Source organism: Arvicanthis niloticus, chromosome 26 (assembly GCF_011762505.2).
Source record: "Arvicanthis niloticus isolate mArvNil1 chromosome 26, mArvNil1.pat.X, whole genome shotgun sequence".
NCBI lineage: Eukaryota > Metazoa > Chordata > Mammalia > Rodentia > Muridae > Arvicanthis > Arvicanthis niloticus.
In genome coordinates this window covers 26919224-26978662 of record NC_133434.1, presented here as the reverse complement: position 1 = coordinate 26978662, position 59439 = coordinate 26919224, and the positions used below count along the sequence as shown (strand labels likewise).

Genomic DNA, 59439 nt, shown 5'->3' with positions numbered 1-59439 from the left:
CTTGACAAAGTAATCTGGGTTGGTAGTTGTATTTCTGAGTTTGAGATACATTGTTCCATGCCTTCCTAGTTTTCAGAGCTTCCGTTGAGGAACTGGTTATGGCTAAGATACCCTGCCAGGAATTTCACCTTTGGGTATCACAGTTTTTTTGATGTGGTTTATTTTGAAGCAGGTTTTCCTATAGCCCAGGCTGTTCTCCAGCTGGCTCTGTAATTGGGGTGGCCTTGAACTTCTGATCCTCTTGCCTCTGCCTCCCACTCTTGAGGTACAAGGATTACAGATGTGCCACCATGCTAAGCCGGCTGATTCAGTGCTGTGGATGGGTCCCAGGACCATGTGCATGTCGAGCAAGCCCTCTACCCATGAGCCTCTGCAGCCTCAGCCCAGGATCTCAGTCTCTGAAGACGAGACACCTTAGTCATTTTATAAGCATTATTTGGGGTTAGATGAACTCTACCACGGGAGCCAGTTAACACTGGAGTCTCTTCACCTTCAAAACGCTATAGAAACCAGGATCAGCAGAGATGATACCTTTAAACCAGACATCTTTTAAGTGGGCAACTGAAAACAGTGGTGTGTGCTCTGCATTGCAACATGTGTACCACCTGCTGTTTTTTGAAAGTTTATAGTGTGTGTGTGTATGTGTTGTACACATGTGTGTACTCTCCCATAGAGTTGCTTTTCTCTACCTTATTATTCACATTTTTTTTTTTTTTTTGGTTTCTATAATTAACTTTCTAACCTTATTACATTTTTTCCCTTTTTTATTGGATATTTTATTTATTTACATTTCAGCTGTCATCCCCTTTATCTATTTCACTCTCCACAACCCCCTACCTCATCCCCTCCTCCTCCTTTTTGCTTTTATACCATTTTAATCACATGCAAATATTAAGGTCAGTTCTAGGTTGAGGAACTAGCAATACAATAGATGCAAATAGTCCAGGAACAAGCAAGAAAATCAACACAAATAGTCAAAGAACAAGCAAGGCAATAAACAAATGCTGGTGGTCACTGTTTCTAAGGGCTTATCAGGATGACCAAAATATCTAAGCCTACTTCCCTGTCCTAGCCCAAAGTCATTTTCATGCCTGAAGCCTAGTTCTTTGTTCTAGCCTAATATTTAAGATTCCTGCCTGAAATTACTTCTTTGTTCTAGCCTAATGTCAGATTCCTGCCTGAAGCCCATTTCCTTGTCCTGGGCCAATGTCAGATTCCTGCCAAGTAGCCCCAAAAGCTCTTCACATTTTTTAAAAATTTTTGTTTTTTGTTTTTCAAGACAGGATCTTTCTGTGTAGCCCTGGCTATCCTGGAACTGTCTCTGTAGACCAGGCTGGACTTGAACCCACAGAAATCTGCCTGTCTCTGCATTCTGAGTGCTGAGATTTAAAGGCATGTACCACTACTGCTGAATATAATTTACATCTAATTATTTTTATGTGTCTGTGTGTATGAACACATGTCATGGTATGTGTGTGTAAGTCGAAGGGCAGCTTGTGGGGGTCAGTTTTCTCCTGTGTGGTTCAGGCACTTGAATAAGGTTGTTAAGCTTGGCTCTGAGTGCCCTTAACCTGCTGAGCCCCCCCCTACAGAGCCCCCCTACTGGTCCCTCCACCTTATTTTTTCAGAAAAGATTTCTCATTGAACCTGGATTAACAATTCAACAGGACTGGCCAGGAAGTCTGCCTGTCACTGGCCCCAACACTTCTAACCTTGAGAATTCCTGTGGGTGCTGGGAGTCTACACTCAGGTTCTCATGGTTACCCAGCAAGCACAACCTTTCCTACTGAGCCATCTCCTCAGCCTTAAATTTAAAAATGCTTACAGGTGGGGGTGGCAGCACTCTAGTGCGTGTGTGTGTGTGTGTGTGTGTGTGTGTGTGTGTGTGTGTGTGTGTATGTGTGTCTGTGGTATTCTTACTCTTGATAAAAATAGTCTAAAAGACAGCTTGGCTTTTGTAGAAATCTTGGCATTCTAGAAAGCAAGGCTGCAGCCTCCACAGAATGTGACTAAGCAGTTGTCAGGGGGAAGAAAGGGTCCTACACTCTCTCCGGGTGGCCCAGACCCCTCTACCCTAGTCAAGGCTTTATCTGCCTGCCCCCCAACCTCAAATAGGAGCAGGCTCATGAGTTGATTTTACTGTAGGAACTGATAGAAATTGCTGTGGACCATTTCTGAGTCTGCTTTATGATTCTCTAAAAGTTTCTGTGTACATGTTGAGGTCCCTAAGAGCCAATCTAGAAGAGGTTAGGTCTTAGGTTTGGATACCACACAAAAAGAACCCCATAAAAATCAGAGATCTGGAGACTGTATAAAGAAGGGGGTTGACCAGCTGTTCTAGAGTCCTGGCTAAGCCAGCTTCCAAACCTTGTCCAAGAAACCTGTCATGCTGGAGGTCCATCCTGGACACTCAATGCAGTCCTGCCTCATATGACCTAGGTCCCATCTGAACTCACATAAAAAGAACAGCCCCTCAGATCCAAGTAAATACACATATAAGACATGGTGTGCCCATCTTTAGTCATTCCACTTTCCGAGGGGTATGTCGTAACAGTGGTTCAGTGAAATAGGGAATATAACACCATATCACCATGGATCTAATCACTGTAGACCAAACTCTCAGGGGATAGACACAGAGAGACTTCCCCCAGGAACTTAGTTTGGCAAGATTGTGCACAGGCCGGTACAAAATATGCATACACACACACACACACAGACAGACACCACACAGGAGCACAGAAACCCAAGTTTGTTATTAGCCAGATGCCAAGACAATGTCGCTCAGGCTGAGTGTGGAGTGAGTTGGCAAAGCATTTGCCTAATGTGCATGATACCCTGGGCTTGATTCAGCATTAACTGAAGATAGTGTAGAGTGAAAAATTATAAAAATCATTTTGTAAAACGTATATAGGCTTTTCTCTAAGCCTCACTTTAAAGGGCATGGAAACTTTTCTCTGAAGCAAGCTAAAAATGTAGACTGGCCGGTTTCCGGAACCGGCTAACCACAAAGGGAAGAGAGGAATGCAAGTCATCTAGGTGGTGCTGAGAAACTAGTGACCACAATGACAGGGCAGGACTGTGTCCGGAGCAACTGAGAAATAGTTGAGCAAGTGACAGGGCAAGGCCACAGTGACAGGGCAAGACCACATTTTTTGAGAAGAATGAGTATACAGAGTGTTTTCCACATGACTCTGACTCACTTAGGTTGGGTTCCTCTGGAATTTTCCGCTATTTTTATGTTATGTTTCCTTAGCAACCCCTCACTCCCCTGGCTTGTGGTTTTTCCCTTTTAAAAAGCCCCTCAGCCAGCCGGTCTTTGTTAACTCAGCTCCTGCATGGGCAAACAAATTGAACGTTAGTGTGCTAAGTCTCCCTAACTTTCCTGAATAAAGCCTCTGCTGTTTGCATCCAGATTCAGTGTCTTGCGAGTTTTTGGGTGGCTGTGACTTCCCGAGACTTGAGTGAGGGTCTCCCCAGAGAGGAGATCTTCAATAGTGGTACACACTTGCAGGCCTAGCACTCGGGAGGTGAAGGGAGGAGGAAGAGAAATTCAAGTCATTCTCAGCTACATTCCAAGTTCAAAGCCAGCCTGAGTTGGAGAGGTGACTCAAGGGCTAAGTGCACCAGCTGCTCTTCCAAAGAACCTGAGTTCCGTTCTCAACCTTCATCTCAAGCACCCTAAAACTTTCTGTAACTCCAGATCCAGGGGGATCTGACAGGTCCCCAGACACACATATGCATAATTAAAAATAATAAAGATAAAACCATTTTTAAAACGTACTGAGGTGGTTTTTGGTTTTTTGTTTATTTGGTTTTGGGGTGTTTTTTTCTAACTTTTTATTGATTCTTTGTAAATTTTGCAGCATGTATCCGACTCCCTGTCATCTCCCCTTCCCTCCATATCCATCCTTCACCCTTGCAACCTCCACTCAAAAAAAAAAAAAAAAAAAAAAAAAAAAAAAAAAGAAAAGAAAAAAAGAAAAAAGAAAAGAAAAAGAAAAAGAAACTCTTGCCCTGAAAGCTGAAAGTGTCACAGTGGTCACACAGTGCACCCTTTTGTCCACACATCTTTACTTGTAAATATTCATTACAATGAGTCATTGGTCTGGTTCAAGGCCTCTGGCTTCTGCTAGACTATCAGTGGATCCTCACCAGGACTCCTCTTGGATATCCTGTTGTTGCCCTGTGTCATGGAGATCCTGCAGCTTTGGTTCAGGACCAAATATTTTAGTTCAGGTGGTAACTTGGGCCACAGACATTGGCACAGACCCCTGCTGCTCAGGACCACAGACCAGAAAAGACAGGGTCCTTGACAGTAGCACAGGCTGAGCCTCACCATGGCCTCAGGTGTCAGCCTAAACTACTCGCATCAGGCTGGTCCTCACTACCCTCCTGTCTCCTGTTTTGCCTCTCTTCATTGTGTCCACACTGTTCTGTTTCTCTTTCTCTTACATTCTCTACCATTTGCTTGTTCATCTTAGTGTCTCCTGGGCCTCTGGGTATCTTCCATGGAGATCTGCCTGGTTTTTCTTCTTTTTCTCTTTCTTTCTTTTCTTTTTAATATTTTTGTTGGTTTTTTTTTGTTTTATTGGTTTTGTTTTGTTTTGTTTTGGTTTTTTTTTTTTGGTTTTTCAAGACAGGGTTTCTCTGTGTAGCCCTGGCTGTCCTGGAACTCACTCTGTAGACCAGGCTGGCCTCAAACTCAGAAATCCACCTGCCTCTGCCTCCCAAGTGCTGGGATTAAAGGCGTGTGCCACCAGCTCCAAGGTAACTTTTAAAGGGAAGCATTTAGCTGGGAGCTTGATTACAGCTTCAGAGGGTCCATAACTATCACATCAAGGAACACGTGGTAGCAGGCAGACAAACATGGTAGCTAAGATCTCCCATCTTATCTGTAAGTTTCAAGCAGAGAGAGAGAGAGAGACTGGGTCTGTGTTGGGCTTTTGAAATCTCAAAGCCCACCTCAGTGACTCATCTTCTCCAACAAGGCCACACCTCCTAGTCCTTTCCAAACAGTTCTACTAACTGAGCACCATGCATTCAAACATAGGAGCCTATGGAGAGCATTATCATTCAAACCACCATGAGTCCATCTCTTTTCTCCCCTGCGAACCTAACCCTGAGAGAATCTGGTTGACCCCAGGTGATAAATAGTGTCCCGATTAACTAATCATGGAAACTCTAGTGCAGCCAAAGGTCCATTCTTCCCAGGAATGGAAAGCCATGGAGGATCTGAAGGGGACAGGAAGGAATGGTAAGGCTTTCTCACCTCCTTCTGCTGCTTCCTGTCTAGACCAGGAGCTTCAGCATCTGTAGTTATCCTATGACCAGGAGGCAGCCTCCTGAGGCACTGCACATAGGACAAAGCTTCCCCTGGCCTAGGCCACCTTCCTGTCCTCTGGGAGTCCTTGCTGTAGTACGCAGAGCTTCTAGAACAGTCTCTGCTACGGTACCACCACTCAACAGTCTTTTGTAGAATGAGTAATTATCTACATCCCTTAGGCCACAATTCTTGGGAGTCCAGTTGCTTACACGTAAACTTACTCTTCACAGTGTTTGTGGGACCTGGGTTACATGACAAGACCTTGTCACACAAAAACAAAGAGAAACCAAAACTAAATCCCCTTACAAAGACTTGGTAGCAACCACCAGCAAATGAAGGTACTGCAGTGGGCGTGTTCCTGCCTGTCACATCCTCTTCTAGAGAATACAGAAAGCCAGGCAGTATCCAGACCCATCCCGGTCCCAGCTGGATCCCAGCTGGCATGATAAATACACTCAGCAATGCATGACCAGCTCATCCTTCCAAAGGAATAAAACACAGTCTATTCTGAGCCAAATATGAGTGACCATGGGCAGGGAGCACAATTCAGGTTGCCAGAGTAACATGCTCCAGTGCAGAAAGATTATATGGTTGTATAGTCACAGGACAACAGGAACTCATAAATCAGAACATTTACCTGATAACTGATGGGGACATCATCTAGGTGAGTTAGAACAAAGAGAAGAAATATCTGCCATTGGTTTTGGATGCTATTTTGCGACAGTCTTAGTTTTTAGGTTGGTGGAGTGTGGTGGTCTGCTTGGTGAACCTAGTTCAAAAGTCTTCAATGGTCACAAAGATGTCAGTCATAAACAGAGGTCGGAGGCGAATGCCTACTTTGGAGACTGAAGATAATTTTGGCTCTCAATCTATAACATTCTGACTCTCCACAATCAGGGAGTTCCAATTTGTCTCTTTGTAGAATCTTCAATACAGCTGTTGCTCCTCTCCCCCACTCCCACCCCCATGCAATTTTAGTGCACAGGCCCTGGCTTTAAAAGCTTTCAGTGGCATTTTACAGACTAGACTCAAAGTCAGAACACCTCAGCTTGACCTTAAGCCTTACCACCACACTTACATTTCTTCTCTTAGGGCCTCCTGACTTGGTCTTAGCCACCCCTGAGATAGCTCTACCCCTGCCCATACAGGTTTATGGGCCTTTGCCCATGCCAGGACCTATGTTCCTAGAACCCCATCAGGCCTCTTGCCATTCTCAAGCTGATGACAATCCAGTTTTCTAAAAGAGTAATCTGGGGGACAGCTGGCCCTGCCCTGCCCTGCCCTGCCCTGCCCTGCCCTGCTCTGCCCTGCCCTGCCCTTGACCTTGATGACTGTTCCCTTTGCATGAGGTACTGTCCTGGCATCAGTGTCACAGGCTGGCACTGTGTTATGATAGTGACAGATGCAGGAGCCTGTACATTCCTCTCTCACCGTGGGTCTGGGGCTGTGATTTACTGTGGTCTTCTTTGTCTGGACTAACACTCATGGCTGCATGAACGATTCTCTAACGGAGAACGTGAGGGCTTCAGATGACTTCATAGGGATTCGTGGAAGGAAGGGGAGAGGAGTTGGGCTAGGGGACAGGGATGGTGAGAAGCCTTTCTGTTTTCTGCCCCTGACACTGCTGTAGCATCTTGCCCTTGGAGTCACAACCTGCTCTACATCCTACAGCTGAGATCTCCCCTGAGGCATTGTTCTGTGTTCCTCTTCAGGAGGAAAGGGGCAGAGCCAAAGGAGCACAGGCTGAGAAGCAAGGCTCACATGTGATAAACAGGCAGGAAATTTCACAGCAATCGGGAGAGAGAAGATCATGTATTGCCTCTGGAATTCACAATGCAGGCTGCAGCCTGGAGGGGCTGCCTGCTGCTCTGCCTTACACAGCTAGATTGAGAAAGACATCAGGGAGGGTCACTGCCTGGTCCTGGTACACTCCACACCCCTGGAGGCTGCCTTTGCTGACTCCCCAGAGCCAGGTGTACATTCTGGGAAAGGAAGGTATTGATGAGACCCCCAAATGTAGTTGGGTTACGGTGGGTCTGAGGAAAGGGACTTGCAAGACTTGAGATCCATTTAGATCTCCCAGCTGAAGAGCCCTGGAGTCTGAAAATTCCTGAATCACCATTCACTGAATTACCATCAGTGAAGTTCAGAGCAGACAGGATCTGGAAGGATGACTGACAGCTACTGAGCACACAGGGCTCACTCAAAGCGTTCACTCCCATACTCAAACTTTATCCACCCAGCAATCAAGGGAAAACCCCAAAGCATGGGCTTGTCTAACATGCATGAGGTCCTGGGCTTGATCCCTAGCACCACACAAAACCAGATATAGTGGGGCCTGCCTGTAGTCAGAAGGTGGACAGGAGAATCAGGAAATTAACATCATCCTCAACTCCATATTGAGTCTGAGGCCAGGCTGGACTATTTGAGCCCCTGTCTCAGAAAAACTAAAATAAATAAACAAATACATTGATATATAAATAAACTACTGCAAATATTCTTCTCCCTTCCTTGATTTTTCAGGCAAAATGTTGCTATTAGCCCAGGCTGGCCTGAAACTCAAGATCCTCCTGCTCCTGGCTAAGTTCTGATGATTGACAGGCACATGCCACCGTAGTCTATCCACTCACAGCATTTTCCCAGTTTGCCAAATGTATTCCCTCTAAGAAAACAGATTCTGGGGTTTGGCTTCAGGTCCAGAAGCCTCCCTGAAATCACATTTCCTTCTGTTTTCTTTTATCAGAGGATTTGCTTTCTGAAGCAACACTGTGTGTTTGTGTTTCTTGGCTTTTGTCTGCTAATTCTATAGGCTCTGGAACAATCAAGAAGACAGTATATAATAAAGAAGATGGTAATTATGGTCATGATGATGGTGGTGATGAGGAGGAGGAAGAGGAGGATGACGACGGAGACAGAGTATACTGAAGCTCATCCTGTGTTGACTAGTTTCATGTCAGTTTGACACAAGCTAGAGTCATTTGAGAAGAGGTACTCTCGATTGAGAAAATGCTTGCATCATACTGGCCTGTGGGGTATATTTTAATTGATAGTTGTTGTGGGAGGGTCCAGCCCATTGTGGGTGGTGCCACCTCTTGGCTAGTTGTTCTAGGTATATATATGCTGAGAAAGCCATGAGGAACAAGCAGCACTTCTCCATGGCCTCTTCATCAGCTCCTGCCTCCAGCTTCCCGCTTAGGCTCCTGCTCTGACATCCCTGGATGATGGACTACAAACTGTAAGATGACATAAACTTTTCCCCCTAGTTGCATTTGATCATGGTGTTTTGCCATGCAGCAGAGACCCCAGCTAAGACACACTCCCTGCCGAGTGTTACTTTACCATTGTGTGGTGGTTTTATCATTTATTTCCTTCTGAGTTGAGCCACTGTCAGCACCGCTATTTTACAGGTGAGGAGCCTCAGAGCAGGGATCTTGATTTTTCTGTTCACTGTTGAACTCCAGCAGACAGACTCATCTATTTAAAAAACACCATAGTGCCACCAAAAAAAGAGGGGGAAGGGACAGTGGCTCTGGGACACTCAATTGGCTCTGCCCCTCTTCCCATGCCCCTTCCTAAGCGCTTATATTGCAGACATCTCTGCGAAGAATTTGTGTGTACGTTAGGAGAAACCCGTTCCTGTCTCCAAAGAGATTAAAATCACATAAAACCACTTAATATGCCATGATAATATATACATCAAAATTATGATAAAGTAAGGTTTAAAGTATGAAATAAAAATATAAGGGGAAAAAAACTTCCCACGCTTTCCCAACTTATATCCATCCATTTAGGATCCAGTCTCCGGGCCCAGGCTGGGATGCAGCCCGAGTTAGGGCTTTATCTGGTCTGATGAGGTCATGGTTACCTTTCACCCTCATTGTGGCAAATGGGTCCAGGTTCTAGACTGGGTGCCTACTGGCCTCATCTCTTTCTTAAGTCTGGCCCAAGTAGGACTCACGGGAAGTCCAACCCGTGCAAGAAAGCAGGTCCAGTGTGTCCTCTCTGACCTCTGGGCTAAATGCCCCCTTTTTTGTATCCACACACTCTCCTTCCTCTGCGGTGGCTAGCAGGTAGCCCCAAGCTCCTGGCCTACTTGCTAATGCACTGGCTGTCGGCTGACACCACAGATTGCCTGCCTGGGCGCTCCGCTGTGTGATTGATGGGGTCGCTCTTGTTCTCAGTCCCAGAGAGCACCTCTGAATAATAACTTGGCAAAATCGCTCTCTTATTCTGCTTCCCTGTTTCTGACTCATTTGCTCTTTGTAAGTCATCCATATCTTTTGAGTTAAAAGGAGGAGGGAGAAACATGAGGAGGAGGAGGTTTGTAGCTAAAAACCAGGGACCCTGAGTACCACCTTCTCATATTCCAGTTAGAGGGTATCCAGTTAGGGCAGTTGTCATCAGCACTTCCAGTCTGGGGACACTAAGGTGGAATGCACTTCTGCAAGAAGGTCAGATTTACAAATGGAACCAGGCCTCTTGCTCTGAAACCAAGTGACTGTGGGAGGTGGCGGCGTGGGAGCTATGGGAGCGGAAGGTGTGGGAAGTTTAGATGTGGGAGGTGTGGGTTTGGGGGCTGTGGGAGGAGGACGTGTTCTTCCTGGAGTGCCTGAAATTGCATCTTAAAGGGCATCTGCCTACTCTGTCATGTCACATTGTCCTGTCTGCTGTAAGGATAGTAGCATTTGCTGCTCTGGAATGGAGCATCAGAGGCGGTTCCAGCTAGTCATACCAGCTCCCTACATGGGAGACAGAGACAAGAACACCCACCCTCCAGGAGTTCACAAATACCACTTGTGTTAGTCAGGGTTCTTTAGGAGAGGATCCAAGATAAAATACATATTGTAGGGAGGTTGGTTGCATTGACTTCCATGATTTGGACAGAGTAGCTCAGTGCTAGCTGTCTACACAGTGAAGAGGTTGAGAACTCAGTAATTCGTCTATTCATGATGCTGGACGCCTTAGCAGTCCCAGTCTGGTGTTGAAGGCCTGGAGCACTCCTGGAGAGCCTCTGGGCTTCAGCCCATATTGAAAGGCTGAAGAAACTGGGCTTCTCAAAGCAATGGAATAGATCCACTCACCAGCAAGGAGCGAAGATAGGCTGACAGACAGCAGCATGTTTGCCTTGAACTTCTATCTGCTCTGGGAATCTTCATCCATCCTAGAAACACCTCCATAAACACACACAGAGGTGTGTCTCTTAGTTAATCCAAGATCCAATTGACTAGACAATCGGAATTAGCCTTCGTGCCGTGCTGAGCCTCCTGCAAGTCCAGAAGGGAGCTCCAGGCATGTAGCCTTCAGGAGTCCTCACCGGCGCTGCGGTGGGCTTTTCTATGTTGCAGCTGCTTTTGAGTCACCATGCTCCCACGAGTAACCCTGCAGACTCCCTGGTCCACTGAGTCAGACCTGGGTGGGAGGGTGTCTTTGCTCTGTTGCTCTCTTTGGACTGTCTAGACATTGGTCACCTTTGCCCAGGAGTCATCTAGTAGTAGAGGTGACTGTATGTCACTGGAGGGGGGGGATAAGCCATTCATTCAAGTCTGGAAGCTTCCCTGAGAGGCAAGACTCTTTCCCACCGCCTTCTGCCATGGAGCTGCCTCTTCCTTCTTCCAGAATGGATTCTATCATAAAATAAACATCTTGTCCAAATTAACCTTATTTTTAAGATCACTATAAAGGTGGGCCATAGAAAGACTGGTGATCTATCTGTTTGGCACAGAACATGCGGCAGGTGTTTGGACTCCAGACTGGGCTTGTGCTAAGCTTGGTCCCTGTGTCCACAACTTTGTCTCTACACCCGCTGGTGGTTGATGCAGGCTCTCCAGGCCGGCCTCAGGCTTCCATGAGCTTCTCATTTTAATACTTAGATCACTTAGGCCTGGACCTAAAGATAATCAATAATGTCTGTGTCTGGCGTTATTCCCCCTATACACTGGGTGGCCCATCTCTTGGCCATTACCTGAAATATACTCACTTGAGCACTTGAGATCTCCCACTTCTGTGTGTAGCATGTGCACACGTGTAGCTATGTGTGGCTGAGTATATGTGTGTAGAAGCCAGGTGCCAATGTCAGATGCCTTTCTCTGTCACTCTCCTCCTTATGTTTGGTGACAGGGTCCCTCACTGATTCTGGAAATATTTCAGGTAGTTGGTCAATAAGCTCCAGGGATCCCCAGTACAGTGGGGGACAGGTACATCCCACCATACACAGGTTTTCCCCTCAGGTACTTGTGTTTGTACAGCAGTGGTGTTACCTACTGACCTATTACCAATCTCCCCGCCACCTCCAGTATTAGAGATCTCAGGTGACATTACCAACCATCTCTACATTTATTTAAGAAATATTACATAAGCCATGCATAAGTACATGGATTTAAAATGCCATCATGAGTGACACCTGGCTACAGTCTTCTTAAGGTTTATTTTTTATTTATGTGTCTTAGATCGGGCTTCCATTGCTGTGAAGAGACACTGTGACCATGGCAACTCTTATCAAGGAAGCTGGCTTATAGTTCAGAGGTTTTGTCTACTGTCATCACGATCACCTGAGGCACACAAGCAGACATGGTACTGGAGAAGTAGCTGAGAATTCTACATCTGGATCCGCAGACAGCAGGAAGAGAGAGGCACTGCGCCTGGCTTGAGCACCTGAAACCTCAAAGCCCACCCCCAGTGACACATTTCCTCCAACAATGTCACATCTACTTTAATAAGGTTACACCTCCTAATAGTGCCACTCCCTCTGAGCCTGTGGGGGCCATTTTCATTCAAACCACCACAATGTGTGTAACAGCAGTGTGTGTGGTTCCCACAGAAGCCAGGAGAGACCATAAGATCCCCTGGAGCTGGAGCCACAGGCTTTGTGAGCCACCAGATATGGGTTCTGAGAACCAAACCCTGGTACTGTAGAAGGATAGCAGTGCTCATAACTGCCAAGCATGTCTTCAGCATCTCCTCAGGATTTAGGGAGCTCAGGTGAAAGCAGTGCGTGCAGAGATGAGGGTACCCATGGTAGCTGCCTGGGACAGTTAATGAAGATAGAGCCTTAATATGTGAACGTGAGCCAGACTGCCAGATGCTTTCTGCATCACTGGGGCCAAGTGATTGGAGGGGGTTGGGGGGAATGGGAGAAGAAAACCCTGAGTAGGGCGTGGTCACCAGGCTGGACCACCTGTAGGTGAGAGAATCTGTATTCTCTAAGTGGAAAAGAGGGGAAAGGAGAAGAAAAAGGGAAGGGGGAGGGTATGTGGAGGTCAGAGAACAATTCTAAGGAGTTGATTCTCTCCTTCTACCATCTGGGTCCTGGGATGGTTGGTGGCAAGTGCCTACATCTGCTGAGCCATCTCACTGGCCCATCATTTATTTTTCTGTCACCTGAATAGGCATGTCAAATAGTCTTTATTTTAAACGTAATGTTCTATTTGGGTTTCTTTTTTAAAAATATACCTTTTATCACAAAAACCTCAATTTTTTTTTTCTTGAGGAAGGTTCTCGTGTGGACCACTCTGACCATGTAGCTGAGACTGGCCTTACATTCCTCATTCTTCTGCCTTTATATCCAAGTGCTGGGTTACAGGCGTGCACAACAACATCCAAACCAAAAAAAAAAAAAAAAAACAAAAAAACCCTCAAACTTCACAGAGATCGAGAAAGCCAAACAAACAAACAAACAAACAAAAAGCCAGAATCCTTGCCCACCTCTCTTGTTTCCACAGATCCTTCCTGAAAAGCAAGCAGATATAATCGCTATATTTCTGTGAATGCTTTTAGAAATGGCACCCGAATTTCAAGACACACATTAATCCGTTCATTTTGTGGATCGTAAAGTGGGGGATCAGAGAGGTGGAGCCACATATCCAAGCAAAGTCCCACAGCACAGCAGAAATGATGTCAATCTAGTGACCCAGCTGCCACAGAGCAAAGACTTCCCTGTGGACCAGGTGTTTGTGCAGGGACAATCTCTGCTACTGTCTCCAACCCCTCCCCACTCTCAGTCTTGTCTGCCAGGCTAGTGACACGTCTCAGTAAAGCTTGTGCAACCTCTCCTCCCACGAGTGTCCCCTGGCTCCCAGAGAATTAACAAACTGCATTGTGCACCTAATCATTTGGTTTTGCTAATGCCTGCTGTCTCTCAGAGCTGCTGTCACTCAGCCTGCTGTGTTTGCTGGAGACCTCCTGGTCTCCAGATTCCAACTGACAATTTGATGCGCTGCACCTTTAACAGAGCACGAACCTTTCAGTACTCCCACGCTCCAGTGACATTCATAGCCAGCTTAGGCCTGCTCCACCTTACTTGTGCTAGGTCTTGGGGACCACATGTCAGACCCTGGGGAGTTCACAGCTTACTGGGGGGAAGAACAGGTACCCACAGATCATCAGAGACTGAGCCTGGAGGTGCTGCCTGAGGCATCCTCTAGGCCCCCTTTCATTCCATTTAAACCTTTTAACAACGAACGATTCCCACCTCCCTGCTCACCAAGTGAAGCCTCCTGAGATTCTCTGGTTCTACAGCACCCTCTCGTGGACGACCGGTGTCTGCCTGCAGAGAAAGCTAGCAAGACCTGAACACTTTGGATTAGTCAGGTGGGGGGGAAGGACTGGGGGGTTGGGGTGGCGGCCAGACAGAAGGACACGAAAATCTTCTGATCAAGTTCTTTCACCTATGACCAGTGTCTTAGCGCCTTTCCTGGTTAGTTTTATGTCATCTTGACACAGACTACATTCATCTGGAAAGAGGGACTCGCACTAGCAAAATGCCCCATGACATTAGCCTGTACATAAACCTGTGGAACATGCTCTTGATTAATGATGGATGTGGGAGACATCTGTGGGTTGTTCTGGCCCTGAGCTGGAGGTCCTGGATTGTATTAAAAAATAATGGGCTGAGCAGGCTGTGGGGAGCAAACCAGTAAGCAGCCCTCCTCCATGGACTCTGCTTCAGTACCTGCCTCTTGTCCCTGCCCTAACTTCCTTTGGTGACACACTATGATGTAGAACTGTAAGATGAAATAACCCTTTCCTTCCCAAAGTGTTTTATTACAGCAATAGACACATAACTAAGATGGTTGCTTTTCCTGTTTGTTGATAGAAAAGAGCCTGACAAAGACCACTCCAAGAAGGAGGGGTTTATTCTGATTCCTAGTTTGAGGTCCAGTCCATCCCCACAGGGGAGAAAATTCACAGTGAAGGGGACCTGAAGCATCTGGTCAAACTGCACATCCAGTCCAAAAGCAGAGTGTGCTTGCATCGTTGGAGGAGTCTTCTGACTCCATCTCTTGTCTTGCCCTAAGGTAACTGGGATTACAGACATTTGCTATTATGTCTGGCTTTGCAGGGGTTCTAGGGGTCCAAATTTAGGTTACCACACTTGTGTGGCAAGTGCTTTTACTCACTGGCCCACCTCTGATTACTGGAAACTCAACACGACACTGGAGAAGGCCCTGGCACCAGGTCTGAGGCAACTCGATCCCAGCTCCAACAGGAGAGGCATCTGTGAGTGAGCCCTTCCTTTCCAACCACCTTCGCTGGCACAACACCTGTGACAGGGGATGTGATTATCCCAGGTCCCAGTGGAAAAGACTGGCAAGGGGAGGTTGCCAAGGTCGCTAAGTCCTAGGTGGCTTGATTCTAAGGTATGGAAACCCAATGGCATAGACGCAGAAAGGTACTGAAGCAAGGTCTGCATCTTGCTTCTCAGAGGATCAATGATAGAGTGAATGGAGGCACAGCAAGGGACCAAGACAGACAGACAGACAGACAGACAGACACACACACACACACACACACACACACAGAGGAGGAGGAGGAGGAGGAGGAGGAGGAGGAGGAGGAGGAGGAGGAGGAGGAGGAGGAGGAGGAGGAGGAGGAGGACATCACAGATGCACATCACAGAGCTGTCTGGACGTTGGCTATAAAATTAAAATCACACCTGGGCTGCTTGGCCGCTATTTCTTGTTGCAAACTTGAACTCAGCCTCACTGCCCTCTGCAGGCTGCGGGGCTCCAGCTGCCTTTACCTCATTCCAGTAAGACTTCCCCTACCAAGGCCCATGATAGACAGAGTCCTTCTTCTCTTTCTTGGCTGTGCCGGGATCAAAGTGTACTCTAAGCAAGCATTCTTACCATGTGAGCGGCATCCACAGCTCCCACAGCTCAGTCCGGGAGAGCACGCTACAGCTAGATAATAGAATCATCCGTATTTTATCAGGGAGGAAACTGAGGAAGAACAGGAAGTACAGGCCCTGCACCTATTGTCCCTGAAGGACAGAATACAGATTCCGACTGAGGGTGAACGAAGCTCAAGCTGCAGAAATTGGAAATTGAAAACCACCGAACCTCGAGGTTTCATAATTAAAGTTAAGATCAGAGGCTACGAGCTTCAGCTGTGATTAATGAGAAATCTCAGAAGTTCAATGTAATAAAGCTGTCGGCTCAAGTGGCTTGGGGAGGGTGAGGTGAGGCTCTGCGTCTACTTTTCCCTGTGTTTATTCAGATCAGGGAGAAGCGGACTGCAAGTGTTCATATGCCGGCAGCTAGGCATTTTAAATCACATCGAGCCTTTGCTTCTGGCTTGCTATTACAAAATGGGGTTTCTAATGGATTCATATACGTAGAAGCACACAGAGCAAAGCCAGACCCTGCAAATATTTGCTGTGGTTGTTGTTTGCCAGAAAGGGCAGATCTTCTTTTCAGTATCCTAGGGTTTATCTCCCAAAGACTGCTGGCTGGAGTTTAGGCCTTTAGATGTTTGTTATTGAAAATGACATCTGTTTAACTGTTTCTTGTGAGAAACTGTGTCTGTTTACTTGAACTTAGAAGCTGTGTTTATCAAAGGAATTAGAATCCACTCATGACAATCTTGTAATTAATTTTAAAAAAGCTACAGAGAGTCTGTTTCCAGTGAACTCCACCAGTCTAGACACCCACACCAGCTCTCTTCCAAATGCTCTTAAGAATATCAAAGCAGGGCTAAAGAGATAAGAGCACTGACTGCTCTTCTAGATGTTCTAAGTTCAATTCCCAGCAACCACATGGTGGCTCACAACCATCTGTAATGGGATCTGATGGCCTCTTCTGGTGTGTCTGAAGACCGCTATAGTTTGTGTGTGTGTGTGTGTGTGTGTATGTATATATATTGCTGCTGAGGAAAAGACCAGGGAACACCGACACAGCCAAATGAACACATGGTATCCTAGCTGAGGCTACTATTTCTACTGGATGGTTTTCTGTCAGCTTGACACAAGCTAGAGTCATCTGAAAGGAAGGAACCTGAACTGAGAAAATGCCTCCATAAGATCCTGCTGTAAGCACTTCTCTCTCTCTCTCTCTCTCTCTCTCTCTCTCTCTCTCTTTTTATTTGTGAGTTTCACATTAAGAACCCGAGTCCAGCTCATCTCCCCATCCCCTTATACCATCCCTTGCAAACCACCCTCCAAAATAAAAAACACACAAACAAACAAAGCATAGAAGACAAACATCTCGTTGTGGAAGCTGAAGTGTGTCCCAGTGTGTCCCACAGTAGATCCCTCTGTCCACACATCTTCACTTGCAAATGTGCATTGCAATGGCTTCTGTGACACCATCAATATGGATCCTCGCTGGGTCTCTTCCTGGTTGCCCTGTTGTTGCCCTGTGTCGTGGAGATTCTGCAGCTTTAGATCAGTAAGGCTTTTCCTTTCACACATCCCAACCATTGGCTGATGATATAGATTTTGGGGTAGACCAACTTGCTCTGCGCCTGGGTGGTAGCTGAGCTAATCAGTGCACCGGCTATCTCTTATCCTCACCACCTCTCCAGCACTGCTCCCCGTAGGCTCCCAAGTACTGCCATCAACAGGAAGCAGGGTCAGCTCTCCTGCTCTCATGCCTAGCTCACCCATACCCACTCCTCCTGAGCCAGCTCAGCTGTGCTGTCCAGTCGAGATGTGGGGCCCACTCTCCCAAGTGCTGCAGCCTTTGAGGGGTTGAGCCAGCTTCTTAATTAATGATTGACAAGTGAGGAGGGCCCAGCCCATTGTAGGTGGTACTATCCCTGGGATGGTGGTCTTAGGTTCTATAAGAGAGCAGGGTGGGGGACTGGGAAGGGGGCCAACATTTGAAATGCAAATAAATAAAATAATTTAATAATTAAAAGAAAGAAAGAAGGAGAGAGGGAGGGAGGGAAGGAAGAAAGAAGAAAGAGAAAGAAGGAAGGAAGGAAGGAAGGAAGGAAGGAAAGAAAGAAAGAAAGAAAGAAAGAAAGAAAGAAAGAAAGAAGAAAATGAAGGAAGAAAGAAACCGGAGCAAGCCATGAAAAGCAAGCCAGTAAGCAGCACCCTCCATGGCCTCTGCATCAGTGTCTACCTCCAGGTTCCTGCCCTGTTTGAATTCCTGTTTTGACTTCCTTGATGTTGAACTGTAATGCAGAAGCATAAACTGAATAAACCTTTTCCTTCCGGCCTTGCTTTTGGCATGCTGTTTCATCCCAGCAACCGTCCCTAACAAAGACACTATCGCTGTGATGATCCACACGGTGACCCACAATGGGTGGGCCCTCCCCCATCAACAACTCATTAAGAAACTGCTCTCAGGTGCGCCTATAGACTGGGCTGACTGTATGGAGGCTTTTCTTAATCGTGGTTCCTTTCTTTCAAAGACTAATGCTGTGTCAAGTTGACATGAAACTAGCCGGCACAGATTGGCAACAGAAATGATCCAGAATGAAGGGAGAGACAAGAGCAAGACTTCACGAAGGCATGGGAGAGGTGGGATGTCTGTGAGGGAATGTCAACCAATCTAATATATGAGTACTTGAAATGACAAAGAAGAAAACGAACGACCTGATGGAAACTTTATGTAACATTTAAAAGTTCAACTAACGCAGAGAGCAAGAGACTTTCCACACAAGCGTGAGGGCCTGTGTTGGAATCCTAAAATTTATGTGAGAAAGCTGGGCGTGGCGGAGTGTGCTTGTAACCCCGGTACCGGGGGGGGGGGGGGGGGGAGCAGGAGACACCTGGAGCTCTGCGTCCAGAGGGAGATCCTGTCTCAGAAATGAGATGACAGTGATGGAGAAAGACACTCAAGGTTTACCTCCAGCCTCCATACACACACACACACACACACACACGCACACGCACACGCACACGCACTCGCTAACACACACAGAGACACGCACATACACAAAGCCAAACCACCAAATCAAAGCTCGCCATAATGAAACTTGTGATGGTGGTAAAAACATCTTCTGTGGTAAGGAAAGAAATAAATTTTATATGGAGAACAATTACCTTGTTAGAGACCGTGGAGAGATATCTTTAAGGCAACAAAAGAAAAAGCACTAACAATGGTCACAGTATCATTTTAAAATCTAGGCAAGGAAGACCCGCACCAACAGACAGGCTCAAAGGGCTTCTCAGGTGCGACATTAGGCCTGAGGTGAGGACTGGGGGAAGCTGTGTGAGCAGCTCCAGCCAGATGTCAGTCTTGGGCTAAGCACTGAGACAGTGCTGCCCTCCAGAGGTGGTGAGTATGTACAAAAAGAGATGTGTTTTTCTGACTTTAAATCTCTTTTTAAGGAAAAAAAAAAAAAAAAAAGTCAAGGGTCTGGAGGGATGGCTGAGCTATTAAGAGTGGGTACTGTTCGTGCAACAAGCCGAGGGTTCGATTCCCAGGACCAGCATTAAGTAGAACACAACCACCTTGTCTTAGTTAGGGTTTCATTGCTGTGAAGAGATGCCACGACCACGGAAACTTGTAAAGGCAAACATTTAATTGAGGCTGGCTTACAGTTCAGAGGTTTAGGTCCACTATCATCGTGGTGTGAAGCATGGCAGTGTGCAGACAGACATGGTGCTGGAGAAGAGCTAACAGTTCTACATCTTAATTGGCAGGAAACAGAGGGAGACTGTATACCACGCTGGCATACCTTGAGTATAGAAGACCTCAAAAACCCACCCCCGCGCAGTGACACACTTCCTCCAACAAGGCCACACCTCCTAACAATGCCACTCCCTATGGGCCAAGCATTCACACACATGAGTATGGAGTCATTCCAATTCAAACCACCACATCCCACGCTGGCCCCCATAGGCGTGAGCCATAACATAATGCAAAATGCATTTAGTTCAACTTCAAAGGTCCCTATAATCTGTTAACAGTCTCAACAATGTTTAAGAGTCCAAAGTTCAAAGTCTCTTCTGAGATCCATGCAATCTCTTAACTATAATTCCTATAAAGTCAAAACAAAAATAAAAAAGCCAGGTCTGCATACTTCTAATATGCAACGGCACATTACTGTTTCAAAACATAGGGAAGAGAGCACAGTGAGGAAATACTGAATCAAAGCAGGACTGAAAACCATTGGGCAAACTCCAGACTCTGCAACTTCATGTCTGATGTCAAAGTGCTCTTCAGATCTCTGACTCCTTTCAGCTTTGTTGACTGCAACACGCTTCTTTCTCTAGGGCTGGTCCCACTTCCTCTTAGCAGCTTTCCTCCACAAGTATCCTCCACAGCATCCCTGACATCTTGGGATCTCCATGGCAATCCAGGCTTCATCTTTACAGCTTCATACAATGGCCTTTCTAGGCCTCCATGCAGGGACACCCCTGTTACACACCTGGTCTCAGCAACTTTCCTTAGTCAAGGAGGGAAACTCCGTAACCTCTTTCTTCTATGTTTAACTCTGAAGTCAGAACAACATGGCTGAAGCTACCAAGTAGATTGCTTGCTGGGGGGTAGAACATGGCCCCCTTGTTCAAATATATCTTCACCAGCTTTCTGTTTTCAATGGTTTCCTTCACTGCCTAACTTTGGCTGTTCTGGAACTTGCTCTGTAGACCAGGCTGGCCTTGAATTCAGACATCTGCATACCTCTGTCTCCTGAGTGCTGTGATTAAAAGCATGTCCCATCACACTTGGACCTAAACTTTAATTTCTTTTCACAGGTAGGGAACTTAGCTGGGTAGGGTCCTGCTCTGAGGTCACCGCCCCCTTAATTCTATCTGGCTTTTCTTTAATCTGTTTATCTCTTTGAACACAGGATTTAGCTTCCTGGTGCCACCTTTCTCCTCAAACTGTTTATTTTGTAGCTTTTCTTGCTCAGCTTGCTCCTTCTCATTAGAGGTGCTTACAAGCATGGCCACTAGCAACCACAGGCCACAGGCCATGCTAGGCTGTTTTGAGATCTCCTCTGCAAATGTAATTAATCTAAAATTCTTCAATTTAGCCTTGTGCCATTTTTTTTTTTTTGACAAGGGCAAAAAGCAGCCACATTCTCCACCAAAATATCACAAGAGTGATCTCTAGGCAAAATACTAAATTTCTCCTCTGAAACCTCTTGAGCCAGGTTCCCACAGTTCAAATCACCCTCAGCACCACTGTTTCCCATGTTCCTATTAGTATGGCCTATTAGGTAGTACTTAAAGCGTTCCTAACACAAAGTCCCAAAGTCCAAATCCCTCCAAACAAAACCATGGTCAGGCATATCTCATTTTATACCCAAGTCCCTGGTACCAACTTCTGTCTTAGCATTTCCATTGCTGTGAAGAGATGCCGTGACCACAGAAACTCTTATAAAGAAAAACATTCAACTGGGGCTGGCTTACAGTTCAGAGGCTCAGTCCATTCGTCCATCATCATGGCATGAAGCTTGGCATTGTGCAGGCAGACATGGTGCTAATGGCATACCTTGACTATAGAAGACCTCAAAACCCACCCCCTACAGTGACACACTTCCTCTAAAAGGTCACACCTACTCCAAAAAGGGCCACATCTATTCCAATAAGGCCACACCCACTCCAATGAGGTCACACCTACTCCAATAAGACCACACCTCCTAATAATGCCACTCCCTATGGGAATCATTCCTATTCAAAGCACCACGTACCTGTTCCAGAGAGTCTGATGCCCTCTTCTGGCCTCCATGGGCACCTGCAGTCAAGTGCACAACCCTCCTATCACACCCCATACACTTATACACATAATTAAAAATAAAGTATTTTTTAAAAGATAATTGTTTAATAGCAATGTGTTATAGGTTTGTAACAGCTGTGAAAGTGGAATGTGTCGCAACCAAAACACAGAGGCCAAGAGAGGAGAAAGGAAAGCAGACTGTGGTGAAGGCTCTTCTCAGGAAGCAGCATCGCAGGGCTTGAAGGCCCAAGAGCAACCACTTGTTTGACCCAAGAGCAACCACTAAAATCATTAAATGAAGCAATAGAGTCTGTGATGGAGACATAGGATGTCATAAAAACACATAAGTAGGGGCTGGAGGGATGGCTCGGTGGTTAAGAGCACTGGCTACTCTTCCAGAGGTCCTAAGTTCAATTCCCTGCAACCACATGGTGGCTCACAACCGTCTGTAATGTGATCCGATGCCCTTGTCTGATGTGTTTGAAGACAGTGACAGTGTACTCATATACATAAAATAAACAAATAAGTCTCTAAAACACACACACAAGTAACTGAATAAACAGAAGAGGAGACAAAAGGCAAGAACGAGACTGGACAGATGGAAAGTAAGGTGGGCTGGCTGGAGAGATGCCTCAGCAGCCAAGAGAACTTACCACTCTTGCGGAGAACCTTGGTTTGATTCCCGGTATCCACATGATGGCTTACGACTGCCACTAACTACAGCTCCAGGGAATTTCATACCCTCTTCTGACCTCCTCAGGCTTCTGTCCATTTGATGCACATAAACACAAGCAAGTGCACACACATGCATATACATTTAAAAATAATAATAATAATGGCATCTGAAGAACTGGCCTAGTGGATGAGATTACTTGTTCTGTTAGCATGAACCTGAGTTAGGACCCCCATAGCCCATGTAAAATCCTGGGTATGGCTGCACATAAGCCTCTGACACTGGCACTGTTGGGGTGGGTGCAGGAAGGTTTCTGGGGGTTGATGGCCATCCCTCCTAACTCCAGGCTCACTGAGATTGTCTTTCTCAAGGGAATTAGGTGACGAGAAACAGAGCAGGACACTTGACTTGTATGCATGTGTGCATGTACACACACACACACACACACACACGCACACACACACACACACACACACACACACAACATCATCATGATAGATTTCAATACAATTATATCAATAATTATCTTGAACATTAATGGACTCAGAACACAAATCAAAAGGCATAAATTGTATGTTATTTGAATTGAAAATCAGTAACATAAGGACATCTGGATAATTCCATGCATTGGGAAGCTAAACATACTTCTAACAGCCTGTGATAAAAGAAGACATAACACATAAAATAAGAGCCAGGTGTGATGGCTCTCAACTGCAATCTCAGGACTCAGAGTTTGAGGCCAGCCTGGGCTACATAGTGAGAGTCCAGTCATATTAGGCTAAAAAAACAAAAACCAACCAACTAACCAACAAAACAACCCTAAAAAAGAAACAAACAAGAGCAAAGAAATTAGAAACTCTTCTGAGCTGACTGATAAAGAAATATAGCATAATAGACATTTGTGTTACATTACTACAGCATCACTTAGAAAAGGTCTATCAGATGTCTATAATATAAAACAAAGCTTTTATTTTATTTTTGAGATGACTTTTATTCTTCACTGGGGGAGGGCTCATTGTGTGTGGGTATGTGCATATAAGTACTGGTACCTGAGAAGGCCAGAAGAGGGCGTCAGATCCACCCGAATGAAGCCCCAGGCTGCTTTGTCCTCTCTCAGAACCCGAAGACTTCCAGCCTCGGTGGGCACGTGTGCCTGAGTAGCAGCATCCTTCTGACTGCAGCTCCCCTCTGCTACAAAGCAGAGCCACAGGGAATGCAGAGGGCTTTCCTCTGATGCCCATGGCAACCCCATGAGTCCATAGGACTTTTCTCTACTTTGTAGACAGGAAGCCCAGCTTGAAGATGTTAAATAACTTACCAGAGCCACTAGGTGGCGTCAGAATCCAACTGAGATGTGTGTTCATGTGCATATGTAGATTATAAATTCTTTGGTATGTGATATACTGTACATGTGAATGCACACATGCAGATCATATATGCCTTAATGTATGTGTACATATATACATACATTTAACACATGGATGTTTATGTGTGTTTTAGTGTATTTGTGATTCTATTCTATATGTGCTTTAGAGAATGTGTATATGTATATACTTAAATAACGCACATGCTTTTATGGTGTGTATGTATTTATGTAAAGTATGGATGTTAGAGAGAGTGTGTCTCTCTGCTTCCACTTCCTCTTCTCTTGAATGTTGCAAAGGTTGTGTGTCTTGCAAAGGTCATCTAGCACACAACAGGGAGATGGGTTGATACTCCTCTTTCAAAGACCAAGACTGTGACCTCACCTTGCCCTGTCCAGTCAGCAAGACTGAGATGCATTCCAATCAGAGAGCTGTGTTAGGGCCAGAGACAGGCCTAAGTCCCAGACTCTAGGCTCCTCACAACTGACAAGATGCTTTCTTTTTGACTGTTCACACACACCTGGTAAATAACTAGGGGAGGGTAATCCTGGCAACCCTGTGCTCCACCAGAAGCTGGTTCAAAGCTCACCTTGCTCTGGAGGAGAGAGGAAAGAGGAAGGGGAAAAGGGAGGCAGGGTGGAGAGTGCAGAAAGCCTGCAGCAGCATTTGACAGGGTAGGGGCAATGTCCTTGCCTTGGGCCTCACTAGAGACTTGCTGAAAATGATCACTCTCTTTCTCTCTTTCTGCAAATATAACTACCTTTAATTCTAACAAGATGTATCATGGCCTACCCCAGCTACACCAAACAGCAATTGAAATGAACTTCCTGCCTGCCTGACTTAGCATTTACTATCTGTTTGACACAGCCTAGAATCACCTAGAAAAAAAAAGTCTCAGTTGAGTAATTGTCCTTATCAGGTTGTTTGGTGGGCATGTCTGTAAGGTATTGTTTTATTTGTTGATGTGGGAGAGCCAAGACCACTATGGGCGGCACCATTCCCTATGCAGATGATCCTGGTCTGTATAAAAATGCTAGCTGATTGAGAGCCCATGCAAGCTAGAGATCAACTCAGCAAGCAACATTCTTCCATGGTTTCTGCTTCAAGTCTCTACTTGAGCTTCCATCCTGACTCCCTTCAGTGACAGACTGTGACCTGGAAGATGACAGAACCCCTTTCCTCTCCCATGTTACAAACGTAACATGGAGTGTTTTTAATCACGCCAACAGAAAGGAAACTAGAACAGTGTGGGAAACAGCATAGGTAAGACCCTCCAGCATCATCCCGGGTATGTTAGTCAGTGCTCTAGTGCTGTGGAGAGACACCATAACTGTGACAGCTCTTACAAAGAAAAGCATTTAACCAGGGCTTGCTTACAGCTTCAGAGGTTTGGCCCATTGTCATCACGGTGGGGAGTGTGGCAGCATGCAGGCAGGTACAGTGCTGGAGGAGGAGCTGGTTACACTATGTATCTAGATCCACAGGTAGCAGGAAGAGAGAGACACTGGGCCTGGCTTGGGCTTTTAAAGTCTCAAAGCCCACCCTCAGTGACACACTTCCTCCAGCAAGACCACACCTCCTAATCCTTTTAAATAGTGTCACCCCCTGTTGACTAAGGAGTCACATGTATGAACCTATGGGACCCGCTCTTCTTCAAGCCACCACACCAGGCTAGCACTGATTTTGCGTTGATACATCAAATTCATCCCATCCCAGCTATCTTCCGTTTAGGCCCTGGATGGCCAAGGAAGTCTTTCTCCTGGTGTGCCCTGGAGTTGCTGCTTTGCTTCTCTTGTGTGGCTCTTCCTGGGGAGATGTGAACAAATATGTCTCCACCCCAAACCAAAGAGATGATTCCACACAAATCAGTCTTGGTGAACCAGTGAGGTTTTTCTTAGAGTCACTTAGGGGGGTATGGATGACTCAAAAGCAGCTGCAGCAATGAGAAGTCCACCCTGCTGTGGGTGAAGACTCATGAAAGTTGCATCCCCAGAGCTGTCTGACTTGCAGGCAGCTGGGCTGGTTAGAGTCCCTTCTCTCTGCAATTACTGCTGTCTGCATGATCGCCGGAGCTTCCTGAGATGTCTGAGTTCTGTTTACTTTCAGCATCTTAATGAGCTTTCTGCCAGGAATGGTTTAATTTAGAGGAAATAGCTATCAAATAGCTTCTTGTCAGTTTCTCTCGGGCACTGTGACACAGACCCTTGGCTTAGGACAAGGATCTTGCTCATCTCAGGAAATCTATTGGTCACTTTCCTTCTAGGTGGGAAAACTTCAGTCCATAGAGTGGATGTACGGTAACCCCAGGAATTGGTGAGATGGGGAAGCAACATAAAGCTTTCCCACTACTTTCCCTCTTCTGAGGTGGAGGCTAGAAACCATGAGACTTGTCCTGGGTCAGGGGAGGAAGAAGAGGAAGGGAGGAGGGGCCTGAGGCCTCTGAGAGGAGGCAACATGAGCTGACCCGAGGGACTCCAGAATTTTGTCTGATCTGAGAGTCTCAGGAGTTGGTTCTTGGAGAAAGACTAGTATAAGACCCCCCCCCCCCCCCGAAGGGAGGACCTCCCCCAAGCCTCAGGAATTCGAGGCCACCCAAAAACTCACAAGACACCATTCTTGATGCAACAGCAAGAGGTATATTTTGGGATCAGTCGACTGAGGCTGAGACTTGTGACCCACGTAGGGGCAGAGGAGTGTCGACCTTGTGGGCTGGGAGTGGAGGGCTTATATAGGACAGAATCACAAACCAAAGGGGTGAGGGGGTTACCAAGGAAACATAACATAAAAATAGTGGAAAATTCCAAAGGAGCCCAACCTAAGTGAGTCAGGGTCATGTGGAAAACACTCTGTATACTCATTCTTCTCAAAAATGTGGTCTTGCCATGTCACTGTGGCCTTGCCCTGTCACTTGCTCAACTATTTCTCAGTTGCTCCGGACATGACCCTGTCCTGTCATCATGGTTACTAGTATCTCAGCACCACCTAGATGATTCGCATTCCTCTCTTCCGGTTCCTGAAACCGGCCAGTCTACATTTTTAGCTAGCTTCAGAGAAAAATTTCCATGCCCTTTAAAGTGAGGCCTAAAGAAAAGCCTATATACATTTTATAAAATGATTTTTATAATTTTTCACTCTACAACTAGAGCTATAAATCAAAGCCTTTTTGTTGATAGAAAAAAAAAGAATAAAGTAAGAGGTGCCAAGACCCATCATGCCTTGAGGCTCATAGAGGGAAGGCACTTAGACCTTGAGAATGTGGCCCAAGATCCTACTGGTCACTGTCTCCCTCCTCTGCTCTCCTCCCCTCTTCTGTTCCCTTTCCCTTCCCTCCTTTCTCCTCCTCTTTTCCCCTCCCCACTTCTGTCTGCCTCTCTCCTTTCCTATAACTGCCTGAAACTCCAGCTCCAAGGGATCTGATGTCCTCCTCTAGCCCCTACAGGCACCTACACATGTGTGTGGCACACACACACACACACACCTATGCACACACATACACACACACACACACACACACACACACACACGCCCACACCTATGCACACACATACACACAGACATACACATGCACACGCCCACACCTATGCACACACATACACACACACACACACACACACACACACACACGCCCACACCTATGCACACACATACACACAGACATACACATGCACACATATACACACAGTGATCAGGTGCTTCGTTTAGCACCAAGCTTTTGGTGGCTCTCCTCATCTGTTCACCTGCTGAGATCCTGCTGGAACTTCAGCGGGTACCAACTACTTCCGAGAGAGTAGATTTAGTTTTCTCCATTAGGTTGGCCATACTTGATTTCCACTGTCAGGACAAACCCTGCTCAAAGAATGCCTGTGTAGTTCACCCAGCAATTCATTTGCATCCTTTATTCCTGTTACTGGCTCACTGGAAAAGAGTGAGTTAGTAGGGTCTGACCGGTGGAGGGCAGCCTGATTTCCTTCCTGTAGTCATGAAGGGTCCTCTGGCCCAGAAAGGAGCAGTGAACTGTTTTCTGTTTCTGAGTTCAGGAAAATAAGCTGAGAGAACAGGTAGGAGGTGGCTTCCAAGCAGAGAATTGTAACTAGAGACTGATGGGGAGAGAATAGGATTCTGGACCAGGAGCTTGTGGGTGGGAGGGTGGAAATGGTTTTAAGTAAAGGACACTCATGCTTTATGAGGGTGGAACACCACCCTGAGCTGCCTTCAGCAGCTCTACTCAGCATCTTCCTACCAGACTAGTAGGGTGGGGATGCTACTACTTATGGGGCTGGGAAAGCCAGGCCTGCATCTGTGGTCACCAGGAGCAACAGTTGCCATAGAAACTAGAAGGCCCAAGACCTTTTTTTTTTTTTTTTTTAGATTATCAAGTCCCTGAGGCTGTAGGGGGTTGAGAAACCCAGGGAGGAAGAGAATGTGGAGCTGTGAGGACAACAGACTTGCAGCCCATCTGCTGAAGGACACCTGAACAGCATTCTGCCATGAAAACAAGCCATACAGGCAGTGAAAACTGAAAGCCCACAGGAGAAGAGGAAGATGATCTCTCGTCTCCCTCAGTCCTACTCTCATGTACCAGCGTTGACTCATGCATAACGTTCTGTTCAGGTGCAGATGTGTGATATGGTAGCAAAGCTGCCTATCCACACCATGTATGCACTTATAGATACACAGATACACATAGAAACAGACACACACAGAGACAGAGACATACACACACAGTGACAGACACACACACACACACACACACACACACACACATAAACAGGCACTCATGAACATATAGGCACACACAGGACACTGGTGAAGTGTGAATGGTGTCTGTGGTGTCAGACAATGTAATTTACTAGATTTCATAATATGAATACAGTTAGTTGGATGTTACTGGGGAACAGATATGTGTAAAGGGATTTTAATCCAGTAACATGGCTGTTCTGGCAAGGGATCACATCCCGAAAACCTTCTAGGTTTATATGATCTGGGCTGAATGTAGACACATTCTGGATTACAGTGTAATCTGACTGGAATACAGACACACCCTTCATATACACCTTTAATCCCTAACAATTAAGGTAAGGTAAGTTTATAGAAAGAAGCAGCATGTTTGAAAATGACGTCTGAGGGGCAGACAAAGTGACAAATCATAGAAAGATTTAACAGAATGAGTCAGAGGTAAGATACACCCAACTTACATGAGAACAGCAGAAGAAAGGCAGGCAACTAAAGAGCAGTGAAAAAAGTGTGTGTGTGTGTGTGTGTGTGTGTGTGTGTGTGTGTGGTGTATGGTTTATGGTATGTGTGTGTATGGGAGTTTTTACTGGGACAGTTTTAAAGAAACAGGTTGCAGAGAGAACAAGCTAGACACAAGTGAAGACAGAACAAGTCAGAGAATGAAAAGAAGCCAGAAGATTAGGACATATTGCCAAAGTTAGTATGAGTCCAAGCAGAACAGTTCAGTGAGAAGATGAGAGGAGCCAGATTGAATCAGTCAGCTTGGAGAGAAGTTTGAGCCAAAACAGCTGAGTTGAACCAGCCACTCAGAGTTCAGAAATAACTAGAAAGGGTGAGTTTATTCAGTAGTAAGCCTCTGACATAATTACATCTGGCAAATTAAAGATATGTTTACAGATATGGGAACTTTTGTACAATGTTTGCAATTTCCTTCACAAGGCTGGGATGCAGCTGAATTGGTAGAATGCTTACCCAGCATACACACATTCCTGGGTTCCATTCCCAACACTGCATAAACAGGGCACAGTGGCATATACCTATTATCCCAATACTCAAAAAGGTGGAGGCAGGTCATCCTCAATTACATAGTGAGTTTGAGTCCAGCCTGGGCTACATGAAACCTTGTCTCAAAGAGAAGGGAGGGAGGGATGGAGAAAACACAAGAAGGATAAAATTGAAACTCAGCGAGGCTAGTGTTTCCTCTGTCCCCATACTCTAGTCAGCCTCTGGTGTAAGGTCTGGTGCAGAGAGGTGTGAGCTAAGGAACAGAGAAGCTTCTCCCTGGACCCCAGTTGCCCGACATGTACAGTGAAGTCACTGAGCTGGATGACCTCCACCAGCTCTTCCAGGGTGAGGCTGTTCTGTGTGGCTGCACCTGCACAAGCCATGAAGCCATCCAGGGATTCCTTCTCTCCTGGATCTCTGCCTTCCTCCTACCACAGGCCCCTCCCTGGTTGTTACTCTAGTTCCCAACAGATTGTCATTGTGTTATACCCAAATGAGCACTCATTAAAATGCAAGGTGCAGCCCTTTGTGAACAGGATCTTGCCAAGTGCCTCCTATGCTATGTGGCAAGTTTTGGAGGTGGATGGGGGTGTGAGGTATTCACAAAGCTAAGTGACAGAAGAGTGTGGGTGTCAAATCAGCTCTTCAGAGATGCCACTTCCTTGTTCCTACTGAGTGTTGGTGTTCCCAGGCCTTCAGCCTGGCACTGACTAGATAACATTGTCACTGACTTGTATTCACAGTAGATAGCCTGCCCTCACTTCTCCACCTCTGCAGCCAGCACCCTTAGCTTTTCTGAGACAGCTGCCCAGGGTACTGGGGAATGCTGCAGGTGCCTGGGAATCTGTGAGGAGCAGCAGAATCACCAGAGCCCAACTCTTGGGCCTCAGTTGGGACAGCTGTTGTGGAGTGCACATTTCCCCTGGGAGGGGGGCTGCTGAAAGTACTTCTAGGGTCTCCACTCCTCTTTGTACATGTGGAAGATGGGCAAGGGATGTGGTCTGGCATGAAGTGTGAGGTCATAAACCAAGACATGAGAGGAATGGCTGAGTGTGTATGTGTGTGTGCATACCTGTGTGTGTATGTGTGTGTGTATGTGTGTGTACATACATGTACATGAAAGGTGGTAGAGGGTAGCCAGCCAGGACCTATGGTGGATACACTATAGTGGCTAGGGTATATTTCTAAGTTATCCCTCAACTGTATCCACCTGAAAGAAAGGTTGGTCCTGTACCTTCTTTAGGGCCCCATACATGAGTGTCCTTGGCCATTAGCTAACTGATCTAACAGCAGGCCTGTGCTGGTTTATTTAAATGAACAACTTGACATAACCTATAAAAATGCACATGGGAAGAGAGCCCTAATGAAGAATTGTTTTGATCAGATTGGCCTGTGGGCATGTCTGGGGGGGGGTGTTGTTGAGATTGTTAATTGACATAGGAAGATCCAGACTACTGTGGGTAGCACCATTCCCTAGGCAGGGAGTCTTGAAGTATATAAGACAGATGAACACGACTAGCTGCTTGAGTTCTGGTCTTGCCTTCCTGGAAGTGATGGATTGTAACTTGGAATTGTGAACCACATTAACCTTTTCCTTGCAGGGTTCTTTTAGTCGTAATATTTTATCACAGCAACAGGTATGAGAACAAGGCCACATCATCACCTCCAGAAACTCCTCTGCCTTGTTTCTGTGCTAGAACAGAAATGGCTGTTTTCTATAGTCTCCTTGTGTATGAACGTGATTCATTACCAGGCAGCTCTCACTCACTAGGGCAAGAAGTGAGCACAGGTTGAGGCAAACTCCTGCTTGTACCTTACCTATGGAACAAAGCCATGTGCAGGCTTAGGTCAAACAGAGAGAGAGAGAGAGAGAGATAGGGCCCCCTGTGGTTTCTCGAACTGATCTATCTTTGACATAAGGTGATCAAATCATTTTCTCAGTTCAGTGCTGTGAGCCCCCAGTGCTGAGAAACCTGGTCCCAGGTGGCTTTCAGGAATGCTGAGAAAGAAGTGACAGGAACTAGAGCATCTTCTGCAACCTGTCAGTGACCATACCCAGCATTCTATAGGCAGATTCCTGGGTTGTCCCCTAGCAACAATGTCTGTTCCTTCTCTTAGAAATTTGGATTAGAATCTCCATCAGCTAGAGGGTCACCAAGGGCCTGGAAAATCATCCACATGGAATGATGGGAGGTTAGAGAGGGAACATGAGCTTCTCGTGAAGAGTGGGAGCTTGCCCTGAGACAAGAAACAGGACAGAGTGCTGCAGGAGAGGCATGCCTGGGTTTACAGGTAGGGGGGCATTCATTAGGTGTGTACACGTGTATGTGTACATGGGTGCAGTTTCCAAGCAGTTCAAAAGAGGGTGTCAGATCATCTGAATCTGGAATTAAAGGAAGTTGTGAGCTGTCCAATGTGGCTTCAGGGAATCTAGCTAGGGATGGGAGTCAGCTACAGTTTTCATTTATTAAAACCATGAATGTCAGGCTGGAGAGATGGCTCAGTTGGTAAAGTGTCTCTGTGCAAGCCTGGGGACCCAAGTTTGGATCTCCAGCACTCATATAAAAGCCAAGTGCAATACATGCTTCTAATCACAGCACTGAAGGCAGGGTGCAGGCGGGTGGATCCCTGAAGCTCATTGGTCTGCCAGATTAATAAATCAGTGAGCTCAAGTTCAGGGAGAGACTCTATCTCAAAAATAACAGAGGAGGGCCTGGAGAGATGGCTCAGAAGTTTAGAGTGTTTCCTGCTCTTGCTGAGGACAAGAGCTAGATTCCCAAAACAGCAAGCTCCAGGTTCAGTGAGAGACCCTGTCTCAAAAGTTAATGTGAAGCCATTTGTTCTTGTTGGGGTTTCTATTGCTTCAATAAAACACTATGACCAAAAAGCAAGTTGGGGAGTGGGGGAGGGGGAATGGTTTATTGTGCTTACACTTCTACATGGTGGTTCCTCATTGGAAGAAGCCGGGTCAGGAATTCAAACAGGGCAAGATCCTGGAGGCAGGAGCTGGTGTAGAGACCACAGAGGGATGCTGCTTACTGGCTTGCTCCTCATGGCTTGCTCAGCCTGCTTTCTTATAGAACCCAGGACCACCAACTCAGGGATGGCACCGCACACAATAATCTGGACCCCCCCCCCTTGTCAACCACTAAATTAAAAAAAAAAATGCCTTACAGGCTTGCCTACAGCCAGATCTTACGGAGGCATTCTCTCAGCTGAGGTTCCCTCCTCTCGGAGGACTCTAGCTTGTGTCAAGTTGACATAAAACCAGTCAGCACAGCCTCCCAACATCAACTTCTGCATTTGCCCAAATGGGAGAGTCCACCCCCACACAAGCATTCTCACATAGACCTCTTCCCCAGCACAAACATGGTAGATTACTAATCCCTTCAGGATCTGACAGTTCTTAGAAAAAAGGTCAGTACACAGGGAGGAGAAAAAATTAACAATGTCAAGAAGGAGAGCAGACTAGAACCACTCAGGATGGGTGGGTCCAACCTTTGCTCCTTCCAGCTACAGAGCAGACCCCACAGGCTGCTGTTCTGAATGACCAAGACTGAGACAAAGCTCCTGTCTTCCTCTTCTAAGATACTTGGCCAAAATTGGAGGAGCCAACACACATAAGAGGAAAATGTCTTTGAAAATGCTAAAATAAGGGACTGGAGAGATGGTTAGTGGTTAGGAGTACTGGCTGCCCTTCAGAGGACCTGGGTTTAATTCCCAGCACCCATATGGCAGGTCACAGCTGTCTATAGCTCCAGTTCTAGGGCATGTGACAGCCTTATGGTCGCAGGCAAAAACACCAATGCACATGAAATAAAAATAAATATTTTTAAAACGCTAACATAAAACAAGCATGTTTATTTTAAGTCCTAAAGTTTGGCTTTCTGGAAAATAATTGTGGACTAGTTCTCAAAAGCCTATGAAACGAGGTGTAATTTTTACAGTCTTGCTGTGAATTTTCAGATAAATTCATCTGTGCACATGCGAACCACAGGGCAAGTGAATGATTAACATTTTTTTACTACTTCTACGTTGTTTTGAATTCCCACTATTCCAATTTTGAAGTTGGCATCCTAAGTGGGAGTTTTTACATTGAGAGGTATAAGGATGCTAGATTCAGGGAGAGAGTACAACCCTCTAACCTCAGCATTTGGAAGGCATGTGAGGGCTGTCAGGACCATAGAGAGCCTGAAGGAGAAGCAGAGGCTCCATCCAGCAACTGATGGGAACAAATGCAGAGACCCACATCCAAACACTGGGATTAAAGGCGTGCACCACTACAGCACTGCCACAAGCAGTGTTCCTAACCACCTGGCCAGAGACCTTTCGCCTTTTCCAGATGGGGAGGTGCTCTCACGGTGTTGACAGTGAGCAGCAGTAGACAGGGAGGGGCAGTAGAGGGGAGGGGCAGTACAGCCCTCTATTGTTACAGCTGGCCCCGGCCCCAGCCCTGGGCACTAGGTCTGCACAGGCTTAGGAAGTCAAAATTCCTCCGTCGTCCTTGACAGTGACTTGTCATTACAGTTCTGAGCCTCGAGTATAAAGCATTTCCCAGTCCTCAGTGGCAGCCCGCGTCACAACTCTCAGGCCTAGGATACCCAAAGACAGACCCGTAAGACTTGAAAAATACTGGAAAGCTTCCTTGGAAACTCCCAACGACAGAGTGTGCCGTCTTTCTCTGGCTCTTCAAAGCCTTCTATTCTTTTCCTGCTCCAGCTCTGCAGTCTCTCTTTGTCTTGTTAAAGAAAAAAATAAAAAACAAAACAACAATAAAAAACTTGTGGTCGGTAGTGGCACGTGCCTTCAATCCCAGTACTGGGATTAAAGTACTGAGGCAGAGGCAGGCAGATATCTGTGACTTTGAGGCCAGCCTGGTCTACAGAGAGAGAGAGTCCCAGGACAGCCATGGCTACACAGAGAGGAATCCTGTCTCAAAAAAATTAAAACTCACAAACTCAAAAAACCCTCACTTAGTAGACAATTGTAAGTGCTTTGTATTTTGCTTTATAATAGACACTAGGGATACTGGTCACTTCTGATTCGGACGTGTTGATGTGTTCTGTAGGGGGAAAATACATTAATAAGCACGCTCAGATTTTGTTAGCACTTCCTTCATAAACAAGACGCTGTTTTCCAAATTCCATTCTGTGTTATCTCAAAGTAACTGTTCCAAGAAACACATTAAGACCAAAGAATTCAGATTTAATTAATCAGATATTTTAATGCCCACAAAGAAAAAAAATGCTATACAAAAATAACTTTCTCCAGGCTGAGGGTTTAGAGACTTTTTATCAGCATCTTTTCAATAAAATTTGGGGGGTTAAAATTATTAGTTTTTCTTATTATGTGAAATCAAGTAAACCAATGTACCCTGCAAAAACACAAACATGAATCCGAGGAAGCAGTGTGTCCGTCAGCTTTACTCCATTTTTGCATTGTCTCCATGGAAATAACTCTCTGACACACTGTAGGAGAGATGATTGCATCTTGGCTGCAGTTAGTTCGTTGCCTTGCCACTTCCTGTCTGTAGCCTGCAGGTTTGCTCTGATAGGGACTACTTTTGCTTGGCACTCCCAGATGTCCCCAGAACTTGGAGCTGTAGCATCGCTCTGATCTATGACAGTTCTCAGCAGGCATGAAGCGTCTCACACTCTTTGTTTGGTCTAAATCCTGTGTCACTCAGCTTTATTTTATCCCTTTCGAGGTTGTTGATCCCAAAGGGGCAAGAAAATACTTCCTGTCTGTGCTCTTAGCTCTCTTCCGGCTTGGAAATGGTGACACGGGCTTGTGCTAGCGAGCGTCCTAACCGTTGTCCCCACAAACGTGCTTTAACCCACTCCCAGCAGATGCCCACCCCGTTTTCTGCTGAAGATGACGTTGGGTTTCTGATCCTCCAGTATCTGCCTGGCAAGTGCTGGGATTACACGGGCGCGCCACCGTGCCCTGTTTTATGGGGCTGGAAACCCAGAACTCTGCATGCTATACGCGAGCGCGCTATACGAGCGCTTTTCTAGCCGTACTGGATCCCTGAATCGCCCCACCTTCTTCCTCCTCCTCCTCCTCCTCCTCCTCCTCCTCCTCCTCCTCCTCCTCCTCCTCCTCCTCCTCCTCCTCCTCCTCCTCCTCCTCCTCCTCCTCCTCTTCCTCCTCCTCCCCTTCTCCTCCTCCTCCTCCCCTTCCCCCTCTTCTTTCTCCTCCTCCTCCTTCTTCTTTCTTCTTCCTTCTTCTTCTTCTTCTTCTTCTTCTTCTTCTTCTTCTTCTTCTTCTTCTTCTTCTTCTTCTTCTTCTTCTTCTTCTTCTTCTTCTTCCTCCTCCTCCTCCTCCTCCTCCTCCTCCTCCTCCTCCTCCTCCTCCTCCTCCTCTTCTTCTTCTTCTTTTCTTTTTCTCCATTTTTCTCTCCTGGCAAACCGACAAGCCCATCTCATCCAAATCCTCGCTTTCGCCTTTCTTCCTGCTCCACCCTCCCCGGCCATCTCCATCATCCTGTTCTCCTGGCTCTTTGCCTCCTGCTGACGGTAGCTTCCCTAACTAATAATGAGGCTGACATTTTCTCCAAATCCTGCTTTCAGCTGTAGCTGTCACCGCTCTGTCTTTGATCTCAGCTAGTTGAGAATTTCAAAAGCTGACTTTGACATGTCTGTTTCTAGTTCCTCTGCTCATCTTTTTAGTGGGGTTTCCTCCCCAACTCCATCCAAGAAGTCTTTGCACCCATACAATGGGTGATTTTATCTCTAATTTTTTTGCCTTCAGAGTTACAAGTATCAATTTCTCCACCTTTCCTTTTAAAATATTTTTATTTATGTGTATGTGTTCGTGTCTGCCGTGTTTGCCTGAAGGAGGTGTCAGATCCCAGAGCTAGACTTACTGTTGGTTGTGACCCATCTAATGGGTGTTGGGACAGCTCTCTAGCCTCTCTGTCTTTCTTTAAACACTTTTTAAAAGTGTGTGTGTGTTAGTGTGTGTGTGTGTGTGTGTGTGTGTGTGTGTGTGATGGAACAAGAGTGTGGAGGTCAGAGGACAGCCTCTGGTGGCAGTCTCACCTTACATCCTGATATAGGGTCTCTTGCCTGGTGCTTCCTTTGCTAAGATGGCTGGCCAGCAGTCTTTTGGGATTTCTCCTGTCTCCTCACAAGAGTGCTGAGATTGCAGACACATGCCAACATGCCCATCTTTTCAGGGTTTCTGGGGATCTGCCTCAGGTCTTTATGCTTGTGAGACCCACTGAGATGTCTCCTCAGCCCCTCCTCACACTTTGTCTTTGCCTTATGTTTAATGGCATGCTCAGAGCGTAGCTTCTGCTTCTGTGAATGCTCTGGAGTTCTAACCAATTCTCTACCCTTTGAGTAAAATGTCTTTTCCTCAATGGGTCAAATCCTCGATATCATGCAAATAGCTCAAAACCCTCATTTGTAGCTACTTCTCAAGCACTACACAATATATGTGACTGGGATCCACCTCATAAACATTTTAAACTTAACCCTTCTCAGGCTGGCATGCAGCTCAGTTGTTAGAATACTTAGCATGCACAGAGCTGAAGTTCCAACCCCACCACCACATACACCTCAGTCTGGTGCCACACTTGTCATCCCACAACTTGGGAGGTGGAGGAGACAGGGAGATCAAAAATTCAAGGTCATCTTTGGGTTGCATAACAGGCTCAAAGACTTAAAATATAAAACTGTAGTTGTAATAAATGCTATCTAAAAACAAACACGAACAAGCTTTTCTGCCTCCCACCCAATGTCTCAAATCAAAAATAGAAGTCATACTTAACATCTTTGGGGGGGGGCAGGAGCCTTGAGCATAGTTGACAAGTACTCCTCTCTCACCTAAACTTTCTGTACCTCATGCATCATTCATCAAAGTTTATTGCATGTGTATGCAGGCACATGTGTGCAGGCATGCTTGGCAACTTGTGGAGGTGCTTGGTGCTTGCTCTCTCCCGCTCTCTGCCTTGTTCTCATGAGATAAGAGTCTTTCCCTGAATCCGAGCTGGCAAGCCTTGGGGTTAAAAGCAAGTCTCACCTGTCCTCTTGTTTCTGTCCTCTATGGCACTGGGGTGACAGCCATGTTCGGCCACAGTGGTGTTTTACATGGGGAGCTGGGATTAGGACTCGGGTTCTGGTGCTTACACAGCAGTTATTGAGCTCTTCTAAGCTCCTCTACTCTCCTAATTTTTAGATTTTATTTTTACTTCTGTGTATGAGGGTTTGCCTTCCTGTGTGCCTATGTGCCGCTTGTGTGTCTGGTTTCCATGAAGGCCAGAAGGTGTTCGTTTGCCTACAACTGGAGTTCCGGATGATTGTGAGCTATAGGGTGGTTACTGGGAATTGAGCTCAGGACCTCTGGAAGAGCAGCCAGGGCTCTTTAACCGCTGAGCCATCTCGCCAGCTCCTATTTCATAATTCCTAAACACCTCAAGTTTAAGGATTTGAATTCCATCTCCTCTGTTGCCCCCGAAAGCTGGGGCATCCTTGACTCTCCTGTACTCTTTCAGCCTGTGTCCTTCCTTCCCTTCATCTGTGCTGAAGCCAACTAAAGTGGCTTGCCGTTGCTTCAAAATATGTTCATCTCACACGCCTGCATGTGGCCGGGGTGTGTGTGTGTTGTCATGTGTGTGAGCGCACATGGGTGTGTATGTGTGGTGGTCACAAGTTGATGCCGAGTGTCTCCCTCAGTTTCTCCACGCCACTATGGCAGTCTCTCTAATTTGAACCCAAAGCTCACTGGTTAGACTGTGTGGTCAGCCAGCTGGTTTCATTCTCCACCTCTCATGCACTGTGTTGTTACTGGTGGGCCGCCATGCTCTGAGCATATGTATGGGCGATAGATATCTGAACTATGGCCTTCATGCTTGTACATAAAGAATTTTACCCATTGAGCCATCTCCCCAACCCAGAGTACAAATGGGTTTTTTTGTTGTTGTTCTTTATATGTTATGTAGTATGTACTGTGTGTGTGTATCTTAGGATGCAGCTATGTAGGTGTGTGTTTGTGTATGTGCGCCCAATCACTTTTCACCTTGTATGTTGAGGTAAAGTCTCTCACTTAGCCCAGAACTTGCAAAGCAAAGATGCCTTGTACCTGCCTCTTGGGGCTGGGATTACAGGAGGACCTCCATTACCTACCAGACTGGCTATACGGGTGTTGAAGATCTGATTCTGGTCTTCATGCTTGAATAGCAAACTTTTTTAACTTGCTGAGCCATCTTCCCAGGCCCCAAATGACAAACTCTTAAACACAACTAAGACTCCAGGACACTGTGTATAAACACACAAGGAGACTGAAAGAATGGGCATGCTGGCGGGTGCCCTCTCTCCTGTAGAGTACATGACAGTGTGTAACATCAAAGAGAACTTGGCTGATCCCGTTGTCAGTATAGGCTGATCAACTGTAACAAATGTAGCACTCTAAAGCAAGCTGTAGAGAATGAGTTGATGGGGGATGGGCACCTGTCTATATTACCTGGCAAAATGGGAATCAGAGGCAGGAGGATCACAAGTTCAAGGTCATCCTTAGCGACATAATGTAGCCATTTGGAAAACAGCCCTGGCTGTTTGAGATTCTATCTCAAAACAACAGCAACAACAACAAAAGTTAAAATAATTATATTAATTGTAATTAAGTCTCTGAAGTCATTAATTTTTAAAAAGATTTATTAGTGTTCTGCCTGCATGTATGCATGCAGGCCAGTAGAGGGCGCCAGATCTCATTATCAATATGAGCCACCATGTGGTTTCTGGGAATTGAACTCAGGACCTCTGGAAGAACAGCCAGTGCTCTTGTCCTCCTAGGCATCTCTCCAGTCCTTCATCTTTGATTTTTTTTAAAAAAAGAAAAGTATTTAAGCATTTGATATACGGACCATTGAAGAATCACATAACTGATTAGATAATATTTCTTACTATAGAGATATTTCAATTTGATATTACCAGATTAATTCACCTAGCAACTATCTAAGTAATGGTCATCTAAGTCTGAAAAATAAATGTTCAGCCAAATGAAAAAAGAAATCACTGTATTGCTAAGAAAGGAAGAACGGTTGCAAGATGGATCAGTGGGCAAATTGCTCGCCACAGAGGGCACACTAGTCTGAGCTTGGCTCCTAGCACTCCTGTAAAAACACAGGTGCAGGAGGTGTACCTATAAACCCAGAGCTGTGAAAGTGGGGACAAAATCCTTGGGGCTCAAAGGCCCAGGCAAGTTAGTAAAATCAGTCAGCCGGTTTCAGTGAGATACCTTGTCTCAAAAAGTGTCTGGAGGACTTGAAAAGGGGGGACTCTGAGTTAACAGCATCTTAACTTTGCTGCTCGTGCATGGGACCTGGGTGTGGGTCCCTATAACTCCAGTTCTGAGGAATCTGATGTCCTCTTCTACCTCTGCTGGCGTGCATTGTGTTGCACATACATACATTTGTGTGAACACTCACACATAAAAATAAGTCTTTTACAAAGGAAAAATGTCCAGAGAAATGACTGAGAAAAAGACCTGATGTCAACTTCTGGCTTCTACATACATGCACACACATGTAAACACACACATACACACACACACACATCACATCACAGAAAAAAGAAGGGAAGGAGGAAAGAAACAGGAGAGAGAAGAAAGCAAAAACATAAGCTTCATGCTGATAAAATGCCTCTAGACTAAATCACCAGATTACAGAAAAATACAGAGTGGGCTGGACAGGCAGCTCAGCAGTGAAAAGCACTTGCTGTTCTTCCAGAGCACACAGCTTGATTCCCAGCATCCATAGCAGGTGCTTCACAACTGTGTGTAGCTCCAGCTCCAGGGGATCCTCTTCTGGCCACTGGTGGCACACACACACACACACACACACACACACACAAATATACAAAAGTGAATTAAGAAAATACAGAGAGCCAGGCAGTGGTGGCACACGCCTTTAATCCAAGCACTTTGGAGGCAGAGGCAGGTGGATTTCTGAGTTAGAGGCCAGCCTGGTCTACAGAGTGAGCTCCAGTACAGCCAGAGCTATTCAGAGAAACCTTGTCTCGAAAAAACAAAATAAAAAAATAAAAAGAGAAAAAAAGAAAATACAGAGGACAGGAAAACAGACTAGCAACAATCTATTTGCAACACCAAATCCAAGCTGAGGGAAAGGATAGCGCTGATGTCCGTTTTTCCAATAAATAAGTTTCAAGTGGAGGGGGAGGGGAGAGTGGAAAGGATCTTTCAATTAAAGAACTCTGAGTCCAGTCAGGCAATAGCAATGTGTGAACTTTATTTGATCTTGATTCATACAAAGAAACTCCATTGTCTAAGCACTTTATAAACATTGACTAGATACCACTAACTCCACGTGATGATATTGCTACGAAACATTGGAAAGCGTTCTTCAAAAGCTTAGAGAGCCTCACGTGGTGCGAGCTGATGAGGAAATCATAAGTCTTGGGGATCCAGTTGAACATACAGGAGGTGGGGGAGGGGAGGGCTAGACAGACACTACTGCTCACTAGAACACAGTGTTCAGGCTGGCTGTGTACTGTTACGTCACGGCTCATCTTTGCAATGCTTACAGTGTTTCGTGGTAAGTTATTTTTAGAAAGCAAGGTGAACAGCGGTTTTGTGAAAGCAAACATCGGTAAGCATTTTACATCGCAGCACTATGGGGATTTGTGTTTGGTCACCCAAGCACTGGTTCTGCTTGTTCCGGTTTTTGCCACTTCCTCCCATGTAATTCAAGGCAAAGCTGGCTCCTGCACGGCTCCTGTCCACCTCAGCCTGCCCCTAAAACTGTGTAGCCAGAGAGCTGCTTTTAAACACACAGGTGTCTGATACAAAGCCGAGCACAAGGTAATGAGTCGGCTCATGCACAGCATGAGGCCTGCCGGCTTCTGCCTGACCTGTGCCTGCTCTGTCTTGGAATGTTCTCTCTGGCCTACTCTAGGCACTTCTTGAACATGCTACCCTGGCCTCAGCTCAACAACGTTCTTGTGTGTGTGTGTGTGTGTGTGTGGGTGTGTGTGTGTGTTCCACCTGGAACATTCTCTTCCCCCAAGCACACCTCGTCTTTCAGACCTCCGGTCAAATGCCACTCCCTGAGGCCACGTCTCTCAATATTCTAGATGAAGTTAGATAGCTACTTCCCATAATACTTGTCTCAACTGAAAATTTAAAATACGGAAATCTTTGTTCAATGTCTAGCTTTCCTGTTAGGGGGAACTAGCTCTTCACTCTATTCCCAAAGCCTAGCATTTTGTTCTAGCAGAGAGTCAATACATCTTTATTGATGTGTAAACGACTGGCTTGATGAATGAGGGCTAAGTAAATGAACTTGGATATAATACTGGTCAAGTCGCGGAACAAAACTCCACTTTTGTTATTACATTGAACAGCTAACCTAACTTGCTATCATACTTGTTATCAAAAAATTTGTAAATCTTTAATGTGTTTGTATGCAAGGCAAGGGAGGGAATTGTGAGGATGACCCTCGTTAACAGACCCAGGCTAAGGTCCCTCAAAATAACCCCAGTATATCACCCACTTTCCAAGGAAGCAAATGCATCCCCATGGGAGAGCTCCTGACACTAGCCTTGAGTGTAGCATTCAAACAGAAAACCAGATGTCCTACAAGTGGATTCAAACTGTAAGCAGTTCTTTAAAATTGGTTACATGACACAGCCGAAGCAGTCTGTGAACTACTAAGTAGAAGCAAATCCAAAACACTGTAGAGGCCAGCTCTTCACAACTTAAATTAATGAGGAAAAAAACTACAAACTCACGAAGCAAATTTTTATTTTAAAATTGGTAGGATTTTAGTGCATATGAAAATATTTTATGCTATGACACATAAGGGTGTTAGCACATAGAAATATAGTAGAAAATATTTTAGGCAACTTTTGAAATCACTATGCTTATTTTCCTGTGAACAAGCCCTTTGCTTAAATAAATTTGGTCATGGGACATTAAGAATATTTAGGATTTTCATATTATTGCTCAACAGCTTCTTAATGAGGCTCTGCATTTCTGCCTGATCTACACATAATATTTTTTTCAACATAGCAATCACGACGGTAGCCTTTTCTCTCAGCTCTGATGGTACATGCTTAATATTGAAATAATCTGACAACTTGGACCTGGAATTGTACAGCATATTGAAAATCATCTCCATGTCATCGTCTGGGTCGCTGGTCCGTCCCTCTGGGAAGACGTTAGATCCGTACATCTGTTCCAACTTGTGTTCAGCGGCTGCGGCCAGGGCCAGGCTGCGTTTCAGGTGATCCCTGGAGGCCTTGATGAACTCCCTGTACTCGGGACTGCTACGGTCACTAGCAAGCCCCCGCTGAATCTGTGCGTTAATATCGGAAATTTTTCTCAAAATACTCTCATGTCTCGGATTCAGTGAGTGACGTCCAGAGAGGTCTTCAGCACTCGGGATTTCCGACTGGCCCGAGAGCTGGGGCACATCCTCAGAGTCAGTGGAGACGTCCATGCTGCTGGTGGTCTTTGCTGTTACAGTAATACGTGTTACCCGGGTGTTCGTTGGCTGGGTGGCCATGGATGACATCCGTGAGGTCCCCGTTAGCAGCTTGTTTTGCCGTGTGCTAGTCTCTACCTCTTCCTCTGACATTTGCCGGGATTCAGTCTCCAGCTCCGGCTCCGGCTCCGGCTCCGGCTCCAGCTCTGGCTCCGGCTCCGGCTCAGTAGTAAACGGCCTAGAATCCAGTTCCGGTTCCGGCTCCGGCTCTTTTTCAATAAAAGGTTCTTCCGTGTGTAAAACGATAGAAACGTTGTTTGGCTGGATGGACCAGAATGCTGTACTTTCGGTTCTCTTTCTCCTCTCTATCCCCAGCGTGAAGCCACTCGAAGAAAAAGTTGTCTTATCCTCCATGGGCCTGATCAGAACGTCGGTCTCAGGGGTGATTTCTTGAGCGGAGACTAACCCGGGGGTGAGTAGCACCTCAGACGCCAGTGACCTCGGCTCTGCACCATCCACAGTTCTTGAGGACTTCAACTTTTTCCCAAAGCTCTGCTCCCTGGTGGGAACGCTCATTACGAGGTTCTGTAAAATTTGTACATAATGATTCAAATTCTGCTCTTCATCGGGCAACACAGTTATGGCTTGAGGGGAAAAAAAAAATCAAACACACAGTAAGTAACAGTTATTACATATGACACAATTACAGAATCTGCTGACCTCGGTTCACTTTCTATGCTAGCTCTTAAATACAGAAATCAAGTTCAGTTTCCCTACCACCAGGCCAGCCAGAGTTGTACATGTGTGCCCTTTTCTATATCGTTTTATGTTTGTTTTCCATATAATTTATGATTCAGTTGCCAACTTATTAAATCAAAATTCTTTTTTTCCGCTAATTTATTCATTTATTCACTTTACATCCAGATCACTGCCCCCTCCTCCTCACAATCCCTCCCCCAGCCCCTGCCCTTCTCCTCTGACAGGATGGACCCCCCCCACCCCACTCTGTATCTCCCACCCTGGCACATCAAGTCTCTTCAGGGCTAGGTGAATCCTCTCCCACGGAGGCCAGACCAGGCGGCCCAGTTAGGGGAACAGGATCCACAGGCTGGCAACAGCTTCAGAAACAGCCCCGCTTCAGTTGTTGGGGGACCCACATGAAGACTGAGCTGCACATCTGCTACATATGTGTGGGTGGCTCAGGTCCAGCCTGTGTATGCTCTTCGGTTGGTGGTTCAGTCTCTGAGAGCCCCCAGGGTCCAGGTTAGTTGACTCTGTTGATCTTCCTCTAAAGTCCCTATCCCCTCTGGGCCCTCAATCCTTCCCCCGACCCTTCCATAAGACTCCACGAGTTCCCGTCCAATGTTTGGCTCTGAGTCTCTATTTCAGTCAACTACTGGGTGGAGCCTCTTAGAGTTATGCTGGGTTCCTGTCTGCAAGCATAACAGAATATCATTAATAGTGTCAGGGCTGGTGCTTGACGATGGAATGGGTAAACCAAAATTCTTGATCATGTTATCTAACCCTGCAGGGTGCTACAGTAGACTCACACTGGCTCACTGGAGTCAGTTATTAAACTTTTAGGAGTCAGATGTTTAGATAGATATAATTAAATTACCTAAATTTGTAATTGTATTAAAACAGAGTTTCAAAACTCCTCACTTCCTACTTACCCTGTTTGGTATTAGTTGTGCTCTTTTGATTATTTACAGCTAATACATCTGTAAAATGGGCATATGGTTCACTGGCTTCAATGAATGCCAATTATTAAACACAGTAAACCATTAAAAGCTGTGTGCACGTGTGAATGAGTGTGTGTAGGCCAGAGGTTGACACCAGGTATCTTCCTCAATTTCTCTTCACCATATTTCTTGAGACAGGGTCTCTCACTGAATGGAGCCTCAGGGATCCTCCTGTCTCCACCTCCCCAGGTCAGGGACTATAGGTGACATCACTGCGCTGGCCTTTTGTTTTGACACAGGTGCTCTGAGTTAAACTCGGTCCCTCACATTCACGTGGCAACTGCTTTACCAACTGACCCATAGCCCAGCCCTGTTTTGAAAGTTTTAAGGAATTTCTTTTTCTCTTTTATTGATTTTTTATTAACAAAACCAAACAAATACCCCCTCCCCCCCCCCAAAAAAAAAACCCTTAACGCATTTTGTGTATAGCCACTCTATAATGTGTATTGCTCTGCGCTTCGAGTTTTCAGGTCGGGAAGACTGAGTCAAACAAACACAGTCCCATGGAGGTTAGCTGACACTCTCACGCTGGTCTCTGCTCTTCCACTTTCTAGGGGTGTGACTTTAGTATTTTCCTTGATATTTTCTTAAGCAAAAGATACTCTAGCTGGAAGGATCAAGTACACCACAGGAAGACCTATCTGGGCCATGGGGGCTCACAGAGACTGAACCATCAACCAAAGTGCATTCAGGGGCTGGGCCTACGCCTCCGACACATTTGTAGCAGACATGCAGCTTGGTCTTCATGTGGTCCCCTAACAATAGGAGCAAGGACTGTCTCTGGCTTGCCATTGGATCCCTTCCCCTACCTGGACTGTCTAGCTGGGCCTCAGCAAGAGAGGATGTGCCTAGTTCTTTTAAGACTAGATGTCCCAGAGTAGGTTGGTACCCAAGGAGGCTTCCCATTCTCCTCAGAGAAGGGGAGGGAGCAGTGGGGAAGGGATTTGTAAAGTCAAGACTGGGAGGAGAGGAGGCTGCAGTCAGGATGCAAAGTGAATAAAAATAAATAGATTCTTAAGAAAAAAACAAAACAAACAGAAAAAAAAAAACAAAAGGCATATATCTGTTCTTCTATCTCACATAAAACAAATGTAATAAGAAATTGAGGGTTGTTGGCCACAGAGCTGTCTCAGAAACTGCCTTTGCCAAGGACCAGAGTTTGATCCTCAGAACACCGCCCCCCCCCCCCCCACACACACACACATAGACACAAAAGGCCAGGCATAGTTATAAACTTTGTCATTCTAGTGCTGGGGACACTCAAACGGTTGGAGACAAGCAGATTCCTGGGGTTTCCTGACCAAAACAGTGGAGCCCACTTAAAGAGCTGCCAAACCAGATGGTGGCAAAAAGTTCTTGTTCCAGGGTAGGGGCAGTGTCAAGGTCACTTGTTCCAGGATAGGGGCAGTGTCAAGGTCACTGTTGACAGGTGAGGGCTGGTTGTGAGGCAGTGAAGGATGGTGACTCCCTCTCTTCTTTCCTGCCCTGCATCTCAGCTTTTCACCTGGTGATAGGAAGCAGCTCTCCTTCTCACACTTAATTTTAACCCTTTCAATCCCTTGCCCCTCTGCCTAAGGTCTTCATTCCTCTGGGGGGTGGGGAGTGGCCGTTGTGACAGGATAGGATGGTGATGGATGATGGAAAAAGACAAAAAGGCCAGTGACTTCAGAAACTGTGGGACCCTCCAGCAGAGCCAGGCTAGTGTCTGATTGAAGGAGAATGGTTTTTATATGGTGCCACTCACGGCCCCGCTAAATCCTCAGATGGGATAAAATGAGACATGGCAAGGCCACTTCAGGATTTATCTAACCACAGATGAAAACAAAGTTGCCCTGGCAGCCACAGAAGACCAGATCTTCCCTCTTTTACTTTGGCAGTTTCCATTTTCATTCCTGTCTCTTGCTACAGCTGAACTTTCTTGAGATGACAACCCTAAGGTTGTCACTGGACTGACTCTCTCTCTCTCTCTCTCTCTCTCTCTCTCTCTCTCTCTCTCTCTCTCTCTCTCCCCTCTCTCTTTGTGTGTGTGTGTGTGTGTGTGTGTGTGCAAGCAGAAGTGTGAGCATGTGCACAGGCCACAGGTGGATATCAGGTATCTTGCTGTATTGCTTTAAACTTTCTTTTTATTTAGAGACTTTATTTTTATTTATGTGTTATCTGTATATATGTGTCATGAGTGTGGATATCCATGGAGGTCCAAAGAGGGCCCCAGATCCCCTGGGGCTAGAGTTACAATTGGTTTTGAGCTGCTTGAAGTGGCTGCTGGGAACTGAACTAACATCCCTTTCAAGAGTGCAAATGCTCTTAACTCTGAGGCCCTCCTCTTTACTTTTTGAGACAGGGTCTTTTATTGAACCCGAAGCTCACAGATCACCTAGACTGGCTGGCCAGCAAACATCCCTGGCTTCCTACCTCCAACTCCCACCCCTGGAATTATAGGAGTGCTGACCATTGCTGGGAGATCCTGTCTCAAGAATACGTGTCAAATGGTGCTCAAGGAAAGACACCAGAGATTGTCCTCTGGCCTCCACAGCCACCACACTCACACACACACGCACACGCACACGCACACGCACACGCACACGCACACGCACACGCACACGCCAACAGTTCACATATCTGACTGCTGCCCAAATGTTTCTGATCCATTTTTTTTTCTGTTCATTTGATATGTTTGGTATTCAAATAGTGCTTCCTCTCTGTTGCCTTTAATTTGATGAAAAAAAAGAACCAGGATTTTTTTTTCTTAGCTCTTTTTTTATTAAGTATATGTGCATGCATGCATGAGTGTACTGACTATAGGAACTGAGTGATCTCCCCAGCCCTGAGTATTACCTTCTAGAAACGACTGCTGCCGTTCTGTTCCTTTGCATCCTTAGACATCAGTGGTTCGTGCTAAACTGTTTACTGGTAGAATTATAAGATGTTTAGAATTTGCTTCTAAATAAACTAAGCACAAGGATTTGGGGGGGGGGTGCAGGGAGCTTCGGGGAGAAGGGATGTGAGTGGAGATGTCAGCGGTCCCAGATTAATCAAAGGTCTATTACAGAGGGAGCTTTGATGCCATTGTTTCTATTTGTATGTGTATTTCATTTTTTTTCTGTAAAAATGTTGCCTCTAAAATTTTTGAGAAATTATCTGTTCTAGGCAACTAGAAGCAAACAGCTGGGCTGACCGTGGCCAATCCAGAGTGTGCGGTCAACGGAGGCATAACGGCTTTGCAGAGGGCAGAGGACACTGCCTCAAAATTAGTCTAGGACCCACTTGATCTTCAGTAAATTAGCGTGTCTCTTCAGACCAGCAAATGGAAGACCCAGGTTAAATAAAGTTAGATGCCGGAGGACAGGAGAAGGAGGTGCTCACTCGATGTGATTTCTAAAAACATCTCAAGTGCTCATTATCCTCCTCCGCCGTTACTCTGGAAACACCAAAAAGCCTGTTTGTGGCTGCCTAGCAACAGAGGCACCTACCTCCTACCTCACTTTTCTTCCTTGTAAATGCACCCTTGGGTCTCTGGATCATTCTATTCTTGAATCCATCCCCACCTCACATGCTTCCTCCCTCTTGTTTTTGCCCTTCTAACACATCCCTGCATCTCAGACTCCTGGTACCACTAATCAAGACCAGTCTTGCAAATCATTTGAGCCCTGTAAAAATGTTTGCAGGTAAAAGGAGAGTCTCCGGTATCCTTACACAAAACTCCACCATGGTGAAATCCTGTTTTTCTCAATTCTACAGGAAGTTCTAAAAAAGCAAATACACTTCTATTTTTTTTTTTTTTTTTTTTTTTTTTTTTTTTTTTTTTTTTGGTTTTTCGAGACAGGGTTTCTCTGTTTAGCCCTGGCTGTCCTGGAACTCACTCTGTAGACCAGGCTGGCCTCGAACTCAGAAATCCGCCTTTCTCTGCCTCCCAAGTGCTGGGATTAAAGGCGTGCGCCACCACCGCTCGGCTACACTTCTAATTCTTACAAAGAGCAGGCTGACCTGCTAGAAGCTGGGTCACTTACAACACCTTGACCATTTCCTGTGGTCAGCCCCAACACAATATAGCTGCTATTTTTGCCACTTGTATATCTAAGCAGACAGCATGACCCAGACCATGGCTAAGGTTAAGAAGCCCCTAGTACTGTGGAGGTAGATTAGTGGGTAAAGAAAGTGCTTGCCTCACGACCTTGAGGACCAGAGCTCGGACCCCCAGCACCCATGTAAGCTGATCAGGTGGCATCCTCTCAGCACTGGGGAAGGAGGGACAGGAGGACCCCTGCCAGGGGCTTGTCACCCAACTAAGCTCAGCAAATCAGTTGAGTAAAAGATGCTGTCTCAAAGAAAATAGGTGACGAAAAATAGAAGAAAACACCTGATGCCAACCTCTGGCCCTCATATGCATGCCCGCACGTACACTACAAACATACACACAAGTGAGTGCACACGCACACACATGCATACATGCACACAAGAATCCCCTGCAGTGCGAGATGTTAGGACACTGTTTCCAGGGTCTCTGCTAGGAAGCTTGGGGTTCTGCTGGAATCTCAGCTCTGAGGATGTCAACTGAGCTTGGGTTTTCTGCAATTTCAAAAACAGAACAGGGAGAACTGATCGCATGATAGACAATAGCAAGTGACAACTGTGGGGATGACAATCGCTGCCATGCTGAAGGGTGCACTGCCAGACAGGAGTTAGGAAGACTGCAGTCTCTCCCTTTCACAGAGCCTTTGGCATATGCAGGTACCATAATGAGTGGCATTTTGATAAAGGGGAAAAAGAAGCCAGGCAGTGGTGGTGTGCACCTTTAATCCCAGCATTCAGGAGGCAGAGGCAGGTGGATCTCTTTGAGTTCGAGGCCAGCCTGGTCTACAAAGTAAGTTCCAGGACAGGTGGGACTACACAAAAAAAAAACCTTATCTTGAAAACCATTAAAAACAGAAGAAGGAAGAGAAGACACTTGGAAGCGTGGCTGCTGCGACTGTTGAGCTCAGCAGCAGCAGCACGGATGGTATGCGGACACAGGCTGCTCACTTCAAAACTGGCACAGTGTTATCAGAAAGACTTGCCCCAAAGGCGCCGGCAAAGTGGTGAGGGCCTAAGATGGCACAATCACACATGAATAGTAAGTGAAATACCACAAAACACACAAACTTCTCCCATTTAACTAGAGCAAACTACTTAAAGATACATGTGCAATTCAGATAAATAAATACTACAAAATTTTGCTCTCCTGTTAAATGGTTCCCCTTGGCAAATAATAGCTATGTATAGATGTGGAGGTGAATCCACACATAATGTTCTGTTTCCATGAGGTCTAACTAGAGACTGACTGACAGTATCACTTACAGACGTTCATGCCACACAAAGGTAAAGGCAAGTTGGTTACCTTTGACTTAATCCTGAGCAAAATCAGAACAAGGTCTTTCTGGATAAACCCAATCTCATAAGGCATATGAACTTAGAAATTCCAGCCCCTCAGCTTTCTGTACTAGAGTTGGAATAGTCACACACATTAAATCCCATGCTTATAGAGTAGTCTGGGCTGTGCATATGCCAGGCTGGCAACTGACCCTAGAGCCTCACGCATCCTAGGCAAGCACTCTGCTGCTGTGCTGTACCTGCAGCCTCCTAAGATTCCTGACTTGAGTGCTGGTTACTCAAGGATGTCAACTGTAGATTCATGGAGCAGTCAGAACCCTTGTGACCGAGTCTCTAATATAGTTAAAATGTCATGTGTGACTCTTTACAAACATGACCACATAGATACAGCAACCAGAAGAGTCATTTGTAAGAATTAAACTTCATGGGGGTAACATGATCCAAATCCATTACATATATGTTGAAATCGTTACAATGGAATTCATTACTCTGTATGATTAATACATACTAGTTTTAAAAGAACTAAAGTTTATAACAGTTTTACATTTATTAATAGGTATTACTATTTCTACTTCACTTACTAAAGCTATTTGGTAACAACTTATAAGTCAAGAGTTGTGTTTTCTGCTTTCTTTGTCCTCTGTCCCACCCCTGTCCCCTGATACAGGAGCCCAGGCTGGTCTGAACTATTTAGCCAAGGAGGACCTTGAATGCCTGATCATTCTGCCACTGCTTCCCAAGTGTTGGGATCATATATATTTCAACATATATGTAACAGATTTTGATCATGTTACCCCCATGAAATTTAATTCCTACAAATGATTGTTTTGATTGCTATACCTGTGTGGTCATGTCTGTAACATCAGTTAAGCTTAACTTTTAAAAAAGCTGTTGTCTTTGTGCATGCTCTATTTGTATTACGATTATGTGATTTTTTTTTTTCACAGAATACAAAACTGAGAAGCAAATACACTCAATTCACTCGGATTCCAGAGTTTTGCACATCAGCTGAAATAACTCTTTCTGAGTACTACATTGAAGAGCGGAGAGGAAAGCATAGGACCTTACTTGAAATGTAGCACAGAGTGAATACTGCCGTAAAAATCAGCTAAACGAAGTGTGCAGCGCCATAGAATTACAAAGACCCACAGATTTGGCCACTGTAATGGGCTCACAGTTTTGTGGGGTTTTAATTTTTTTTTTTTTAATGATTTTGTTTGTTTAAAACAGGGTCTCTTTACATGGCCCTGGCTATCCTGGAACTCACAGAGATCCTCCTGTCTCTACCTCCCAAGTGATGGGACCAAAGGTATGCACCACTACTTCGGGCTTCTATTGTTTTTAACTGTTCTAATTCTCTGATAATCTGTAACAGGAATTATGTTTTTGACACTAATGGCATATTTTCTGATATTCTTAATTATGAACCTATAAACTAAAAAAAAAATTAGTTAATAATGTGTATTTGTCTACAGTGTTGTTGTTGTTGTTGTTTTGGGTACATGTTCATGATTCGGGCAGGAGGGGAGGCACCTGTGCCAAACTCTGTATAAAGAGATAAGAGGACACCTTGGAATCAGTTCTCTCTTTCCACCACGTGGCTTCCAGGGATCAAACTCAGGTCACTAGGCTTGCGTGGCAAGTGCCCTTATCCTCTGAGCCATCTAGCCAGCCCTTATCTACAAATGTTAAACAAACAAACAAACAAACAATCAAAAACTATAAGCAAGACACCAAACATCTTCTGAACCAAAAAGAATGTTACTGTAGAACACACTCAGTATCTATTAAACTGATAAGCAAATCCTTAAAAATGTAAGTTTGTTTATACTCTAAGTTCCTTGCTTCTAAGTTTTCTAGGTTTCTGTACAGATAAAATCCAATTCATATATGGACAGATGTGTGGTACCCCTGGGGATAACTTAGAAATCTCTCTTCTTTCTAATAACTAAGACTTTCTACAGCCTGGGAAATAATATGCCGAGAGCACTGTAAATGGAGTGCTGATATGTCTGGACACAGTGAAATGGTAAAGACGTGACCATCCCATAACTCCACTGTGCCCTAAAGGTGTTGACGAAATTCTCTTGGTGCCCTACTCGATTGGTCTTTTTCAAAATAGTTTTTGTTATGTGTCTGTGTATGGGTATGTGCACATGTATGCAGTGCTGGCAGAGGCCAGAAGAGGGCGTCAGATCTCCTAGAACTGGAGTTCTGGAGGTAACATCATGAGTGGTAGGAATCCAACCCCAGTCCTCTGAAAGCACAAGATGTTCTCTCCTAACCTTGGAGCCAACCTCTCCAGCCCCTACTTAGCTACTGTTTACTTATAAAGTACATTGTCTCTTCCAAAAGCCTCCAATAAAACCATGTATCTGGATTTCTGCTTCTGTGAAGATAATGGGTACCATTCCCCTTCTTGTGTCCATTAAGCACAGGTTAAAACCCTGTGCATCCTAGTTAAAACATATCTGAAAAGAAAGCCAGCCAACTAAGGACTTCAGGAGAGAAAAAAAAACGGTAATCCCTGGGTTACTTTTTCCTACACATGACCCACCAAGGGAGAAGAAGAATCTGGAAACTCAGAAACTCAAAATGTACAAGGTATTTTTTTTTTAAGGTTGAAGTGCCTGGAAAGATAGCTTAGCACTCTTAAGTGCCCGCTAGTCATGTAGAAAACCCAGGTTCACAGCACCCACATGGCAGCACCCAACTCCAGAACCAGAGGATCCAATTGCCTTCTCTGGCCTCCTTGGGGTGTACATAAATTCAGACAAACACTCTTACACATAAAATTAAAAATAAGTCTTTTCAGTAGGAGGGGTGGGGCTGCAGAGGTAGGCCGGTTGGTAATGTTTGCCGAGTATGCACGAAGCCCTGGGCTTGATCCCCAGCAGGGCATTGAAAACAGGGATTGCTAGTGCACACCTGTCCTCCCAGCACCGAGGGCACAGGCAGGGTAACAGACCAAAGTCATTCCCGGTTACATATTACGTCTGAGAGACTTCTGAGGCCAGCATGCTACACGAGCCCTTACTTCAGCATCGGCAGCATCAACAAAAGCAGCAGTAAGCAAGCTTGACACAAATGACAAATAGTGAAGTCTCAGGAAGAAATGGAAGCTATAAAAAGAACCACAATGAAGTTCTAGAATTTACAAATATGAAAAATATGACAGCAGGAAAAAACTCATTGGTTAGACTCAAGGGCAAACTGGAGGGGCCAGGGGTTAGGTCCAATGAACAGTGAGCGAGACAGACCGATGGTACAATCTGGACAATAAGAAAAAAAAAGTAGAAAAAAGTGACCAGAGTCCCCTGATGCTCTTGTAGAAAAACCAGGTTAGGTTCCCAGAGCCCACAGGGTGGTTCACAACATCCACAACTCTAGTTCTAGAAGACTAACCAATACCCTCTTCTGACTTGCGTAGGTATCATGGAATGCACATGGTATACATATATACATGCAAGCAAAAGACTCATACATACAGAACAAAATAAAAAATACAAATCTTAATGTAACAAACAAATATATGGAGTGATCAGAACCAACAGTTGAGTCCACTGTGTGTGCTCATACCCACATGTACATATGCACACACACACACACACACACACTGAGAAGTGTGTGTGTAACAAATACACACGCAAAGCAAGTGAAACTGAATGACAAGTTCAATTCTGATCTGAAGTCCTGAGGTTGGAAGGAAATGTTACATACGGCTGGAGTGCCAGCAAAAGAGAAGAGGAATAAACAACCCAGAATTCCACATCCCAGGAAAAGACCTCTTGGAGATGAAAAGAAAACTGAGGAGAAAACAAGACAAATGATCAGAAACCCTTACACTGATGGCTAAATGTAGTTCACAGGACTGACACAGTGGTTCAGTCAGGAAAGGTGCCTGGCGACCTGAGTTTGAAGCCGAGAATCATCCATGAAGGGATAGAAGCAGAGAATTGACTATAAGGTCGTCCTCTGGCCTCCACACATGGGCTGTGTCATGCACATTCATAACACACACCACACACACAGCACACACACACACACCACACACACACATATACCACACACACCACACACACACACATACACAAACACATATACACACCACACACACACCACACACATACACACACACACCACACACACACCACACACACACACACACACACACCCCACACACACACATATACCACACACCACACACACACACACACATACACAAACACATATACACACCACACACACACACACCACACACATACACACACACACCACACACATACACACACACACCACACACACACCACACACACACACACACACACACACACCACACACACACATATACCACACACACCACACACACACACATACACAAACACATATACACACCACACACACACCACACACATACACACACACACCACACACACACATATACCACACACCACACACACACACACACCACACACATATACACACCACACACACACACACACATACACAAACACACCACACACACATACACACACATACACACACACACCACACACATACACACCACATACACACACACACTACCTAAACTATACAAAGAAACTATAAAAACAGTCAGCCAAAATGGAATTAAAAAGTGTATCCTTCAGTATGAAATGCATTGTATTGTCTGTGTGCTCAAATATGTTTTAAACATTAAGGGTTTAAAGCCAAACCATGTTGCTAATTTCAACCCATGGTTTGATATGCATGCCTGCTGAGTTTGAGGTTGTAGTAAAATATCATATAGAACACTGGGAAACATGGTAGCTCAGTAAAAGAAAAAGATGAATTTCAAAACTCACATAAAGATGAAAATGTTGAGTATGTCTGACCTTTGTACTTTGAGGATGCATGAACTTGGGGAGATGACTTGGCAAGTAGAAGTTCACACGCAAGTGTAAGGATCTGAGTTCTAATCCCCAGACCCCGAGTAAAGCCATACTCCACAGTGGGTATCTTTACTTGGTGTTCCTACCACAAGGTAGGAGGAGGGAAGGAGAATCTCTGGTGTCCATAGTGGTGAACAAAGTCCGTTTCAAAGGAGGGAAAGGTGAAGGTTGTCTACTGACGTCCACACACGCACACGAACACCACTGCACTACACACACAATGAACCCCTGCGTCTTATACTTCTTTACTTTGTCCTGTCAACCTTGACACAGACACTGTTGACGACACACCAAAATCTAGCCACAAGTTTTACATGCTAATTATTAAAAGATTCGTACAACCTCAAACACAAGAAACACAGGGTGGCCTTATTCTATAAAGAACTCGTGTATGTGGAAGTAAACCCAAGCATCCATCACTCAGTAACGAGCCAGCCTGGCCTCAGGTCCATAACTTCAGAGAACAATTTCATTTATTTTTCTAGACCTGTCATGCAGTAGACTCAGAGAACAGACTTGCCAAGTGCTATGTGAAGTTGTTGCCTTGAATTCAAGCTAACTGAAATAACCAGGCTGACACATTTCTAGCTCAAACTCACCAGGCTGCTGTACTCATAGCTGGAATAGCCTGAGTGACTGGAAAAGGGACCACTGTGTCATCATCAGCGCTAACTTTTTACTATTAATTAAAGAGAAATGGAGCTTTTGCTGATGGATAAAAAAGGACTTATGTTCATATTAGTCAGGCATTCAGACTGAAAAATAAAATCTAATTTAATTCAATGTCTTTGTGTGCTATGTGAGGGTTTTTTTTTTTGTTTTGGGTTTTTTTGTTTGTTTATTTTTGTCTTCTCACACACGTAGATGGGCTTGCTCCAAGCAACTTGTCTTGCTCATAGAACAGCGGCAATCCTGACACACTGTAGTCTTCCTGAGAGCCTGCAAAGCCAGTCACCATGGTTTAAAGAGACTTGGAGGCTGGGCACAAAGCTCGGTTGGTAGAATGTTTGCCTGGTTAGCACATGAAGGCTTGCTTTGGGTCCCAAGTGCTGCATTAACTGGGTGTGCTGGCACACACCTGTAACAATCAGCAATGGAGGCGTAGAATCACGAGGATCAGAAAGTCAAGGTCATTGTTAGCTATGTGGTGAGTTCAAGGTCAGCCAGGGCTCAGAGCGTCCCTGTCTCAAAGAATAAAATGGACAATGGGAAGGGGCAAGGCAGAAATGATAGGGACAGAAAAGATGTGTGTGTGTGTGAGAGAGAGGGGGGGGGCAGACCCACAGGCAGACAGAAACAGAGAGATTGAAAATGAGAGCTCACCAAGAAACACCTGGAAGAGCATAGACCATCTTAGATTGTCATGTCTCAGTTGAATTCTTGCATGGCCTGAGGTACTCAGATGAAGGATGAGATTTCAGATTATCTAGTAAACCACAAAAATGATGAACTAGCAAAAAGGTGTGGCCTCATCAAATTTGTTTCAAGCTAGGGAGATGGTTCTGCAGGTAAAGGCGCTTCTCTAGAAAGCCTGACCTGAGTTAGTCCCCAAACCCCACATGGGGCAAGGAGAGAACTTACTCCTGAAAACTATCCTTTGACCTCCACACATGCACTGTGGCACAGGCAGTCACACACACAAATACAAAATAATAAAAGGCGGAAGAGATAGCCAGGATGTTTCAAACATAATGCATTAAGAAAAACAGGCCACTGAAAATCCTAGCTGTTCCCCTAAGGCAGCTCTCAGGACATTGCCCACTTAGGTGTCACGCACCCCAGTAAGTAAATGTCATCAGAACACTCCCCACAGGTGGGTCTAAGAGACCCTTTTAAGTGGCAGAGCTTTGGGAATTGAGCAGCCTGAAGGGAGCTTGCAACATTGTAACCAAGTGCCTTGAAGCTTTATAAGGTTTTACAGATAAATCTGCTTTTTTATGTATTTGTAGATACAGGTGAGCAATTAATGGCTGCTGCCTTAAACCTCCTTCCCCAGGTATAGTTTGTGAAGACAAAGGCCTTTCTAGGGACAGGATAGAGAAGACTCTCATCTTCCTTATATTTGTGTGTTTGTGTGTGTGTGTGTGTGTGTGTATGTGTGTGTGTCGTTAAGTGCAGGCCCATGCTCTAATGCAGATGTGAAGGTTAAAGGACAACTTTCAAGTTGTAGGTGCTTCCTTCTTCCACTGTGAGGTCCAGGGATTGAATTCCAGCTATCAGGCTTGTGTGAGCCATTCATTTCCTTGACCCAGCTTTATTTCTTTCGACAAGGTATCTCACCAAACCTGGAGCTACTGAGATAACTAACAGTCATGAGTTGGACCTTGGCAAGTTTCCTAGGGAGAGCTGGGAGATGGCTAAGCTGCTTGTGGAGCCCTGGGTGCCATCCCCAGAACCCGTTGGGGAAAAATCCTAGCCTGGAGGTGCATGCCAAGAATTCAACATTAGGAAAATGAAGCCGAGCAGATCCCTGGGGCTTGCTGGTCAGTCAGCCCAGCCTAGTTAGCAAGTTCCAGGTCTATCTCAAACCAAACCAAACCAAACAGAAAAACAAGGTAGCGAGAGTCTGAGGAACAAGACCTAAGGTTATCCCCCGGCCTCCACATGTCTATGCACAAACACACAGAAAGAACAACAGTTAGAGATGAGTAACCAAGACAACAACAGTAAAGCATCTCCTTCGTGGTTAACCAACCACCTCCAAGCTGTAGCAGAGTTGCTCCCAGTTTATCAAAGACTAAGGCTCCAGGGCACCTCTCATGCATGCACAATTAAAAGAGAGTCTGTAACTGCCTCCTTTTTGTGGCCTTTTCTAGGGAAACATGGGAAGAAATACTCTAAAAGAGAGAGCCCATTTACCATGATTGGAGAGGAAACCCTACCCTATGAATATTCCCTCTAGCTCATAAATATTCATTAATTTTTTTTTAAAGCCACAGTACAGAACCCACTGTGCTGCTATCTCCTTTTGGAAACAGACCACCCCAATCTCTCTCTGGAGTGCTTTGCTTTGTCTAATACACTTCTGTTTGAACTGTCAGTGTCTTTTGTTTGAATTCTTTCCTTCCAGAAGCCTAAAGGAGACACATCCCTACCCTCAACACATTCCCTTCAAATTTTACTGCAAGGACCCGCGCTAGTCCTTTACTGTCAAGGGCCGGATAGTAAACCTCTCAGTTCTTGCAAGTCAGAATTGTGCAGCAAGCCCTTAGTTGCTGTTCTAAAGCTGGAAAACACCCATGGCCAATACATACAGTAACGACTGTGGTTGCATTCCAACAAAACACGAAGTATTCAAGCCCAGGCTGCAATAATGTTTTGGGTCCTGGGCAGTGAACAGATGAGGACTGGAGTGACACACTTGGCACCCAGTGTGTGACAGTGGGGTGGGACGGTGTAAGGAAAAAGAAAAACCACCTAGGCCACCACTCGGCACATCACTCACTTGGATACGCCAGCAGGTACGAAGGCCATAGCCACAGCGCAACTAGGACCACCGGCTTCATGGGCGTCGTTCACAGCATTCCGCCATCCGACGGGAACGTCCTGGGGCCACCAGGCCGGGGTACCTCAGGGCCGAAAAGAGGGGATGTTAGCGGCCTACCGTCCCACGTCAGGGCCTTGGCGCCCCGCAACGGTTGCCCCAATGAATGGATGGGGGCGGGGCGGCCGCGTGAGTGCTGCGCATGCTTGTTGGGACTCAGCACGGACTAGTTGTGGCTCGGACTAGAAGTGGCGACCTGCAGCGACAGGCCCTTAGGGTAGGGGCTAGAGAAGCTGGAAAAGTGGCACTCTGTGGCAATCCCCGGTTGAAAACACAGCCGTTGCACTGAAGTAGGTATCTGATCGAAAAGATGACCTAGAGATCACGCAGATGGGAACCGCTGTAGGACCCCACCACCACCACCCAGTTTGTCCCCAAAAGAGTTAGGAGTAAAGGATCAATTGCAGGAAGGCTGAGACCGCCCCCAACAGCATGATTGGCTGCTGTGTGTGTGTGTGTGTGTGTGTGTGTGTGTGTGTGCGTGTGTGTGTGTGTGTGTGTGTGTGTGTGTGTGTGTAGGGTAAGGGATGGGAGAGTGAGAGAGAAAGTTGGGGGTAGAGATGATGGGAAGAGGAGGTAGGGACATTGCAGGCTCCATAAGGGACTTTGATCTATAAAAATTACATCCCGTTTCTTTGACAATAAAGAGTTAGGAATGATGGAGAAATGTGTGACTATAAACGGATAATGTAAGAGAATTAATCAGTCCCAGACTGACCTGGAACTACAGTGCACCCATGAATGACCTGAACTAATGATATTTCTCCCTCCATCTTCTAAACCCTGAGTTTACAGACACATACATGGACCAGCATGTATGTTTTCTGATGTACTGAGGATTGAACCCAGGGCTTTCCCTGAGTTAGACTGGCAGTCTGCAGCCTGAGCTACTCCCCAGTCTCAGTGAGAGAACGTTTTTTTTTGTTTGTTTGTTTGTTTTTTCTGTTGTTGTTGTTGTTTTGGTTTTGTTTGGTTTTTTTTAGAGTTGTGTAGTCATGTGGCTACTGAATTCTATGTGTGGGTTAAAATCTGTAGAACTATATACATTGTTTTCTGTATGATTAATCTTTAAAATTCACATGTAGTAAAAATCTTTAAATTAGAAACAGAGAACTTGGGTTTCAGTCTGAGACAATGGGGAGATGCTTCAAGGTTCTGAGCTAGAGAAGGCTGTGATTAGAAGGATGTGATTAGGGCTGGAGAGATGGCTCAGTGACTAAGAGCACAGACTGCTCTTCCAGAGGTCCTGAGTTCAATTCCCAGCACCCACATGGTAGCTCACAACCATCTGTAATGGGATCTGATGCCCTCTTCTGGTGTATCTTGAAGACAGCAACAGTGTACTCACATATATAAAACAAATATAGAATCTTTAGGAGGAGGAGGAGGAGGAGGAGGATGTGGTTGTAGAAG

The 59439-nt window shown here is 45.6% G+C and overlaps 1 protein-coding gene across 1 annotated transcript; it reads right to left on the bottom strand.

The window, feature by feature from the left end:
• Positions 1 to 40224: 40224 nt before the first annotated feature.
• Spesp1 (sperm equatorial segment protein 1) lies at positions 40225 to 58127 on the bottom strand. The gene is made up of 2 exons (XM_076925336.1): positions 57928 to 58127; positions 40225 to 43086 (listed from the first exon to the last, which is right to left on the bottom strand). Exons 1-2 carry the CDS (start codon positions 57986 to 57988, stop codon positions 41921 to 41923), a joined length of 1227 nt encoding a protein of 408 aa, XP_076781451.1. The 5' UTR covers positions 57989 to 58127; the 3' UTR covers positions 40225 to 41920.
• Positions 58128 to 59439: the final 1312 nt, after the last annotated feature.

Bases quoted from the DNA above. Each gene is read 5' to 3' on its own strand.
- Spesp1 (XM_076925336.1), bottom strand. From the start codon at position 57,988: ATGAAGCCGGTGGTCCTAGTTGCGCTGTGGCTATGGCCTTCGTACCTG. The intron at 43,087-57,927 runs GTGAGTGATGTG...TTTCCCCTCAAG, and splicing joins GTACCTGCTGGCGTATCCAA to CCATAACTGTGTTGCCCGAT.